We start from the raw sequence: 72089 nt of genomic DNA on the forward strand, positions 1-72089 counted from the left end.
CTGGAAGCTTGTCTATCTCTATGTCAATTGGTCACAGTGATTCATTCATTCTTGTTATTATCGGATCTAGTTTTGAATTTCCAGCAGTGGAGATTCCTGCCTTTAACAGTAGAAACACATATCATATAATAACTAATCCAAGTTAACCCATCTCTATCTACCAGTTTAGTGAATGCATACTGTAAAAAATATGCAATTCATTGTGTGGTACAGTGAATAAACCGCATTTAGCATTATATATAAAAATGGTAAACCAATCTTTTTAAAATTTTGTATTGCAGAAGTATTTTAGTTTAGCTGGTCAGAAATCTTCAACCTGTATTACTAAATGAATCCATTAGATGGAGCACCTCTGCTGTATAACACATACTCTGCTGAATTAGTCAAAGTTAAATTCTTCAGCTTATGATACTCCTGGAAACGTCTTCATTTTTTCTGATGATATTTCATTTAGACCAGTCGTGAGCTCTCTTTCTTTTCCCACGGGAGGACTAACTAATGCATCCCCTTTGACATGGGGGGTTTGCCTGTATTTAGTCGCACAAATTATATCCCTGTGATCTGAAAAGTATTCCCTTTCCCCTTCCATTTAACAGCTTGCCTCGAAGAGTAAGATACACCAGCTAACACAATCAATTATTAAACAAAACACTAGCTCACTGCAATAATTCATTAATGAAACTATCGCGCAAGACTTGTTAATTACTTTACCAAGTCACTGGCAAGACAAGAGGGCAACTGATACCAGCTCAAACGATTCATGTGTCATGCTTTTGAAGACACTGCTGTGTATAGAGTTTCTTGAAATGCATCTGAAATGCATTGCCCTTCTCGTTTCAGAGCAATATATCAACATTAGTCAGCATTAGTCTACAGTACAGTATAGCCATCCTATGACAAAAGCTTGTGTTTCACCATCTCATAATATGATAGAAGAGCAGTTGAACTGAGATGGAAGGGTATCTCATGATAGAGTAAATCATTTGAATTGCTTTGCATACGTTTCCTGGTTTTACAGTGCGTGTGCAGTCTGCCTTTACCCAGCTGTGCTCTTGCTTTCAGTTTGTTTGGTGAATCCCAAGTGCAAGGACTTAACAGCCTTCCTCATTCCATTTAAGTCATGTGACAATGTGACCTTTGAGCTCTGCCAGCCTTACCTACTGTTTCTTTGTTTGTATGATATAACTGTCAACTCTGCCAGCCTCACCTTCTCTCTTTGTATATGATATAACTGTCAACTCTGCCAGCCTCACCTTCTCTCTCTTTGTATATGATATAACTGTCAACTCTGCCAGCCTCACCTACTGTCTCTTTGTATATGATATAACTGTCAACTCTGCCAGCCTCACCTACTGTCTCTTTGTTTGTATGATATAACTGTCAACTCTGCCAACCTCACCTACTCTCTCTTTGTTTGTATTGTCAGAATTTGCAATATATAGTACAAGCTAAACTTCATTTATTTGGCTGCCTTATGTTGGAAAAAAAAACAATGTCAAATATATATGTAGCATCTCTGAGTGGTTTTGAAGTCTGTTTTGTGCTATAAATTATTATACAGTACAAGTTCTCAAAAATCCGGTTTACAGCTTTTATTTGTGTCTGTCAGTCCGACTATTTTTCAAACTCAACACAATGAATGAAACTTAGTACTCCGACTCGCTAGTAACAGAGTATAAAAAATAATAATGCAAGTCTTAAATACATATAATGTGTGTATATCTTACTGTACATCGTTGGGTTCAATAAATGCAGGGGGAAAAGTGTGGAATAGCCTCCCCAAACGAAAGACTCACAGGCTGTCTAGGTCTTTGTCCAAATAAAGATGAGAGTGAATTTATGAGTAATCTTGCTTACTTTCAAAACAGCCAGTCATTGAAATGATAATGATAAATATGCTAATGAAACTCTTCAGTGATTTGATAATCTTGACCATGTCCTGCCCATTTGCAACGTTGCAATACAGAAATGCTTGCAGCACTCTCTAAGAAATAAAACTCATTCAAAGAAAATGAAAATGTCTAAAGAAAGAAAGCAGCTTCTTGGAAAAGCTACATAGAAACATTTGAGCGAGTATGCAATCGGACTGAAATGCTGCCAAGACAATGCTCTCAAGATGTCAACGTCATGGAACAAACACAGTATTTCTTCAAAATCCTTTAACTTTGGAGAGGACTACAAATTGAAGAACTTTTAACCAATAAAAGAAAGCTATATACAGTAATTCTTCATTGCCAGGCTGTTTCAATGAACCACTTATGAATTTCCATAATGCAAAACCTGATTGTAAGATTAATTCTGTTCAAATAATTGAATATGCAGTAATGATAGAAACCCATGTTGAATTAATTCATGATGAAATATAGTGATGCATTATTAAATGTTGAATATATTTAGAATCTTAATTACAACTGAATACATGGTTAATTGTTCTTAAACATACCTAGTATAATACTTCATTATAGAATTATTGCACTCTAATACAATCAACTTTTTATTTTGTAACTTTTCAAATAAAAGATATTTATTTGTGTTGATCTTGTCTGTTGAACAGCACTGATATATGATAACATTGGATTGAATATTGTTTAGATTCAATCATGCTGAATGAATCGATCATATTCATAGCCAGAATTCAATCATTACTGTAAAAGATATATTCATATATTCAGTGTAACTTTTGATTGCACTTAGATATGAATGTAGTTTTGATGGTAAGATAGAAGGATATTATGGTAACACCTTAGATCATTTATAGTAAAATATTATTTATACATCGCTAAAGGCGTGTCTTGAGATAGCTCAAAGTTGAATGTTACAATTACTTTATCATAAAATTCATTTGTCAGCTCTCATATTTGGGGCTCATTGAATTTATACCACATTTGCTTGTCTGTAATGTCACCCACTACTGTCTGATGCTGAGAAGTTAATTCCTGCTTTTGTTTCATCTAGACTTGATGATTGCAATGCTTTATTCTCTGGGCTTTATCATGTTTATAGCTGGTTCAAAATGTAGCTGCTAGGGTTCTGACTAGAACAAAAAAACAGGCTGATGTAACTCCTTGATTTTAAAATCTTACTATTGACATATAAAGCATTGAATGGCTTGGCACCAGATTACCTGAGAGATTCTGGCTCTATATAAACCACTGCTCATTTTAAGGTCTTTTGTGTCTCCCGAAGGTAAAATGGAAAAGGAGAGGAGAAAGTGCACGTGGTTATAATGCCCCAGACTGTGGAACTTAATGCCCTTTTCTATTAGAGATGATGCTTCGGTCAAGATTAAAGACTTGCTTTTCTAGTTTATCCTTTTTAACTTAATTTAAAAATCTAATTGTTTTATCTATTTTATTTGTGTATTTCTGTAATGTTGTGTTTTACGGATCATTCGTATTCATTTCCTGTTTTCTTCATCTGTTTTTATTTTGGTATGATAGTGTTATTATTTTATGATAGTGTTATTATTTTATGATATTGTTATTATTATAATTGTCTTTTTATTTTATAGGTTTTATTGTTTCTTGATACTGCAGACTTCTTTTATATTTTAGTGCTTTGAGGTACTGTGGTATAAAAGGCGTTGTATAAATGAATACAATTGAATTGAAATTGAATACCTTGATTCCTTTCTTAACTCAAGTGTGGTTATTAAGTGCTGTGTTATTATGTGTCACTGAAGGATGTTTTCATAGAGGTGTAGAGAGGAACTTCTTACAGTTTTCAGCTTATCTGTCAAAAGCATAGAAGTCAGTGAGGCCCTGGAGGTCATTTCACAGTCAATGCGATCTGTAGATACTGAGTGACTTACTGCTTAGTACACATGCAGCTTAAGTAGTCCAAGCTCCCCATTATAATTTGTTCTAAATCTGCCTTACCTGATTTTAAGCTGCTTTGAGCTTATCTGAAGATTCTGGCTCATCATTCTTATCCATTCAAACCATGTGACATTATGATCACCTTTCCACTCCACCAGTTATATCATATACAGACAAAGGGAGAGTAGGTGAGGCTGGCAGAGTTGACAGTTATATCATACAAAGAAAGAGAGAGTAGGTGTTTATACACATATAAACTTGTATCGTATTATATTGTATTATAGCAAGGATCCTGTGAACTTTGGTTCACCTGACTTTTTAGAGACTTTTTATGGAAGTACTAATGCTGTTACACCTGTAAAAGCACTGGATCGCCCAGATTGCTTATTGCTTGGGATTTACAGTGGTCTGCGCAACCAACCAATCCAATTTTTAAAGCATTTAATAAACCGAAAGAGTACTGACACTGCTCTGATTTGTTAAACTTTGAATACTCTTTTTCTTTTGTCCCTAGCAAATTCTGCTGAAGCGTGCCTTTGAGCAGGTAAAAACAATATGTTTCTTTTACATACTGCAGGGTGTAGTGTTCTGTAGTAAAATTACTTCAGCTGGCCAAAGTGCATTATCTGGGGGCACGGTATGGTTCACAAGACCTCAGGGTTGATAGGGCTGTCCGTTGTATTCCCCTTGATTTCCTGGTAACTCTGTTGCTTTGTTTTTCCTTCCACAAGTAGATCATCTGGTGCTGTCACGGTAGGTTCACAGGGTGACTCTGTTCCTTCAGGAGTCTTGCAGAGGAAGCACTTCACAAGACTGGGTAAGTATAACAGGTTATGGTCTCAGGCGATATTTCACTTGAATCTGTTTCCTCACTATCTGTTTCTTTGTCCTCAGACAGACGTCCTCTTGTTGATTTCCCTTGTCAAGTCGTGACCACACTGGGCCTGCTACAAATGTAATTGTTGGCAGAACATGTTTCTGCTTAAATAAACAGTGGTTTCATTCTTCTGAGGTGGTGCAATTATTTCTGTCTGCACGTGTCTCTAGACAGGCTCTAGAATAGATGCTCCTGCTCCCTGGCAGATCTTAAACACCATGGCCAGTAAAGTGACCTTATAGTTATCACTGACCACACACATCAGAAAGACAATCTCATCTACTCTATATACAGTTATCACTTTCCACACACTCATCAGAAAGACAACCTCGTCTACTCTATATACAGTTATCACTGACCACACACACAACAGAAAGACAACCTCGTCTACTCTATATACAGCCATCTGTTAGGCGCAAAACAATAGTATAACTGGCCTGCCCTGCTTACAAGTGTGTGCCAGCATGTATTTGGAGCTACACTGCTGTTTCACATCTGAATTGCATCATGTAATACCAACTGAAAGCACAAATATCCCATCAGTGCTCCATACCAGTGGTGTGCAAACTTTTTACATGCCACTCCATGCTAACATTTCTAACAAATAAATCTGTGAAAAAATACATATAACTTAAATCTTTTTTTAAACTTGGCGATTTAAGATTTACCTAACTGTTCAACAATTAAAGAAATAAATAAATGTTATATATATATATATATATATATATATATATATATATATATATATATATATATATATATATATATATATATATATATATTAGAGCTGTCAATCAAAAAAAAAAAAAAAATGACTGGTTAATTTTTGGGTATTAGTTGATTAACAGTAGATTCATCTCTGCAAAATTTCACAGAACAATGTCAATCCATGAAAGAGTTTGATAGCAAAATATAATGCAGAAGAACTGAGAAAGGATTTTTTTTTTTTTGTCTTTGATGCAAACATATCATATATAACAGTTACGGCTTCTTATGAACAACCTTTATTTTATTTATTTTTTACATTATATTTAAAAATGACTTGGGTCGCATTATTGAAGAGTTTGGGTTTTGGATCGCATTATTGAAGAGTTTGGTGATAAAACGAGTGGTCAGGAGAGGATTTATCAGTATGCATATCTATAAAGATGTATGTGAAAAATACAGCGAACACGGTGAGTGTTCTTTTGCAATTCAATGCCTTTTAAACCTGTTTTACTCTGAAAAAAAAAGATTTTAAACAGCATGTGTAAAATAAACACCGCATACAAAAATAAATTGGACCTGATGCAGCTGACAAGCGCTGAATAAATGAACCGCTAAGGGTTAAATCTTTGTGAGCCGTTATAATGAAGCTAGCTGTAATTACATATATTTATATACATATATATATATATATATATATATATATATATATATATATATATATATATATATATATATATATATATTGTACCTTAACAGCTCCTGTAGCTAGAGAGAGGAGAGAGGATGCTGGAAGAAAAAGAGGAGGAGGTTGTTGTGCGGGAGACATGACCGAGTGCAGATTGCTCCCAACTGCTTCCCTTTACTCTTATTATATTCTCACTGTAATTGTACCACAGTTTATATACGATCTGTTGGCCAATTTCTTTGTTTTTTTCAATTATTGCTAAGCCTGTATAATGCAGTCACTGTGGAAAAGTGCATCTTTGAACAATATGTGGGAGACCATGAAATTCCAAAATACATTTACACTGATCAAGGACGACAGTTTGAAGCCGACCTGATTAGAGAACTGTGTTCCCTCCTTGGCATCAATAAGATGAGAACTTCATTGTATCACCCTCAAGGTGATGTATTAATTGAGCATTTTAATCTCACATTAAAAGACCAACTAGCTAAGTGTTTGTATCACAAGCAGGTGTCATGGGACAGCCACCTGAACCAAATACAATTAGCCTACAACACTAGTGTGCATACCAGCACTGGCTACACACCTTTCTTGTATAAGGACGCGAAGCTTGTTTACCTATGCATTTGTTATTCTCCTGCCCAGAAGTTCCATCTACAGCTTCGACTGGAACACCTGTAGAGTATGTGACCTCTGTTTGCTGTAAATTACAAACAGCATACTCATCTGCGACAGAAAGCACAGTACGACAAGAAAATCATATACTTACCTTGTCAAAAGGTAGACCTTGTCTGATGACCCAGCCAACTCAAGAAGTAAATTGGCACCACATTGGAAAGGTCCTTTTGTTGTTGTGCAGGCTCTACAACTGCAGGATCAAGAGGGTATCCTGTACCGCATCAGAGACAGAGGCTCAAGTTGTGCACCATAATCGTCTGAAGGTCTATGTGACTCCCACCTTTTCACGTCACGATGTAGCCAGCCCAGCAATGAATACACCCCCGTAGTATCCTGTGCCTGATCAGCCACAGGGACCTGCCTGCAGCAGCCAACCCTTGTCCCCATACCCCGATTCTCCCTATTTTTGTTTTTCAGGCAAGAGAGGCCAGAGTACCATTCCATCCAGAGCAGCCACACACCAACAAGTTGCTGTGCTACCTGTACTACCTGTCACACCACCTGTTGCCGCTGATTCTGCTCACAGCCCAGATGGTGATGTTTCACCTTCATCCACTACAGAGTCACCTCACCTAGATGTTTCACACGCTGAGATAATTCCTCGTTCTATGGACACTGACTCAGCCCGTTTGACCCAGACCATGAGTCGCAGACCTGTTTGTTTGCCATGTCGTTTCAAGGACTTTGTTTTAAGTAATGCAATGTTAAATCTCTGTTAATATATGCATATTTACTTGTTAATTCCTTTTCTAATAATAGTACTGAAACGTGGACGTTTCTTACCCACGGTGTGACTAATGTGAGCCGTTATAACGAAGCTAGTAGGAATTTCAATATTTTGCTTGATTTTGTTAGTGTACATATATTATTTTGTACTTTAACAGCTCCCATATCTAGAGAGAGGAGAGAGAATGCTGGGAGAAAAGGTAAAATTTTGTGGGGGAGACGTGGTGGAGCGCAGATCGCAGCACGACTGCTTCTCTTTGCTCTTATTCATTTCTTACTGTAATCGTTCCAGAGTTTATATACTATATGTGGCCAATTACTTTGTGTTTTTCAATTTTTGCTGAGCCCGTATACTGGAGTCTCCAGTTTGAATGATGAGTTGAAATCAAACAACTGCACGCAGTCTGATTACTTTCAGCAATTTTATTTAAGCATAACAATACAGGCATGTCACATCTCTTCTAAAGCCAGGAGAAGCTGGCTTTGACTTTATGAGCACACACTGTGAACAACTTACTGAACAAACAGCAAGATCAGGATTAGCACATACTGCAGATAACTAGGTTTAATTACTAAAATGTTTTATTTTACTTTTTTTGCTAATAAATGTTAGGACCCAGTGGCCTCTGTACTCAAAAGTGTCAGTACCAAAATGTTTTAATAAGGAACGTTTAAGGCATGTTTATAGAATATTTGCAATATTCAAAACACTCCTTTCCACATTCTGACTATTTAAGGAAAAAAATACCGCTGTTTTTCACAATTCCGACAATAGACAAAATTCTGACAGTTTGGCTTATTATTGCCTCATCAACTTGTCATGTCAGAGTTCGAAGTGATACACAAAAGTTTTAGTCATGTTTAAGGAGACTTTTTCCCATAAAAATTTACCCAGGTTTGGTCTGCCCTAAAAAGCATATTACCCTCGCGTTTTCCATAGGAACTAGTATTTTGTCCCTGTAAACAAGGATTTGTGCCGCTGTCCGCTTGTGTTGTAGCAGGTATTAAAGAGCTTGTTTTCAGCTGGTTCCTGTAAAAAAACAAGGACTATCCCAGTAATAAGCACCCTTTGGAAACAGTTGAATCGTAGTTAAGAACGTAAGAACATAAGAAAGTTTACAACTGAGAGGAGGCCATTCGGCCCATCTTGCTCGTTTGGTTGTTAGTAGCTTATTGATCCCAAAATCTCATCAAGCAGCTTCTTGAAGGATTCCAGGGCGTCAGCTTCAACAACATTACTGGGGAGTTGATTCCAGACCCTCACAATCCTCTGTGTAAAAAAGTGCCTCCTATTTTCTGTTCTGAATGCCCCTTTGTCTAATCTCCATTTGTGACCCCTCGTCCTTGTTTCTTTTTTCAGGTCGAAAAAGTCCCTTGGGTCGACATTGTCAATACCTTTTAGAATTTTGAATGCTTGAATTAGGTCGCCGCGTAGTCTTCTTTGTGCAAGACTGAACAGATTCATCCTTTTAGCCCGGAATAATTCTGGTCGCTCTTCTTTGCACTCTTTCAAGAGCAGCAGTATCTTTTTTATAGCGAGGTGACCAGAACTGCACACAATATTCAAGATGAGGTCTTACTAGTGCATTGTACAGTTTTAACATCACTTCCCTTGATTTAAATTCAACACTTTTCACAATGTATCCAAGCATCTTGTTAGCCTTTTTTTATAGCTTCCCCACATTGTCTAGATGAAGACATTTCTGAGTCAACAAAAACTCCTAGGTCTTTTTCATAGATTCCCTCTTTAATTTCAGTATCTCCCATATGTTATTTATAATGTACATTTTTATTTCCTGCGTGCAGTACCTTACACTTTTCTCTATTCATCTCGTTTGCTGATTTGTTTTCGTCTTGTTTACCTGGGAAGAAAGCAATCTACCTGTTAATATACTTTTTGTTTTCACTGATTGAATCCTAAATTGACTGCTTGTACCAAAGGATATAAGGAGGGATGTGTGCTCACAGAATTCCCTTATTTTAGGGAATTTTCTTTGCATATTGCTTCGATTTTCTGACAAAATGCAAAAAAATTGGTTCAGAAAAATGTTTACCACAGCACTGAAATACCGACACTTCTGAGTATAGAGGCCAAAATAATTTCAACTTCCTCCATATAAAATGGGAAAACCTGATGGGGAGCACGACAGACGAAATTGAAATGGTGGAAATGACAAATGACTGCTTCCTAACACAATTTGTCAAGACACCAACTAGAGGGGAGACATGCCTTGATTTAGTCTTTTCAAATAATGAAGACAGAATAACTAAAACAGAGGTCAGAGAACCACTAGCAAACTCAGACCACAACATGGTCTCATTTGAAGTGCTTTTTAAAACCCCAAAAGTAATGACTAAAGCTAAGGTTTACAATTTTAGAAAAGCAAACTATGAAGGTATGAAACAGAGAATAACAGAAGCAGATTGGAGTAAAATAGAGAAAACATCCACAGAAAAAGGATGGCTGTTCTTCAAAAATGTAGTACTAGCGGTGCAAAACAATTACATCCCTAAAGTAGACAAATCTAAATGTAAAACTAAATTGCCAAAATGGTTTAATAGATCAATAAAAAAAAAAACTCAGCGAAAAAGGTACTTTACAAAGCGTTAAAAAGGGACCAAAAACAAAGTACACAGAAAGAGTACACAGAACTGCAAACACAAGTCAAAAAGGAAGTTAGAAAGGCCAAGAGAGAAATAGAAATGAACATTGCTAAGGGGGCTAAAACCAATTCCAAAATGTTATTCCAATATTACAACAGCAAGAGAACATTCAAAGAGGAGGTTAAATGTCTAAGAGATACGGCAAAATCATAGATGAAGAAAAAAAAATAGCAGATATATTAAATGATTACTTTTCACAAGTTTTTACAAAGGAGGATACGGACAACATGCCCCACATGTCAACCAGTTCCTATCAAGTTTTAAATAACTTTAGCATAACTGAGGCAGAAGTGTTAAAGGGACTAGGAGCTCTTAAAATAAACAAATTCCCTGGGCCGGATGAGATCCTCACAATAGTACTCAAAGAAATGAAAGAAGTTATTTCCAAACCGCTAACCAAGATCATGCAACAGTCTCTTGACACAGGGGTTGTACCGACAGACTGGAAAATTGCAAACGTAATACCGATCTACAAAAAGGAAACAAAACTGAACCAGGTAACTACAGACCAATAAGCCTGACTTCTATTATATGCAAACTTATGGAAACTATAATAAGATCCAAAATGGAAAATGACCTATATGGTAACAGTATCCTGGGAGACAGTCAACATGGTTTTAGGAAAGGGAGATCATGTCTAACTAACCTGCTTGATTTTTTTGAGGGTGCAACATCGATAATGGATAATTGCAAAGCATATGACATGGTTTATCTAGATTTCCAGAAAGCTTTTGACAAAGTCCTGCATAAAAGATTAATTCTCAAACTGAACGCAGTAGGGAATCAAGGAAACACATGGATTAGGGAGTGGTTAACATGTAGAAAACAGAAAGTACTGATTAGAGGAGAAACCTCAGAATGGAGTGTGGTAACCAGTGGAGTATTAGGTCCTCTGCTATTCCTAATCTACATTAATGATTTAGATTATTAAGCAAGTAAGCTTACTTATAGTAAGCAAACTTGTTAAATGTGCAGACAACACAAAAATAGGAAGAGTGGCAAACACGGTTGCAGCAGCAAAGGTCATTCAAAATGATCTAGACAAGATTCAGAACTGGGCAGACACATGACAAATGACATTTAATAGAGAAAAGTGTAAGTAACTGCACGCAGGAAATAAAAATGGGCATTATAAATATCATATGGAAGATACTGAAATTGGAGAAGGAATCTATGAAAAAGACCTAGGAGTTTTTGTTCACTCAGAAATATTTTCATCTAAACAATATGAGGATGCTATAAAAAAAGGCCAACTAGATGCTCGGATACATTATGAAAAGTGTTGAATTTAAATCAAGGGAAGTAATGTTAAAACTGTAAAATGTATTAGTAAGACCTCATCTTGAATATTGTGTTCAGTTCTGGTCACCTCACTACAAAAAGGATATTGCTGCTCTAGGAAGAGTGCAAAGAAGAGCGACCAGAATTATTCTGGGTTTAAAAGGCACGTCACATGCAGACAGGCTAAAAGAATTGAAAACTACACGGCGACCTAATTCAAGCATTCAGAATTCTAAAAGGTATTGACAATGTCGACCCAAGGGACTTTTTCGACCTGAAAAAAGAAACAAGGACGAGGGATCACAAATGGAGATTAGACAAAGGGGTATTCAGAACAGAAAATAGGAGGCACTTTTTTACACAGAGAATCGTGAGGGTCTGGAATCAACTCCCCAGTAATGTTGTTGAAGCTGACACCCTGGGATCCTTCAAGAAGCTGCTTGATGAGATTCTGGGATCAATAAGCTACTAACAACCAAACGAGCAAGATGGGCTGAATGGCCTCCTCTCGTTTGCAAACTTTCTTATGTTCTTATGTTCTTATATGTAGGGTTAGTAGCTTCTGATCCTGATGGAGAAACTATTGCAGCAGGAAAAAATGAGTTCATAACATGAAATAGACATTCAAAAAAACACATTCCGGAAGCACGCAGTCAGCAACAAAAAACAAAATCTGCCAAGGAAAATAAAAAAAAAAACGGCAATAGTTAGGAAAATGTCCCTTGCCAGTGAGACGAGAAAACTGTGCATGATCTGAAGATAAAATTTAATACTGTATATTATTTATACTGCAAAACAGGAACTTCCTTTTACAAAATTTCAAAGTCAGACATTGCTTATGAAAAAGAATAGCCTGGATGCATCCAAGACCTAGGACAATGATGCACACTGTGTTGAGTTTACTGCTGTTGTGGCAGAAGAATTGAGAGAGAGAACTCACAACAATATGGAAAATATAAATTGCATTTCAGTGATGCTTGATGATGGAACAGATGTCTCCTCCAAGGAAAATGTAATAGTCTACTGTCTTTATTTAAAACATGGGAAGGTAGAAAATCATTTGGTGATCAAGAGCTGAAACATGTTCAGTTTTAAGTGTTGCAAAATAGTTGCTTTCAAATTTAGGTACAGACTCGGAAAGTAATGACTGGTGGGCTAGCTTTCAGCATATGGTGCGGATGGAGCTAGTGTAAACATAGGTGCTCAAGGGGGGTCGGAGCACATTTGAAAAGGGCACTTGGAGAGTATATTGTTTCTGTGCACTGTATGCCACACCGACTAGAGTGAACAATGCTCACTACTCAACACTCAATACCAATGGTAGCGAAACATACCATTACAGCCCAAAATCCAAAAGAGAGCTCAAATAACTAGGTGCCGAGATGGGATTCTCAATAAGAATGCTATTAAAACTCAATAGTGCCTACCACACATTAAATCAGGTCTTTTTGCAATGAAGATCGGACAGCCTAGGCCAATTTGCTGTTGTGCATCATCATATGGAGCAACTTGCTACATCCTCAGCTAATATAGATTTTAAAGGGAGAGCAAAGCACACCAGCCAAGAAATTGAACAACTTGTATTTGTTGGCTTTAGCCACTTCTTGTGTGATCTTTTTTTTTCAGTTTTGTCCCAACTCAGCCTGACACTGCAAAAAAACAGTCTAATTGTGCCACAGGCCACTGCCTCGCTCAGGACTTGTGTCTCTATGATACAGAGCATGGAAGCCAAACACCTTAGCAATGGCAGCATAGAGAACATTTTCACCATTTTTACATACACAGATATACACAGAACAGTTATCCAGTGTAGCACAACAAAGTCAAAGTAAAAATCCACAAAGCCTCACACTCACTAGCATCCAGTTCCGGGGTATAACATTGAAAGGTGCAGCAGACACATTTAAAAATGATCTACATACCCTAATACACCAAACTATAGCTATAACGAGGCAGGAAATGGACATCACATCTGGAGATCTTACACATGACTCGGAACAGCATGCAGAGGGTCCCTCAAAAGCAATGCACTGCTTATCTGTCTTCTGTCACGATGCTTAGCCTGAATCTTTTGACAAACTGTCTGATTCTGGAAAGGAGAAAATAAGCTTTCTGCTAAATAGGTATAAATATCTACTAGTAAGAAATGGATGCAATTTGAATGTAGTTCCTGCTGAGTGGAAAATGCTCAAATCTTTTGTAAAAGGTCAATTTATGGGAAAGTCATACTTCTGACTCTGGGAAGTCATTCTAACGAAGGAGCCCTCCTGTTCCGACTATAAAAATGTCCTGCACTTCGTCGAGTTAATGCTGTTTCTTCCTATCTCTTCTGCCAAATGTGAACGAGGCTTTAGTGCACAAAACCAAATAAAAAACAGAGTGGGGAATTGTTTAAATGTTTCCACCCTGGAGGATCTGATCAGAATTAGCTCAGAGGGACTGGAGCGTGAACATTTTGATCCAGAGCCAAGTATAAAACGTTGGCTACATTCAGAACAAAGAAGGTGACTGCCCAAGTACAGTGGCTGGCCCGTGACATGGACATCCTTTCAGTGGATTACTGTGACTCAGAGGGTGAGGATTTCTAAGAAGGGTGCTTCCTTTTCTATGTGTAAATAGTTTTGGTGAGTACCCTGCAAATGTAATGTTACTTGAAAATATGGCAACCAGATTTTAGGTTCTGGCTTCTAAAATTTTTTGGTTGGTAGCCAAAGGCTCCCCAGAGAAAAAGTTAGTATAGAGCACTGCACATTATTTTGTTTCTGAGAATTTCATGATGTAGTTGGAAACTGGACCTTAAATAATTGTATTGTAGCAAAAAAAAAAAAAAAAAGATTCAATAAATTGTATGTGTCTAGTTCTTCCTTCAGCTGGGTTTAAGAAAGGTCTCAGTTTCCATGATTCTGTTACACCTGCACTTCACTGATCACAGTATGTTACTGCATCACCAGATGTCATGTTCTTCCAGATAACACTGGGGTTCTTGAGACCTATTAACAACTGGAAATGCCCATGATGTATGGGATTATTTTGTGAGCTACAATTAGATTAATATTTGTCGGAGCCACACCTTGTAGAAGAAACTCCTTTTTTGTTGCTGAGCTAACGTTTATACCCAGGTCTTTTAAAACAGAAAACCATTCTCCCATGGAAATTCAGCTAAAAGATTCCCTCATTTTCCCAAGCTTCTGAGTCACCCAGAACACATGGCAACCAACCTGTGGGCGTGAGAGAAAGCAACTGCAGATGACAGCTCCTCTAACAGCTCTACTGGGTGTTCAGCATCACGACTGGAAAACTTTCCTCAATTACTCAATAGCCTATTGGGAACCTTATCTTTCCCAAATATAGTTATCAGAAGGCGACTGTTTTGTGTCACTAGTTTAGTTGACAGTGTGCACTATTTTATTCAGAAAGGATTTATTCATTATCAGTGTTGCCTCCAGTCTTCCCGCTGCACACTTACTGCCTTTTGGTTGTGTCTGCTTTCCAGATGGCAGATTGATAACCCTAATCCAAACCCTAACACATTCTATACTCTATAGTTGCATTTCATTATTTTTGGACAGTTGTATTTCTTCTTGTTCTTTTTTTTTCTATAGTAGACTGACTGGCCCACATAGAAAAAAATAACACAAAACCGATGGGGAGGAGAGAGAAAGTGAAACTTGAGAGAGTAACAGTAAACTGTAGTTACTTTGACGCCTGTTTATCACGAACAGGACACTTCTCACCTCTAAAAACCTGCATTTACAGGAAACACCTGTAGAATGTGGCACTGATACACTCCTTGTGCTGGTAGTACTATTATTGTATTAATTAGGAAGGTGTTTTGAAGTTATGAATATTCTGAAGTTGTAACTGCATGTAATGTTTGTACAGCAATATTTAACAGTGCTATAGGATGATGAGTGCTTGTGTATTATATTCCCTTATACAAGTTTACTGTAGCAAAGGCATAGCAAAGTGTAATAAAGCATACTGAAAGTACAGTAAAGCACAGGCAAGCATTGTATAGAATATCAAGTCAGGTAAGGCATATTAATAAACAAGTAAACTATGGTAAATGTATAGTATAGTACAGTTTAGATGTGGGGAAAGCATGGTAAAACTGCAAAAATATAGAGTTTAAATGCTATGGTAAACTTTTCTAAGGGTTGACTCCCATAGCATATAAACAGAGCTCTTTTTGCCTTGGTCAGTTTACTTAGTCGTAAGGGATTTCTATTATACACAGTATTTGCCATCCTATAAACCTAACTGTCATAATACTTGATAAACATCTGTAATAATAATAATAATAATAATGACATATATTTGGTTCATAAGTAAAAGAATAAACAGTGTTGTGTGATACATTGCCTTTACGGATTCTGTCCCGTTGGTGAGATGAGGTTAAAAGCTCTAAAGCAGGGGTGGCCAAACTGGGCTCATCCACTCTTGGTCTTTATTCCAACTTTGAACCAATTAAAGCCCTATCCAGACTCTGAAGTAGTTAATGATCTCATTTCAGCTGTTAACCCTTTAGTGGAATGCCTTCCAGGACTGATTGGCTACCCCTGCTCTAAAGCCACAAATGCAGATAAGCCCGGAGTATTTGCAGTGCTTTAGACACTTGCCTGCAGTTCACTCCAAGTCTCTGCCCAGTGACACATACAATAATACAAATAACAGTAAACCAGCAGTAAATGTGTTAATCCTAACTCCTGAAAATAAGTTATCTCTTGCTTGTTTGTTAATGTGTTCTATTCCTCTCAGCAAACTGGACATTCCCTTTGTGCTAACCATACTTGAGGGGGGCCACATATATATAAAAAGTTTAAAATTATCTCTTTAAAAACAAGACAGATGATTAAAGTAACGCATATTCTTAATAGTGGCTAATTCTGTTTATTTTAGTGTGTCTTGGTGTTATTACAATCCATTTAAAGCTGCCAGCAGGAGAGACGTCCTTGAGAATGAAGTGTTGAGCGGGTTTGTTTGTTGGTTCGTTGAAATATAGGTCAGTGGCTCCAGGAACACTGTAGTGCTGATAAGCTCTGGGAAGTAAAGGAAGCTTTCAGTGTTTAGTGCTGAGATTTTCCCTGTAGGCATGTACTGTAGTAAGTATTTCTTCTTATCAACAGTACAGGAGGCAGTTTCAGGTACAAAGATTGCTATGAGGTGTCTGTAATAAGGGCTGCCAAGGTACAGTGACACAATCACATTGAGGGCCATGTTTTCAATCATGTCAGTCCTTTTATGTTCATGTTCCACAAATGGAAGATAACCCATTGGAGAGACCTTAGCTGTTTAGTTTTCGATTTGTAAAAATACATTTGTTCTATTCACAAGATGTGCGTGAATTACAGACTGGAGTAAACTCTTATCCGTGTCTACGTGTTCAATTAGCGGACCACTTGCACCTAACAATATTCAGTAATAAAATTAGACCAAACTTTTGACTAAAAGTCATCAAGATAATATTAAACAACCTGCAGTGCAGTGTATTGTACGGTTCCTATGCACTGTACAGTCTCTATGCATAGTGAAGCTGTTGAGGTGTAGAGGAACTGCCAGTTGTTTGTATTGTACTCATTTTTCTATGTGGGAAGACAGGACGTGGAACTTCACTAACATGCAGAGCATGAGAAGCAGCGTGAACTCAAACTAAAAGTAAAATTCAGAACCATTAAAACGTTTCTTTTCATAAAAGCATAACTGGGCTTTTTCCATCTCAAGTAGGTCAAGCATTAAAGAGCAAGCAAAGCTTATAAGAAACCATGGCTAGTGCCTTCTTCAGTGCATATTGTATTTGAAAAAAATAAATCAAGAAGTATGGTATAGAATTCATTCAAGCTATAAAGCTTTGTTTTTCAAAGGTAATACCGAATGGAAATCACCGATGGCGAATCACCCACTGTACTCTTCAAGATCGGAGTGGATGACATTATTGAATTTGCTATTTCAACCAAATTTGGGCGAAATGAAATTTTTCACCTACGGATCTTGGAAAATGAAAAGCTATAGGGCCGGACCAAATCTAAAAGTTAGCACTTAGCGAACGAGGACGCGAAAGCATTCGCGGTAATAAAACACATGAAAAATTTCAAGCGAAATCTCGCAGAACCAAAACAAGCCCTTTTCGTCATTCAAAAAATCATTTGTTGACTACAAATTGGTTGAAAAGGGGGAGTGGTTTGCTATCACCCAACTAAATATATGCAATTCCAGCTATAAATCACATCACAAGACTTTTGCAGGACCAGATTTTATAGTCAACTTCGAACTTGTTGAAAGCTATCGTGTATTCAGCAAATTTTTTTATTTATGTATTTATTTTTTAAATCTTCGTTTTTGTGAAGCTACTGTACTGTACTGTGTTAGGGTGACCACCTTTTCAAAAGCCAAAATATTTGGGTATATATTACATATTTTTTAAATATGGGGGGGGGGGGGGAGCAATGATTAGTTGCAGTGATTGTGAGACCTTTTCATATACATGCACAGGAGGGGGTTCACACCTTTACATATACATGCACAGTAGCACTTTTTCTACTTTGTCTTACTATCACATGTCACAGGCTCTATGCATGCATATGGGTTCTGTTGGCATTCTGGCCTATAGTATATCCAGACTAGTGGTCCTTTCTGATCAGCCTCTAGATACAGATGCTGAGTGGTCTGTGAAACATTGGCACAGAGGCTAAATACATTTCCTTGCTGACAAGATAGATAGATATGTGACCATTTTGACCAAAATTTCAGTGCCAAAAAATGCTAATTCAATGTGCTTTCCACCTCTTACTTGAAGAGTACCTTAGTGCAGTTGTTCTCAAACTGGGGGGAGTGCGGACTGTATCCTGGGGGGGGGGGGGGGGGATGGGGGGGGGGGGGGGGGGGGGGGGGTTAAAAATGTATTTATTTATTTATTTTATTACAGTGCACATCTTAACCTGGGCTACACTGTATAATGAGTGGATACTTATTTGGGGTTCAGTGGCTGTTTTCATTGGATTGCCAATAATACTTCCACCAAGAGGCCATGTAAACTGCCTGCTACTATAGTAGGACTGTTCTTTTTTTATGTTAATTGTTGTGTTCTTTTTTTAGAAGGGTCTAATTAAGTAACACCCAAAATTGTTTGTGTCAGACTTGTTGAAAGTCTGTAACAAAATGGTTGATTGTTATTGCCGATAGGTTGTAGATACGACTATTAATAAAGTCCAGAAACAAAATAAAATATTAAAACGTTTTGCACCTTATAAAACTGAGCTGATTTTGCCAGTGCTTGCTAGTCTATTAACCCGTTTGAAATTATTTCAAAGCAAATGAAAGCATTTTCATTTCACACAATGGTAGTACTGTGGTCATTCCAGTGTGTTATGTTGTGAAGCATAGTTTTAGAACTGAGAGACAGGAAATGCTTATCGTAAAAGTTTACTGGTTCTTAAAAATAAGGGCCATATAAGAATTATAAATACTGTAACTGATTTGAAGGCCTTATTTGTTGTTCTCCAGGTTGCTGCAGTTAAAGTGTAGATGCTATAACGAGTTACTGTAATTGAGACATATTTAATGAAGTAAACATTTATTTAAATGTTTTTGGAATTAAAAGTATAAATGCAAAACTGTGACTTTTTTGTCACAAGTGCTGTGGAAAAATTCTCCAATGTAGCAAATCCACCGAATTTAATACCAGCCAAAATTTCCCATTATACAGTATAACTTACAACAAATCTGTATGCTGACACCTACAACAAGTACCACAGACAAGAGGCCACAGAGCGTGGCCCAAAAACTTTGAGAATCACTGCCTTAGTGTGGAATGACTCAGCATGAGTGATTCATGCCATCAAAAATATGTTTTAAGGTTTAGGGAGGAAAGGGGTTTATCCCCAAAACAGGTGGCGGTGTCCTGCACGCTGTTGGGCAGAGAGAGCTGTATGATGTTTTCAATGAAAGTTGATGAGCTGTGTGGACTCCCTGATTTGAGATTTTTACCAGCACTGTTGACATACCCAGCCAGGAAGGGGCCTGCTCTCAAAGGGTCAACTGCGGATTTAAAGCACAACACATGCTTGCATTATAAACATGGAACTTACTTGTTTGTTCTTAATTTTCTAACATTAATATATTACCCTTTGACCCTATAAAGAAACGTAAATGTATTTTTTTTTCTACCCCTGCTCAAAAAACAAATAATGAAACGAACAACTCTGGCTATGTACACGTGACGCCCCCGAAGAGACTGCAGCTTCAATCCACCATGTAACTAATGTACACACACCTTAGTAAGCACATTTTATTTTAGTACAGTCCCGACTGACAACTGAAGATGAACTACTTACAGCACAACAGTTCTTCATTGCATTACACTCAATTACCATTCTGTCTCCTCTTTTTGCCCCGCCCCATAGCAACCAATACACACTTCTGATTCGCTAGTACAGTACTCACTTGACCTCCCAACTCCCACCTAATAAGCTTTCATTAACTGTCAGTAAATGTACTGTATTAAAGCCCCAAAAAACACACAAGTATAGTGCTGCAGATCGTGCCTCTCACGGCGCTGCTTCTAAAATGCCTTAAATCATGTAATAAAATATTTCAGCATTTGTAAAGCATAGTATTATTAATAAAGGCCACCCTCGTATAATCGGCGCCCTTGTTTAAGGGCCGCAGTCATTTTGATCAATTTAAAATAAACGTTGGGGCACCAAATTGAAGTAATACAGTATTTGATAAATAAATACCAAAACATTGTGTAACAGGCAGTGTTGTGCGATTCCCTTGCCATTACAGATTCTGTCCCGTTGTTGAGGTTAAAGCTATGAATGCAGACGAGCCCAGCTCTCTTGCATTGAGGTTAGACGCTCTTATCTGTCACACACCTTTCATTACATACTGTCTCAAATATTCTGTTTTGAAAGATACACGTTTTTATGGGGGGGGGGGGGGGGGGGGGGGGGGGGTGACAGGGTTCAGTTATAAACATGATATTGGGTACTGCCAAGTTAAAGAAAGTTCTTTTCCTTGTTTTCTTCTCAGGACATTTTCATTTCCTGCTGTAGGTCAATATACCACTGCAGGGTCAAAAGCATGATGCTGGCTGCAAAGCATTTGGATCAATAGGGGATGCAGCTGGTTAATGACAGGAAAGAATGTTTACATAGGGTGTCCGTCTCATTCTCCAAGTGAAATGAGCAGCAAGTGCAACAAGTTTTACAATTAAAATACATGTTTCCTCTGGCATGTCTCTTCAAAACTGCAAAAATGAATATAAAAACAATATAACAGAGCATGACCTTTGACAACGCCTAAAAGCACGGCTTGCAAACAGAGATTTCCTTAACCAAGTGTAGTACCAGATATCACAGTGTCAATGAAGGAAATGCTACTCAAGTACTGAGCAGTGCTTATATCCTATTGTCTTGTCTACAGGTCTCTGTACTGTCTGTAGTGTGCACCTGATATGCCCTGTTACACAGGGAAGAGCCAGGCAATATGAGTTATTTCATTTTGGAAGTCTGCTGTTGAAGCTGCCAGGAGGTTCAGAAATGCAACATGTGGGGGTTGATTCCCCGGCAACTGTACAAACACCAAAGCATATTCCGAAAAAACAGAATTAGGCTCTGCGTCAAGAAAGTAGAGGGTTTTTTTAAGTCTGTTTAAAGAGTTTTGAATGCATGTTGCTGTTCTTGCTGCTGATAAACCAACAACAATCTGTTTTATTCATATAAAGTCTTTTTAATCAATCTTCAAATTCAAACTTTGTGCAAAAGGGTCAATGATACTGCGTATAGGCACACAGGAATAACCTTGTTTTGTAAAAAGTATTTGTGCTGACATTAAAGTACATTTTATTGCATACATTATCATCTTTGCTTGACGAATAAGTGACTTTTGCATAAAAGTGACATCAAACCTTACAATACAACTCATAGCATTAGTATAAATTGCATACTGTAGACTCAAGTAAACATTCTTGATTTTTGGTCAAATTCATTGACTCTAAACACCCCTTAATTACATTGGTAGAACCTCAGAGTTAAGAACTCCTACAAGTGGCATGCTGATTATGGAGAAGGCAAAATTACTGTACCAACAAAATGTATCTAGAAAGGGGAGGCAGATTTCAAAGCAAGTACGGACAATTTTACTAGGAGGATTTAGTTTTAAACAAAGTTTGTTTTCCACGCCAAAGGAGATCAACTGACTATAAAATAAAAGTTAACCCAAGTGTTTCTGGATTTTTAAACCTCTGCTGTTACTACAGTTCCAATTACAATCGTAACTGAAATAAAGCCTTTGTATCATTCTCCAGGGTGTAGATAGCAGGTGTACGCATTTATTAAACCATTGAAAACTCATTTTCAGAGTTACGGACATTTCAGACTTACGAATAACCTTCATTCCCAAGGTGTTTATAACTCTGAGGTTCTACTGTAAATATAAAAGATAAATAATAAATAAAAATCATTTAAAATCATAATTAATAAAATCATCATTAATTTTTTTTTTTTTTCAAAAGGCATTACAAGGTAGAAATGTAAAAAAAAGATTACATTTTTCTTCAAAAAATGGCTACATAAAGGAGATAATACATATAAAAAAACACTTTAATTGAATATAGTTGAATAACAATATATTCAAATGTTGGGTTTTTTTCGTGAGAATTCGACCAAGGTGGCATTTCATAATGTAAAATTCTTTACTGCTTATCTTATCATCAGAGCCTCCAGTGTGTCCTTCAGTAAAGGCACTCCTGTGTTAGTGCTGGGTGAGTCATGTGATCGGGTGCTACGTTGTAAGTTGTAGATCTTGGCTGGAGGCTCAGATGGAGCACTGCATTGGTCTCTGAATAACACAGCCAACAGTTTATTTATATACTACAGGGAGTTTATGTGCAAAACAGCATTTTGAAGGAAAACAGGAGATTTCCAACTAATATTACTGCAATTCGGCAGTTTTAAAATAACGTTACAACAATTAGGAAGTGACTCAGGACAAGCGATTATAAACTGTTTGCCTCTATTCACCCTCAGTAAGAACTCTTTCCACTTGTAATAATCAGCCAGGAGAATGTGGTTGGGTGTTTTTTTTTAATATATGAGAGTTCCATGTTATGGTAGTTCTGTTGGCAGCCACTGACTGACTTGGAGACAATAGTCTGCTGTTATTAAAGTTTGTATATCCTTCATTTTCCCCTCCTTTCCCCTCCCCAAACTGTGCGCTCTGATACTGCAGTCTAAAGTCATACAGATTATTTCCAGATCTCTCCACACTACCTTCGCAAAAAACACTATCTGCTCCTCTCTGGCTCACATAACCATTGATCTGCTGATAAGTGCTTCGTGATCCTCACAGAACACACAGATCTGCTCTGCTTCGTTTATTGTACTCACACACTAGTGTATATGGGTTCATTATTCAATCATTATGTGCTCCAAGATGTCTTTCCTCGTTCATTATTGAAGTGCAATACAGTGTTTTTTTTGTTTTTTTTTTAGGTTACTTGAATTCTGCTTTCTTTGTATTCATTCACAAGAAACCTTTCTCCCTGCGTAAATTCCTTCAGGACTGTAAGTGCTTCATTATAGAGAGCACTGAAGATTCTTCAATGGAAACCTGATTAACTGATATTTGCTATACATCACACTATGTATTGTCAGACCTTCAATGCAGCTTTGGCACATAAGGAATCTGATATGAAGTAGTACAGCTGTAATGTCTTCACATTACACTGAAAATACATACTACTAATAAAAAATACATATTTTTACATTCATTTCAAAAGATCAGTTGTTTGTAACTGCAACTCTGCTCTTAAAGGTATATAAATAAAATCACTGAGAAGTTCATTTCTTCTATTTGCATTGTCAGTGGAAATACATGCATCATTTTCAAAGTGCAGTGATTGTCATAAATATTGTTTTGATTTACTGTCTGCTAATCCAGCAGATCTGGGAGCCTGAGAAAACCTGCCTGACCTTTACAGGGAATCATTAGCTCCTAAAACTGCCTAGCTACGGTATACACTGTTCCCCTGGGCACTGAATAAGAGCATTTGTTATTGCCAGCAAATCACAGCAGAGAAGACCTGCTTTTCATTACTGCAAAGCCCAGTTATAATATGCAAAATAATGCAAAGAAAGACATACTTACAACAAAAGGTTATAAAAACTTTATTCCAATCTTCCCAGAATGTACTTTTTATTTTTTTAATCATAATTGATTTCTTTCTCCCCAGTTTGTGGCTTTTCCATATTTTAGTGCGATTACTGCAGGCTCTATGAATTATAAATGACAGGCAGAGTTTCACTGGCTCACATATACATCAGCGATAGAAACTCAAACATGTCCAGCTCCCAGGCCTGGCTTTCACAGCTCATATTGTTTAGGTATGCTATAGTAAAGACTGCTCTTATCCCAGTTACAGGAGCTTCGGGAGTTGTTCGTGCACCTATAGGGGAGACACATTTTTAACAGGGTTTTAACTTCTCAAACTCCTGACTCCTAATCATTTTAAATAATAGATTTAAATGGTGGGGATTTTTGAAACTCTGAACTGAGCACAGGACTGGGTTTATAACCCTGAGCATTCACTTCAATGAGCTACCATTAGATTCCTTACTAATCAAATCTAGTAGTAAAAAGAGGCTTTCTTCCATGATAAAGAGAGGGAGCTGATTAGCAATAGGCCAGAAAGTATTAGACTTGTTTTGAAATCTAACAATGATGAAACCGGTACAGTAAAAAATAAAAATGAACACAGCTACAGAGTCATTTACTGACCTGAGATGGCCAGAACAATGTCATCTGTTGTATGCAAGATGCAGAAGTTAAATTGTTCCAGAGAAATTTCAAAGACTTTTGCATTGTTTCTAAAACTCTCATCTAAATAGTGATACTTCAGAGGTTACTCTAGCTTTTACCAGTTCTGTAAAAGTACAATTAAAGGCATAAAGGTAACACGATCACGCATATAAAATAATTTCTTTAAAAAAATAACTCTGTGTCACAAATTCCCTTCTTGAAGAGGTCACAAAAAAAGCAAGGCTCATAAAAATATACAATTGCTCTTTGGGAATCTGAATGACATGTTTGCATTGCTGTGAAAATGCACATCACTTGGTCAAGTTTACCCAATGCACTTGTTTTTCTTCAATTTTCTCTTCCAAACATTTGAGCAGAACGGGGTCTACTTGAGGATCAAACTTGTTCGCAAACCAATGGCCAAAATTAATGAGCCAGTGCAGTTCTGCTGCACCATAGATACAGACGCTGCGAATGTGGCTTCCAGTGCAGGGAGGGTAATGGGTGCCCTCAAGGTAGCTCCACTTCACAAGTCGTGTCTTACTCTTCAAGTCTGTGAAATCAGGATCGGACCTGAGAATCTCCCCTGGTACCCCAGGCACTCGCACAAGGGTAGCCCAGAAATGCTCATCAGGAGAATACGTATCAGCAGACCAAGCCAAAAAGTCTTTCACTAACTGGCTCCCATTAATGTGTAGAATAAACTCGCGGCTCAAGACAAAGTAGGCACTTCCACAAAACATTTCGATGCTGTGGGGCGGAGGGTCCTTGATCTCCTTGGTTTTAAAAGGCAGCTTCTGGTACTCGTAAGGTGCATCGCGAAGCTCGTAGCGGTAAGTGAAGCGCTGCTTTTTCGAGCTGCTAGGCCTGCTTGACTCCAGCATGTTGGCCCCATTCAGTTTCTTTAGCTCCGACATGAGCTCGAAGTTGGGCTTCAGTGGAAAGTCCTGGCCGCACAGATTGATGACATACTTCCATTGGACTGGGGAGCTGAGGAGGTCTGACAGACAGTTGAGATCGGCCTGAAGCCTTGAAATATGAGCGTACTGCACCGATTCCAGTCTGGATGCAATAAAGACATTTGGGAAACATTTGACTACATTCTGGACAGCTGCTTTAAAGCTTTGTGAGGATTTCTGATCGTAGTGGATGCAGTAGACATTCTGAGGCATGTAGATTGTATGCAGGAGTCTTTCAAGCATTCCTGCATGTTTGTGCACAACCAAAGAGTAGGCCAACGGAAACTGGTGCTCTTCATCTGAAACCGATTTCTCAGAATATTGTCGCAACTTAATATATCTTTGGCAGTCAGCCGCCATGTCCCTGACATCGTCATCCTCCAAATCAATAATGACTTTCCTTCTAATCTCCAGAGTCTTGCCGATCTCCACTGGATCTGCATCATAGATGGCAGTGCAGTTGACGGTCTCTTTTAATTGATTGAGTTTGAAAGAATCGGAGCTCCCCCAATAAGGTTCCACAAAAAAGCGTTTTGGGGTCACAGTTTTAGAAAGAATTTTTAAAACTCCCAGAGTTAAAAGCACAATAAAAAAACATTTATATTTAAAGGCATATTGCTTTATCTTCATTCTGTGAGGAAAAAAGAACACCTGTGAGTTTGCTTGTTTGTTTTTTTAAATAAACTGTGTTTTTTTCTTGTTAATAATGGTCCAGCCTTTATTTCAATAAAATAACAGAATTAAATAAACAATAAACATCACACATAAATACCCAAGTGGAATAACTGCACAGCTGAATATGCAACATGAAATCTAAAATCTAAATATGGATCTTATCTTTACAGTCTGTGCTGAATCGATTCTGAGGAGTGCCCAAGTTCGCTGGAGCCAGCCTGACAAGCCTGTTGCATAGATGTGTGACTCTGCTGGCTGGAAACAGTGTGCCCCACCTTTTCACAGTACTGGCCAGGTGGAGCTGATAGTTTGCATGAGCTGCTGTCAAGCTTCTTATTGTAAAGAGGTGATAGGCTTGGAGGTGGGTGTGGAGGACACCCACTGACTTTCAGTTTTCCTGAGCTGTTGTGGGAAGTTACTGCGGTGAGGAAACAAAGGTAAAATAACTGGATCTAAATTAAAGAAGAAAAGTGGCATTTTATGTTAAGGTCTATGCTAATAATTTAGATAACACGCATAATGAGAACAGCAATATGAGCTATTTTATAACAGCTTTGTAAGATTTTAGAATGGGATTACAGAAACCTTCACATTTTACTTGCCTAATTGTGGCATTCAGGGTTTACAACAGATGGATTTGATGCATTCTACTTGTCATACTGCCCTATTCTTAAATGCTTCCCTTAAGATTGCCACGCAGTCCAACAAGTGGTATGTGCCAACACCATTAATAAAACAATGCTTTAACTGTACAGAACAGTTAGTTCCAATTGCAATATAAGACTTCCTTAAAGGGATTAATTCATGATAAATTACACACTTCTTCAAATGCAAAAGCAATGTATTTGTTTGCTTTTCAAACAAGAATTATGTTATGTGACAGAATGAAGGAAAACATGAGGTGTGTAATTAAAAATGCAGTTCTTACCAAAGGTGAAAGGCACATAACAGTACCCAACTGCACCATACAAACCACTAAAGCTTTATTTTGCAAGTACACTTTCATTTTTTTTATAAACCTGGTCAAATACATTGCAAAGTAATGAATGCAAAAATGCATTTTACAAAATGACCAATTAAAAGAGTTTGTTGTTTTTTTCTGACACTTGAGTTTACAGCGTTTCTTTGGCTGCTGCTTTGGTGCTGCTATCCTGTAGATCATAGATGTACTAAGGGAAATAAACATTTCAATGATACATTTTAATTATGGTCCTGCTATGTTTATAGTGGCTTTGGAAAAGTGCGAGTAAAAACATTCCTTTGTTTTTCCATTTCAATGCTATAGCTTTGCGCTCGCCCTTAGCACGGGAAAGCACCGTGTCGTGCTCATACAGCACGGCAGCACGTTATGCAGCACAGCATAACCTTTCCTACACTCCGACAACAAGGGTACCGTTCGTTACAGTATAGTCGCCTTGGTTCCTGTGGCTCCTAACAAAAATACACATAAACATACTTTTGTTTAGTATAACGCCTTTATTATTATTATTATTATTATTATTATTATTATTATTATTATTATTATTATTATTATTATTATTATTATTATTATTATTATTATTATTATTATTGGAGACGTTTACGCCCTTTGTGTTATTACAATAACAAAAGTTAATACCGTATGCATAAAAACTTTATATCAGCGCAATATTTTGCATACTTGTATTATTTGTTTAGCTATATTGTAAACATGTAGCATGCAGAAGTGTAAAATCTATTTGGAGAATATGTTAAAACATTTCAAGATGGTTAATGTTAAAATACAATCAGATTTTATTTGTGGTTTTTCAACTTTTTTTTCCAAAGTTTTTTCTAATTTTTAATATATATATAATAATAATAATAATAATAATAATAATAATAATAATAATAATAATAATAATAATAATAATCGTTTCGTGATACATGTAACTACCAGTAAATTGCCTAAAACTGCATCAGTACTGATCCACATGAAAAGGAAAATAAAGTTAATATACTTACAGTTATATTATAACTGGCACAGTATGAACACGAAAGTGAAGAACGCTCCGGTATTTCAAGTAACTCGTGCGGTTCATTAAGATCCAAATGACTACAAACTTTCTCCGAGGGTGATTACGACTGCCGAATCAAGACTGGCGAAGAAGAAATATTACAGTATGTTCATTTTATACATAGAAGGAGGTGACGCGCACGGCATGGGTGGGGCAAGAGAGTATGTCAAATTAACACAGCTGCTGATTTTAGTCCTGCTCCTGTAGAAATAACGATAAATACATGTAGGCTAGACACCTGTTTATACTTTGTTTAGCTTGTGCGACGCTAAACAATTGTATAATGTACAGCTACAATAGAATGTGTGATAATGGGGATCACTATATTTGTAATGTATACAATTAAATTAAATGAAATAAAACCTTTTTTGTTTCAGGGACCCTTTGTGAAAAAAACAACAACAACAAAAAACAACAACACAACAACATAAGACAAATGGCAAAGAAAAGCTGTACTGGAAGCAGTTGTGTAAAACTGAGCCTGTGTCACACAGCCTGTCTCTCGCCACTCCAGTGAATGCACATATAGTTGAACATTAAATATGTATATTGTTTCTACAAAAGACAAGCTTCTAGAATTTCCTTGGACCCCACTGCGTTATACTACAAACATTTAGCACAGTAACTGCTAGGTAAAAGAGTGTCTGTAGGTTATGAATTGCTCCATACTCCTTATGCAATGTCCAGTTAATATGCCAGAACATTGGTGCAATATATTATTTGGACACTATATTATTAAAACCCGTGGTTAACACAAAAGTATTTAGGCGTGTTTTTTTTTGTTGGTTTGTTTTGTTTTTTTAACACATACTGTATGTTTGTTCTAGATCAGGGGTGTCAAACTTAATTTAACCATGGGCCAAATCTTAATTTAACGTTTGATTCGTGGGCCCCAAAATGCACACCTTTTACATATACACATGCATTTTAATAGGTGACATAGAAAACGCATGTTTATTTCACAGTATTTAATACATACACATGTATGTTATATATGACTTACTAATTTACACATGTTCTCTATCTTACCTAGTTGCTGCCTTGTGCGTTCTCATTTACTGAAGAAATCTGGAACATTTTTCGTGAGACAAGCTTGACAATATCGGGAGTCATTTTTGCGCTGAAACGATCTTTAGCATGCAGTGTGGATGCTTGTCATTCAGGCGGATTTATTAATCTTCATCAGTAAAATAGCAGTTCACAGAAGTACGTACTGCCAAACATTGACAAGACGCCTGCAGCCTGAATGCGGAGCTGTGGGAATGTGGCTGGAAGGAACGGGTAAAACTGCTCAGCCGAGACAGAATCAAACTTAGCCTTCAGTGCGATATTGCACCGCAATTCATTAAATTGAATCTGAATGTCTTCTGGTCCAGTTTCCACATCTACGCCAACCGGGTTTGAAAAAAGCTGGAACTGGAACTGCTACTTCCAAAAATCTGAAAAAACGGTGCTCAAATTCCACACGCAACACGTTTAGTTTTGCAGCAAACGCACTACCAGGAAAAGTAAAATCCACCATAGTATCACATACAGCTTTGAACGTCAGGAAATGGGAAAGGTTTCCTTGCTGCTTGTGTTTCTCCCACACATGTAACTTCAGCTGAAGCGCCTTAACACCGTCATACATTTCAGTTATGACTTGTTTACAGCCTTGCAGTTTCACATTTAAATTGTTGAGCTGTTCAGTTATATCGCAGAGAAATCCCAAATCACACAACCACTTTGCATCTGAAAGCTATCTCATTTCTTTCCCTTTATTGTGCATTAACATTTCTGTTTATTGAGCAATTCAAAGAACGTTGTAAGTACTGCACCGCGGCTAAACCAGCGAACTTCGGTGTGTTGCGGCAGTTTACCATATTGAGCACTAAGCTTGTCAAGCAACTTTTGGAATAGCCGGTAATTCAAACCTTTGGCCCTGATGAAATTTACCGTTTTCATAGCCGTGATCTTATGTGATCCATTTTCAGCACCTTCCCACACAGCGCTTGCTGGTGTAGAATACAGTGGTACGTTATAAGTGTCGTTGGACAATTCACCTCCTGTAGTTTTTTGCACACCAAAACAACAACCCAATTTTTTCACCACACATGGGGGGCGCTCGGTCTGTTGTCAATCCAACTAATTTCTTCCACTGTTGCGCGCACACCTCTCAAGCTGATGAAATATATAATTTGCTGTTGTAGTGAGGTGCATAGCTGCAACATCCAACAGCTCTTGTGTAATAGTGAAGTCTGCATCAACACCCTGGATAAAAACAGATAACGCAGCGGTACTAGAAACATCTGTGCTCTTGTCAACAGCAAGAGAAAAGGTAACGAAATCGCTTCCTTTTTCAGTGAGCTCTCTTAAAGAGTAGCAGGTTATCCACTCTTTCAGCCACGGTATTTCTTGAAAGACTGACATTGGAAAACACATCCTTTTTCTCAGGACAGACTATTTCTGTGATTTTAAACATGCAGTCTTTTACAAAAGCACCCTCAGAAAAGTGATTGACAACTTTGCTATTAGCTCTGACACAAGGTAACTTGCCTTTACTGCAGCATCACTTTCACTTTTTGCCCTTTTAAACATGTTCTGCTGTAATTCAAGTTTTTTTTTTTTTTTTTTTTTAATTCGGCCAGCTTTTCTTGCCTTTGCTTTCCTTCAAACTCGCCATATTTTTCTGTTTCGTTTCATAGTGGCGCCTTGAATTATTTAATCACCGCAATACTTCCCCTACATACCAAGCATATGGGGTTTTCCTGCTGCTCTACAAATATCCAGACTCCCATCTTTCCTGAAACAATCTGCCTTCCTTACCGATCTTTCTTTTCTTGGACATTTTGAGTTATATTATCGTTTTTGAAGGCCAATAGGCTAGTGTCTAACGAAAACACGCCTTAAGCACCAAGCACGGGACATGATTGGCTGTCTCGCTGTCTTGTTTCTTTAGGTCTGGGCTTCCCGCTACTTTTCTGATGGCTGATGGGATTTGGAGCAGGTCCAAATTACACTGTAATGAATGAACTTTACGAGGGGCCAGATAAAGTACCTGCAACGGCAGTGTTCTGCCCGCGGGCCTTGAGTTTGACACCCCTGTTCTAGATTAAGTCTACAATAGGCATGTTAATGAACTCAGAAAGAAAATATATCGATAATAAAACCAAACTTGATATAAGAACACTGTATTGCAAACCTGTTATTCTGTTTCCTACCATGTCCCTGGGATGCTTCTCATCAACAGGGACTGGGCATCTTGTTACAAATGAAGGAAGAATGGATGGAGCAACTTACAGGAAAATACTGCAAGAGAATCTGCTTCAGTCCGCTAAAAAACTGAAGCTTGGGAGGAAATTCACCTTTGAGCAGGACAATGATCCCAAGCACAAGGCCAAAGCAACATTGGAGTGGCTCAAGAACAAAATGGTGAATGTCCTACAGTGGCCCAGTCAAAGTCCTGATCTCAATCCCACTGAGAATCTGTGGCACTATTTGAAAATTGCGGTCCACAAGCGTCGTCCAACCAACCTGAACAACCTGGAGCAAATCTGCCAAGAAGAATGGGCCAAAATCACTCCGACACTGTGCAAAGCTGGTACATACTTACCCCAAAAGAATTAAAGCTGTTATTGCAGCGAAACGTGGCTCTACCAAATATTAATGTGTGGGGGTTGAGTACTTATGCAAGCAAGATATTTTAGTTTTTTATTTTTCTTAAAAATATTTCCCAACATAAAACCAATGTCACCTTACAGTAATTGATTTTGAGTTTAAGTGTTTTAAAATAAAATATCAAACAGAATGAAATTTCAATGTACCATTTGTAAGTCAGTAATATGAGAGAATTGGCCAGGGGTCTGAATACTTTTGCAAGGCACTGTATATAGGACAGGTAAAATAGTAACATGTACTGTAAGCATACCACAACCCTTTTTTGTCTTTGTTTGAGGTGTTCCATCACCATTAACCCACATGTAGTCTAGGAGCACAAACGATTTGCAACGTATAAGAACAATTACCCACAATGTGCTGCGAGGAACTGGAAGTAATTTAATACATTAAGTTTAAAACCGAGGGCTTTGACATTACATTGCAGCCCAAACCAGTTTATCCCCTCTGCAGCATTAACTATAATGCAATACTGAATTATTTAATATATGACCAGGTTTGGTCATTTCTCACATGCTTTAGTAGTTGCTTTTTTTCTTCAGTAGTTTCCTTTTTACCATTTGACCTCTCTGTCCATCAAGTAAGTAAACTAGTATTGTGTAAGACGCTATCGCCTGTATCTATAGATACGTATGTTCCGCTGGAAGCTACTACTGCACCCTATGGCGTTATTTCATGCCCTTGTGAAATTCCCCAATTGACAAGTTAACCACTGCATGTCTATGTACTGTATCCATTAGAATCATTTTAAAAACACACACACGCTAAATGTTTAAATACATTTTAATTGCAATAGCTATGTTTTTTACACAGATAAAAACTGAAATTCTTGCAAACAAGCTTGACTACCCGAAAACCTACATGGCCCTTTGATAATTATACAAAATAGAGTTCAATGTACGGTCTTCAGGCAATGGAAAATGTAACTAAGCAAAAACAGCCCCCTCCATTGTAATCTTACAATTAAGCACTGATAACATTAAGCAGAAATGAAATTAACTCTGTTAGAAAGCAAAATCCTCACATTCCATAAAGAGAATCCAATGTCGATCCATGATGTGGCATGGCAGGAACTCATCATTACTTATTAACAGAATCTCATTAAGTTCCAGGAAATTGCTTGTGTTCGTATGAAAAACTCTTTCTGTTGAAAAAAAGGCTGTTACTTTACCAGTGTTTATATATATGGTTCAAGATGGTGCACTTATTCAATCAACTCCAATGGTAAAGTAAATAATTAAGTTAGATACACATGACCATAAATTGAGTGCCCTTGCTTCAGTGTGAATGAGCCTGAAACCCTCTGTGTCACAAAAAGAAACAGGAGTTGGGGGGCATTCCTTGTGTTTGTTTTGTTACAAAATAGCAAATAATGATGTTCACTATAATGGTTATAGCAATACCAAACACAACACAACCCTGGCCATATGTATTTATCAACCATCATTAACATTGTACTGTACTTATGTTTTATTACTTTTTTCTAAGAAGCTTAAACTAGAAGCGAGTTTGTGTAATGAAATTACTGCACTGTTCAAGATTTCTTTCAGATGGTTTTAAACGAATTGTGGGCTACCTTGAGAAAAACCAGGGTGTCAAAGAAAGGTAGGCTACTTTCTAAAGAATGATGTTTAGGGCTACTTTAGGTAGAGATGCAAGGGAAAGGGTAAAATATAAAGTTTGCATTTCAAATAGTTTTATGAGAGATTAACAGTTAAAATAGTAGATTTATAATGGATAAACACTTATCATGTTGCACTTTGGCAAGCTGTATCTGTACCGACCTGCAAAGACAGCTGGTTTAGGCCATGGTGCCGACATTGTTTTTGGCTGTAAGGATGGAAGAGCCTTTTCTGTTGTAATCACTGAATCTACAATACTAAAATACTTTGATAGTTCCTTTCCTTTGTAAGTAACCTGAAAAAAGACACACAGAAACCAGGTCATTACTGAAAACACAAGCCACCAGCAAAGTCAAAATATTAGTTTACAAATAATTAAAAAAAAAAAAAAAACACACACTGGCTAAGGTTACAACTTTTTGCAAGTTTTTTCATCAAACTATGATGTCACTGCATACTCTGGACTATATTTTTATCACTTCTTTAAAAGCATAGACATAACCTTTTGCTAATGCCCCGTCAATAAGCACATATTTAATCTCTTCTCTTGATTAATTTTAATAGTTATGGAACCACTGCTTATCGACTACACTGTGTACAGCAAACAGTTTGTAAAACTGAAAAAATGCTGGCATTCAGTTTCATGTGGAAAGCAGAAGTAGGTAAGCAGAGTTCAATGGTAACACTGTCGTATGATTATTGGTAATTGTACCTTGCTCCATGCAAATGTTGAGCTGTAAGGGATGTCATTGCCAAGAAGTGTTTTAATCCATTGCACAGGACTGTGAAAGACACATCCATTGCCAACCTTAATACTTCCATCATGCAGAAGTGCAGCTTTATAACAAGACCCCTAAAAACAAAGATGTACATACGCATGAAACAAATCATGCAAGCGCCATTGTCATTAGATAAAAACTTAAGATAAAAATAAAACACTGAAATCTACATGAAAAAAACATTTTATTTCCGACTACAGTAAGGTACTGTATAATCAAATTTGCAATTTTATAGTAGATATTCCTCCTAAATTGATCATTAAAATCTTGGTTTTCACCAGAGTAACATATTTAAGCCAATTAGTTTTTTCATTGAATGTAGCCTTATGGTGTAGTTCGGGGGACGCCGTAAAAGCCACTCACCTGCTTTCGTCTCTCTCTTTCTCAGCCAGTTAACCCGAAACCACGCCGTCCTGTCCTTACTGATGATATTTGGCTGGCGGAAGGGAAACGGATGCATTTTTGGTTTATCCGCTTTCGGGCAGGGGATGACTCGGCAGCTGTCCCCCCAGCTGCTCCCAATAACTGGCATTGTGCTCTAGCTTGTTTCTGGGCGGGGTTTGTACAGCGCCGGGGATCCCCTCTGGCTGTACCATCTGTCAATCTCTCTTTCTTCCCTATTTAAGTTGTGCACTATTTCCTGCTCTTGCCTTTCGTTTTGTGTTGGTTTTCATACGCTGCAGGAACCTCCGCGTCGGATCCTCCTCAAAATATCTTCATATCTCTGATGCACCAACTACTTAATACAGACCTCTACCCAGCACCCAGACTCGCTCCCCGGCACCACGGCTATCAAAACAACCCTGTCAGCAAGTGCAGCCTCCGAAGCAGCTATTTTATAAGTATCAACCACTCGTCAAACTTAAAAAAAAAAAATTGACTTCCCAGCTGGAAGCGAGCGTATGGCGTTGCTATAACAAACGTACCTTTATATCAGCTTCCAAAGTGCCTCTTCTCCCAAGCGCAATTCAGCAAATTCGCTTGCACAATCACAAGACAAGCGACAGTTCTCTCCACAGCAGCAGCGCAACAACCAGGAGACGTACCCGAACTCATCCCTATGCTTCATAACAATATTTCTACGACATGACATGAACTCCTTCATTCACCCCATCGCGTTTCAATTGCTTAATTAATACACAGTTCTACGATATGGTCAAACTGGTTGCTTTTGCATTACTTCGTTGGCATTCGCCACTCCAAGCATGGCCGCCATCTCCGGCTCAGCACTTCCGGTCTCCACAGCTAACAGTCCGACCTGCAACTGGGCAGCAGCCTTCTCAATTGGCACAGCTAACGTCTGTAGTCAGAAATCAAGTCCAGCCACCATATGGTTTCTACTTTTCATGTTTATGCAACATTGATGGCTAGATTCTCAAAGCTAGATTCACAAAGCTATTTTCCAAGCTCATTTTATTTTCTGAAAAGGAAAATTTTCAAGTACAGTTCTAATTTAGACTGCTTTTAACAAACGGCTGAGTTATTGTTTGTCAAGTAAAATTTTTTGGAACAGGCTTCACAATGGTATTTTGGTGAACTTTCCCATTCTGTACACTGCCAGTTTTCCTGAGCTAAACATATTTTCATATTTTGATTTTACCCCAGCAAAACCAAATTTCACTTGCTCCCCTGCTCGCTTAGCAGCTCCAGCAACGCCTTGTCAGCAATAATCTTTGCTTAAACGGCATAGTCAATGATCCAGCACCTTTTGCAATTCCTCCTTCAGCCTGGTGCCAATCTTCACCGCTCCTTCATTACATTTTCTTTCAGTGGCTCATTGCTTGAACCAGCCAAGGCAGTCCGGGTCCCACCCTCATCTACCCATTCCACAGCACAACAGTTACTGCATCTGGTTCAGGCTCCAATCAGCAGTGGCCATCCGACGTGACGCACTCTCTCCGTTGATTCGAGGGCAATAGAAGATTGCACACACACTGCGGTCAGACACAGATTCACTCCATCCCGCAGTCACAAATGCTCATTCATTCTGCACCATCCCGCGGCAACAAATGCTCATACGCTCTGCACTGCCCTGCAGCAATAAATGCTCATACGCTCTGCACTGCCCCACAGCAACAAATGCTCATACGCTCTGCACTGCCCTGCAGTCACAAATGCTCATATGCTCAGTCTGCCCTGCGGCAACAAATGCTCATACGCTCTGCACTGCCCCGCAGCAACAAATGCTCATATGCTCTACACTGCCCCCAGTCACAAATGCTCATACACTCTGCACTGCCCAGCAGTCACAAATGCTCATACACTCTGCACCGTTACGCAGCAACAAATGCTCATATGCTCTGCACTGCCCTGCAGTCACAAATGCTCATACACTCTGCAGTCCCGCAGCAACAAATGCTCAAACGCTCTACACTGCCCCGCAGTCACAGACTCGCCATCTCTCTCTCCATCCGATTCATATGCAAAACCTTCCACCTGCTTCCTCTAAACCCAGAATCTCCGAGTCTCTAATTAAAAAATAACCCACAAAATATCGGGAAGCGCCTAATCATTGATCTTTTCACCCTGGTGGGCAGTTTCTCCGGTCTCAACGCCCTAATTCCCCTCGATTAACTCTCGCTTTGTTACACTACAGCTTCCGACACTATTAATCTGTCAAAACAGCAGGCCACGGCGCTTAGCTCTCAAAAGCGGATATTTTAGATGCTCTTAATCGTGGCTTCCTCGGAATCACCCGGGTCACCGTCAGTCCGAAACCAGCCTCCCACTCGACAAATCCTGGAGTATATTTGTCAGCTCATTATCAACTTCCAGGTATTTTCAATCTCTAAACGCAACTGGTTATCTCCCTTCGGACACTTAAATTTCGCAATTTGCATTATTCCAAGGCAGAACATTCATATCACACATTCTCTCTCTCGCCTCAACTGTAAAGATATATATATATATATATATATATATATATCTTTCAGAAGCAAGAAAGCCTCCGTCACAGCTATCAACGCTCCAGCTTTCCTCCATACTCGGATCATGGCAGCCATTTCTAGTCAAGGCTAACGCTAACTCCCATCTAGTATGTCCGCTCATGCTCTCAAATACTACAACATTAATACATGGTGAGAGACGTGGTACCACTATTAGGAGAATGACTGGAGTTGTGAAACCCAAATCTCTGAGTTCACCTTTTCCATTCCAAGCAGACATGACAGTAGCAAACCACTGATCGATCCTGTATTAACTAACACATAGGATGTTTGGCATTTCATCTCTAGACATCAGGATGTGGTACTCCTTGCTGCAACACAGGAACACTCAATGAATGTAGTTCCGGCTGCTCATCTTCAATACAGATCACAAAGTCGCTTTAGCAGGAACATCAACTGCCGCTGCAATCTTCCGCATTGACCCCTCCATCCTCAAAAAAAAAAAAAAAAAGTCATGTTCCTAGGTCTCCAACAGCCATGCCGAACAGATCGCTAGGCTCCAGATCCGCACTTATCTGTAACGGTGCTGATAGATCGCTGCTGTTTTGGAAAAGGCTACACGCTGCTCTCGCTGGATTGCAAGAGCTACATATGCTGAACGTGAAACAGTCATACTTGACACAAGAAGCTTTGGCAGCGGACTAAGACACGTCTTCACTGTCGTCCCAGTGAGGGATGAATGCTGGATAGCTACTCTAAAAAGCAGTACTTGGAAGTGACATTAGCTGCATTAAAGGAGCAATTGGTCCTCAAGTTCCAGAGCCTGGTTCCCAACGCAGTCTCTCGTCCCCCCTTCAAGGACCTGACGTTCATCTGAACTCTCTCCAGTCTCCTCTGCTCTGCATGACAGTTCATGTCTGAGGCTTTAGTTCCTTCCACCCTGTCTGCCTACTCCACCACCTGGTCAACAATCCTCCTATTCTGCACCCACAACCGGATCTCTTATACAGTCAGCAACCTAGACCACTTCCTCGCATTCATTACCTACCTACGGGTCTCCTTGAACCTCCTCCCTTTATCTATCAGATCCTACATCTCCGGCATTCAACATCAGTTCCGTCTTTTGTCCATCCCTGCTCCACAGCTCATGTCCGTCCTGGCTACCCGCCTCACATTCCGTGGCATGGAAAGAGCTCTCCCAGCAACCGTGCCTTCCAGGCTACCAATATCCTCGGATGTCCTTCGACTTCTAATCTTCTTGCTCAGGAACAGCTACTTTAATCCATCGGATGACCCCTACACTCAGGTTCTATTATTTCTAGACACTGGTTCTCTTCCCACCCAGGTTCCTCGTAGGTCAGAGGGGACCCCCTGCCACACCTATTATTTTGCAGCTCATGCGCTTTAGCCTCAGCTAGGCTCTAATCTATACGCTTTTCTCTTAACGCTTTTTTCCTCCAGGTCCCGCAGGCATCCACCGGGTGCCCGGCCCTCGCTTCGGGGCTCACGTCTGATGGAGGTCGGTTCTACGGATGGGACCTGCCTAGATATTTTTCCTTTCCAGGTCCGGTTACCTTTCTGTCCCCCAGGGTAGCCGGGTCTCCCTACCACCAGGCAAGCTGCCGGGACGGGTCCTCCACCGAGGGGGGATTTCCTCTATCCATGTCGTCCCCTACTTGCCACAACTATTCATGCAGCTAGCCGATCTTCAAGCAGTACGGGACCTGTCCTGTCTGTTCGACTTTGTCACTAAAACTCTGTCGCCCAAGTCCCACAAGCACTCCATTCCCCTTCCACCTTTGCAGGCGTTCCGTGAAATGTAGCCTTATTGCGTAGCTCGGGGGAAGCCGTAAATGGCACTCACCTGCTTTCCTCTCTCTTTCTAAGCCAGTTAACCCGAAACCACGCCGTCCTGTCCTTACTGATGATATTCGGCTGGGGGAAGGGAAGCGGACGCATTTTCGGTTTATCCACTTTCGGACAGGGGATGACTCGGCAGATGTCCCCCCAGCTGCTCCCAATAACTGGCATTGTGCTCTCGTCAGTTTCTGGGTGGGACTTTTTTCCTCTATTCATGTAGTCCCCTACTGGCCACAACTGCTCAAGCAGCTAGCGGATCTTCAAGCAGTAGGGGACCAGTATAGGACATGTTCGACTGTCACTAACACTCTGTTGCCCAAGTCCCACAAGCACTCCATTCCACTTCCGCTTTTGCAGGCGTTCTATGAAATCATCATTAAAACTAGGTAACTGTGCAACAGGTTGTGTATTGTTTGTTACTCAGAATGCATCTGCTTTATTATATGTGGATGCCGGCTTGAACTGCAACTTTGACAGTTGTTTTTTCCTGCTCAGTCCGGTGACAGACTCATAGTAATCTTACCCTGTTCCAGTCTTTACATGTACAGCACGAATACAATGAAAGCATTGTATTTGTAAGCTAGAAATTTTTTTTTTTTTTTTTTTTTTTTATTATTCTATATTAATGGTTTAATCTATGTATTACATAGTTTATATGAGAGGCTTGAATCCAAAAATATTTGTTTCCCTATTGTACATGGCTATGACATTAAGTGGAGAATTGCATAATCACCAGATTGTATGTTTTGATGATCCCCAAGTCTACTCATGTACTACAGCACACTGAAAACGGTAACTGCAAATTACAACAAATTCTAATAATAAGAGTCCCTGTATCTCTGGAAATGCAGCACAACTTTTTTCATGACCTGACAATTGTCACAAATAGCCAAAGTGGATAAAAATCTTTACGCACCCAAAACAATGTGTTTTGCCCAGTTCACTAAATATTCACAGTTCACATTCTTCACTAAATATGTTGGTATGGACATGTAGGTCGTATTGCCTTATTTTAACAATACAGACAGATAAGTAATCTAAGAAATTACTTTAAGACTACAAATTCAGAGACACTCTGACTAGTTTTCCGACAAAAGTTCCTTAATCAAGGTAATTTATTAATGAATGAATTAGGAATGGAGTGATATGGTAAGTTATAATTTACTTAAAAACTATGAGCACTGATTTTTAAGATATTTCTTAAATTCAAACACAAAGAAGGCAGTGCTTAAAACCTCCTAGGATATAAGGCTCTCAATTATAACACGCCTTGGATATAACTCTCCAACAGGAATTCCCCCAATTCCCTATACTAGTGATTCATGCAATATTTCTACAGTAAATACAGTGCTGGTGTTGTTCAAACTGTACACAACTTCTCAGTCTAACTTCCGTTTCTGCCTCTACCTTTTGAGTATCAGTATCTGAACTAAAGAAAAGCATTCAATTTATAACTAAATAAATGTTAGGCCTATTACATGGTTATCTTTCCTAACGTATTTACTTTTTTGCTGCGAAAGGAGCTGCAGCTTTCTCCGGGAGACAAGGCACTTCAGCTTTGCTTCAGCCACGCTCCGGCAGCCGAACCTGGGACGAGCCCATTCTCTCCTTCTCGTCCTTGGTTTGCTTGTCTATAGAGCTGAACTGAATTCCCAACCACCGCTTAGCCAGGCTATTTATAGTTTAAAAACTGCTAATTAAAATAATGTGCGAGTGGGAACATTACTTTTTTTTTTTTTTTTTGTAAAAGAAACAGCGTTGATTAGAAGGTGCTTTATGCATGGTTAATTCATGGAAAGTAACATTTTTGCTTCACTATATGTGCACTATAGAGGGAGTATTTTTATTTTGTATTTTAGTCAGATGTGTGTTATATATTCCACAGCGCCCCCCACACCCTCCCGTTTATAATCGGTTCGATTCGGTTCGAACACTCATATTGTGTGTCCCCCAAGACCCACATTACAGCGAGGGAGACTGTATTTGTTATAGCATATAAATCTGATGTTATTTTCAAATGATGACATCATGAAGGATTTGTATACTGTAATGGATACTAATTGTTAAATTCCTTAATGATTAGAATATTAAATCTAACCATACACTTCTAGCTACCTTTCTCCCTTACAAATGGTGTTCCATAGCATTCCTTGTTCAGTTTTATGAAAATGAAAAAGACCCCTACCACCTCTTAACAAACATAACAAGTGCATTTTTGCCTACAGAATTACCTGTAGGTTAACTTGTAAAACATCTTCTCCAGGCTTGATGACTCCAAGTCTAATAAGATGAATTAACTGTTGTTTTTTCCTTTTTTCTTCCTCAGTGTCTCCTTGCTGCAGCGGGGTATCTGGTTGACTGGTATTACTCTTGCTAGCACCCTGATCCAGGACTACAGACTGAATAACATGTATATGTGCAGTGCTTTTCTGACTAACATTATTCTCAGTAGCAGTTTGTAGTACAACTGGAACTGCTGTGCTTGACTGTGGTCTTCTTTGTTGACTACCTCCTTGACAAGTTAAGCCTGCTTGAGCTTTCTGCTGAGAATAACTGGACAGTGGCATATCATGAATGTTGCTGCTGTCTCCTTTTGTATTTTGTAGGGTTGTTTGTATATTTGGTCTGTATTGGTTATTATTGGTACTTTTCTTTTTCTGATATGAGCCTGTGATATGTTCAGACAAAGCTGTCTGAGAACTGAGTGTGGAATATGAGTGCTCAGTTTCTACGTGCGTACTGATAAAATCAGCAGAAAACGGTGGTCTTGATATGCAGCTGGGGTCAGACCTAGTAATGTCACAATCAGTTGCATGGTATGATTTTATTCCAGGAGTAGCTGTTTCACTGCTTGCTGAAGATAAGTTTTCTGCTGCCTGACTTGAGGCCTGCGATCCAGAGTCTGGGCTAGACGGCATTGTAAAGCAATGGCCCCCCAGGGTGTGCGTCCTTTCCTGATGAGGACTAGAGGCAGTGCTTGTAGAAGCAGTCTCCTCAGAGGCAACATCTACAGGACTGCTTGATCCCTCCACTCTTCCTTTCAATATAACAGGATCTTGGTGACAGCCAGCAATAACATCTGCTACAGTTGCATTTTCACTGGCTTGAGTTAAGCGTATTGTTTGGGGTATGTTGGCCTGCATATTAAAAAGGGTGTTTCTTTGGGTCTGTATGTTCTGCTTTAGTTCATCCTGTTTCTGCAGCACCTTTAAAAGTCTTTTTTGTCGGCTGGCCAGTGATGTCAGACGCTGTCTTAAAATTCCTTGGTTGAATGAATCTGATGATATCCTACAAAAATAAATAATAACAATGATAAAAGAGCAACTTGTCATTTCACACCCATGTGGCCTCTACACAGTTCTCAAAATGTCATCTATCTAAATACAGGTGGTACACTATGAAAACACACATCACTAACGTGTATAGTAAAAAAAAAAAAAAAAGGTATAATTTATTGTAATAATAAAACACAAACAGAGCAGCTAGCTCTTGTCTCAGTAGGGTGTACGCCTGAGCCCCAGATGCTGAGTTGCGTCATCATTTATACATGAGAGAGCTTTATCTCAAAGCTCTCAAAGACATGCGCAGCATTTCAAATACAAACAATTTCCATATATGGTTATTAATAAGTAGTTTAATTAATGTCTACATATGTGGCTCTCAGAAATATGTTATTATTAAGCAGATAATAAATATTATTTACCGTGTTACATATTATGTCAGTGTAACCATTAACCTGTCCCCCTGCAATCCCTGCAGGTGGATCTGATCTATTTGTTTTTTCTTACTGATGTATTACTTAGATCCACTTGGGGCAGAGTGTGTACCAGCTGTATCTAGATAGATGACATAGAGCTCTCAGTTAAAAAAAAAAAAAAAAAAAAAAAGTCAGGTGGTTATGACGGATATGATCTAAACAAAAAGAAGAATATTTTAAGATAACTGTGATATTTCTGACCCTTTCTCTTTAAGGTGTGTGTTTTCCTAATCAGATGTACTGTTTTACACATGTCAAAGTTCTTTTGTCTTTTGCTAAGAAAACGTTAGCATTGCTAAAATCAGTATAAAAGTGCTTTTGTTTGCATAGGATATCACTAAAGATACTTCTGAACTCCACTCCCCCCAAAATCATCTGCATTTCTAAATTAGCAAACTATTTAGTTAGCATTATGTTGACTGTGAACAAAATATGTATGACCCATATACAATATAACACTGAAACTTGAGTGATACCACAGTAATGCAATTGATTACACTATGTAACACAATTTTTGTTCCTGGGTAGTAAGTGTTATTTCCTAATTGCTTATGCCTCAAAAGTATAGAAAATGGCTATTATTCCCCACACACTTTGCTTTTGCAACCTATTATATGACAAGTGCTTTGAACTTTACTTGTTTTAAGTGCATGGATTTTTATTTTAAAAAAAAAATCATTAGGTGATGTTTCCTCTTAGTTTGATTTAAAAAAGAATCAGTCATTCAAGCTGGCAAAAGGCCAAGGCCAAATTGTATGGTTCACAACATAACAGGACACATAGTGGAACACTTAATATAGGCCAACTTTTATATTAAGGACACCTGTCTATTGTGACAACCCTTAGGATTTTAAAGTACACAAATATTTGCAATTGGGTTTTGGAGTCTGTACATAAATGGCAGTTCTTTTTGCATATTGTACATCTGCATGTCTCATATTTAGCTATTCAAATCTTTGGGTGGACTGTACTATAAAATACCATATAACTGTGCTTCCTGTTACAAGGGTAACAGGAAGCACAGTTATATGGTATTTTATAGTACAGTCCACATTTAGAAACAGTAGGTTGCTTGGACTGATCCTTTACCTGTATTTTTTTGCAAGATCATCCTTTTCTGCTTTTTGCTTGACAAGCACTTCATTTAGAACAACTTGCATCTGCAAAAACTGTTCTCGGTACTTGCCTACACAAACAAAATAATTTAAGAACACATTAAAGAATATTGTTATATAAAATACACGCATAAAACCACTACCTAAAATTAGCTTATGTTATAGTGAAAACAAACTCGAAATGTGTGCTTTTGTGAACTACAAAGACACAAAGGGTGGGGTCTGTATCATCAATATGGACAAAGACCCATTATATTTTACTGGTCAACAGTGACTACACATATATACAAAGGACAATTACTCGAAGTGCACTGTCTCTATACAGCAGAAACTTTACAGAGAAAAAGTCATTACCTCAATTTGGCAACCCATTAGGTTAGAACTCAATGCCACTGTCACCAACAGTTAACAAATATGAAGATATGAGGCTTTGACAGTGTGGTGATGGCAACTGTGTAAAACAACTGCCACAGAAAAGTTAGTTCTTCTTGCATGATACCCACAATCAAACACAGAGAATCACAGAATTCAGCTGTGTGCTGAGTATGATGCTAGTATCTTGAATAATTACTAAAGGTCTTTATCATCTGGAAACTAAAAAGTCACATCACCCCAGTATGGCAGCCATTTGAAGTAATTGTTGGATTATTCCAGAGTACTACTAGAAGTCCCAGTAGCTACTGTAGATAAAAGAGCCAGGCTAATAAATGCCAAAGTGAGAACCTTTCCTAATGTATAAAATATTTATATATATATATATATATATATATATATATATATATATATATATATATATATATATATATAGTGTGGACATAAAAGGTCAAGGATTTTAAGGGTTCCTGTAAAAGAAGACAAATAGACAGATGTAGTAGATTTTCACGACATTACCAAGTGCTAGGAATGTTTTGTCGTTTTTAAAAATTACATTATAAAATATTAACACAATATATATATATATATATATATATATATATATATATATATATATATATATATATATATATATATATATTGAATTAAGTTTTGTTGAAAGCCCTTATTTTAGGTTTATACGAAATAATGTTTGGAAGTTGGTATAGCTTAGGATCAGAATTCAGTTTCAGTCAGTCACTTTTTAATTTTACTATTTACAGCAATTAATGGCCCAAGGGTTAACAAAGTGTTGGATGACTAATTAACATGCAGGTGACTGATTAACAGGAAGAAAAGAAAAAAACAGTAACAGTAAAATACACACACTAAGAAAGCATCCACTAAACACTGACAGTGAGATATTAGCAGTTGAAGTTGTGTCAGTTCCCCCTGCAGGGTGATAAAGAATATCTGTGGGTAAAAGCACTTACAGTACAGTGGCTATCTTCATCCTTCAGAAATTGAGTTCTATAGGGCTTCTTATCGCTTTTACAACAGACACATTTCACAGGTGCCTTTCTCACCCTTGTTTCAGTTTCTAAAATATAAATGAAACAAAAAAGTTACTAATTCAGCTGTACTGGCTGGATACCAAATTGTTGCGTTTGTCCATGTCTGCTGTTACTCATAGGTAGTACTGCAGTTGCTATTTTTTTAATTAAAAGTATTTTACCAGCAATGTTTAAGGTAAAAATAAACTGCATCTGTTTTTTTATATTTGACATTTTTAAGTTAATATATACTATATTCCTTTAAATTTAAGACTCCCTCGATTTTAAGATGCAGCACAAATTCCCCACTCTCAATTTGAGGAAAAAGTAAAACATCAAATAAATATGCATTTACAAAGATACAACCTCAACCTCATATGGATGCAGTTTGCGGCTGTCTCCTATCAGACAGAGCTGTACAGTTATGTGCTGTTTCTCAATACTCACTATCTGTTTTTCTCCCAATCTGTGAACTATGGTATTGCTTGGTATGTCGAAAAATACATTCAACTGTATTTCCTAACTGTCTAAGCATGGTACTGTTTATTAGAAACTCAAAAATTGTAAAAGCTTCTCTTTGAATTCCTCATGAAGCTAACAACACTTCTCTAAAAATGGCTGCTTGTAGGTCATTCAGGCAGTAACCCTTTGGTTCGTCTTTTCTCATCAGTAAGTCACGTTGCTGCTTGTGTATTCAGGCAGTGACATCTTTGTTCACTTAAAATTCAATGGAATACGGTGACTCAGATATCGCCTACAATTTCCTGTGTCGACCTGAATAACACAATTTGTCAAGGCACCGACTAGAGGGGAGGCATGTCTTGATTTAGTCTTTTCAAATAACAAAGATAGAATAACTAAAACAGAGGTCAGAGAACCACTGGCAAACTCAGACCACAACATGGTCTCATTTGAAGTGCTTTTTAAAACCCCAAAAGTAATGACTAAAGCTAAGGTTTACAATTTTACAAACTACGAAGGTATGAAACAGAGACTAACAGAAGTAGATTGGAGTAAAATAGAGAAAATACCCACAGAAGAAGGATGGTTGTTCTTCAAAAATGTAGAACTAGAGGCGCAAAACAATTACATCCCTAAAGTAGACAAATCTAAATGTAAAACTAAATTGCCAAAATGGTTTAATAGAGCAATTAAAAAAAATATTCAGCGAAAAAAGGCACTTTACAGAGCATTAAAAAAGGACCAAAAAGAAAGTATGCAGAAAGAGTACACAGAACTGCAAACACAAGTCAAAAAGGAAGTTAGAAAGGCCAAGAGAGAAATAGAAATGAACATTGCTAAGGGGGCTAAAACCAATTCCAAAATGTTTTTCCAATATTACAACAGCAAGCGAACATTCAAAGAGGAGATTAAATGTTTAAGAGATACAAATGGCAAAATCGTAGATGAAGAAAAAAAATAGCAAATATATTAAATGATTACTTTTCACAAGTTTTTACAAAGGAAGATACTGACAACATGCCCCACATGTCATCCAGTTCCTGTCCAGTTTTAAATAACTTTAGCATAACTGAGGCAGAAGTGTTAAAGGGACTAGGAGCTCTTAAAATAAACAAATCCCCTGGGCCGGATGAGATCCTCCCAGTAGTACTCAAAGAAATGAAAGAAGTAATTTACAAACCGCTAACCAAGATCATGCAGCAGTCTCTTGACACAGGGGTGGTACCGACAGACTGGAAAATTGCAAACGTAATACCGATCCACAAAAAGGGAAACAAAACTGAACCAGGTAACTACAGACCAGTAAGCCTGACTTCTATTATATGCAAACTTATGGAAACTATAATAAGATCCAAAATGGAAAATTACCTATATGGTAACAGGGTCCTGGGAGACAGTCAACATGGTTTTAGGAAAGGGAGATCGTGTCTAACTAACTTGCTTGATTTTTTTGAGGATGCAACATCGATAATGGATAATTGCAAAGCATATGACATGGTTTATTTAGATTTCCAGAAAGCTTTTGACAAAGTCCCGCACAAAAGATTAATTCTCAAACTGAACGCAGTTGGGATTCAAGGAAACGCATGTACATGGATTAGGGAGTGGTTAACATGTAGAAAACAGAAAGTACTGATTAGAGGAAAAACCTCAGAATGGAGTGTGGTAACCAGCGGTGTACCACAGGGATCAGTATTAGGTCCTCTGCTATTCCTAATCTACATTAATGATTTAGATTCTGGTATAGTAAGCAAACTTGTTAAATTTGCAGATGACACAAAAGTAGGAGTGGCAAACACTGTTGCAGCAGCAAAGGTCATTCAAAATGATCTAGACAAGATTCAGAACTGGGCAGACACATGGCAAATGACATTTAATAGAGAAAAGTGTAAGGTACTGCACGCAGGAAATAAAAATGTACATTATAAATATCATATGGGAGATACTGAAATTGGAGAAGGAATCTATGAAAAAGACCTAGGAGTTTTTGTTGACTCAGAAATGTCTTCATCTAGACAATGTGGGGAAGCTATAAAAAAGGCTAACAAGATGCTCGGATACATTGTGAAAAGTGTTGAATTTAAATCAAGGGAAGTAATGTTAAAACTGTACAATGCACTAGTAAGACCTCATCTTGAATATTGTGTGCAGTTCTGGTAACCTCGCTATAAAAAAGATATTGCTGCTCTAGAAAGAGTGCAAAGAAGAGCGACCAGAATTATTCCGGGCTTAAAAGGCATGTCATATGCAGACAGGCTAAAAGAATTGAATCTGTGCAGTCTTGAACAAAGAAGACTACGTGGTGACCTAATTCAAGCATTCAAAATTCTAAAAGGTATTGACAGTGTCGACCCAAGGGACTTTTTCAGCCTGAAAAAAGAAACAAGGACCAGGGGTCACAAATGGAGATTAGACAAAGGGGCATTCAGAACAGAAAATAGGAGGCACTTTTTTACACAGAGAATTGTGAGGGTCTGGAATCAACTCCCCAGTAATGTTGTTGAAGCTGACACCCTGGGATCCTTCAAGAAGCTGCTTGATGAGATTTTGGGATCAATAAGCTACTAACAACCAAACGAGCAAGATGGGCCGAATGGCCTCCTCTCGTTTGTAAACTTTCTTATGTTCTTATGTTCTTAATAAACTTCAACTTTTGTTGCCTTATAGCCTGGAATTAAAATGCATTAAAATAGTTTTTTTTTTTTTTTTTTTTTTTTTATCTATCTACACATCCTACCCCACAACAAAAAATAAATAATCTAGAAAATTGATAGAAAATTAATTTAAAAACAAAAAACTGAAATAGCTTGGTTGGATAAGTGTCCACCCCCCTTGTAATAGCAATCCTAAATTAGCTCAGGTATAATCAATCGCATTCAAAATCACACACCAAGTTAAGTGGCCTCCACCTGTGTTAAACTGTAGTGATTAACATGATTTCAGGATAAATTTAGCAGTTCCTGTAGGTTCCCTCTGCTGGGTAGTGCATTTCAAAGCAAAGGCTCAACCATGAGCACCAAGGCGCTTGCAGAACAACCCTGGGACAAAGTTGTTGAAAGGCACAGATCAGGGGATGGGTATAAAAAAATATCAAAGGCCTTGAATATCCCTTGGAGCACGGTCAAGACAATTATTAAGAAGCGGAAGGTGTATTGCACCACCAAGACCCTGTCTAGATCAGGCCATCCCTCCAAACTGGATGACCGAGCAAGAAGGAGATAGATCAGAGAGGCTACCAAGAGGCCAATGGCAACTTTGCAAGAGCTACAGGCTTTTATGGCCAAGACTGGTCAAAGCATGCATGTGACAACAATATCCCAAGCACTCCACAAATCTGGCCTGTATGGTAGGGTGGCAAAAAGGAAGCCATTACTCAAACAGTGTGGAGTATGGTGTGTACATAAGTGGGGCAAAATCCAGATTTAAATGCATGAAATTCTGAGGCACTGACACAAAAAAAAGTGGAAAAAGTTCAAGGGGGTGCAGACTTTCCACACACACACACACACACACACACACACACACACACACACACACACACACACACACACCCCTTGAACTTTGCCATATTTTATTGTGTTACAACACAGAATCAAAATGGAAATGGATTTATTTAGGAGTTTTTGCCACTGATCAATACAAAAAAAGTCCAAATGTCAAAGTGAAAAATAAAATCTACAAATTGTTACAAAATTAATTACAAATAAAAAACAGAAAATAATTGATTGCATAAGTATTCATCCCCTTGAGTCAATACTTGTTAGAGGCATCTTTGGCAGCAATTCCAGCCATGAGTCTATTTGGATAAGTCCCTACTAGCTTTGCACATCTGGAAACTGCAATTTTTGCCCATTCTTCTTTGCAAAATTGCTCAAGCTCCGTCAAGTTGGATGAGGACCTTTGGTGAACAGCAATTTTCAACTCTTTCCACATATTCTCAATTGGATTGAGGTCCGGGCTTTGACTGGGCCACTCCAGAACATTGACCTTGTTGTTTTTAAGCCACTCCAGTGTGGCTTTGGCTGTACGTTTGGGGTCATTGTCCTGCTGAAAGATGAATTTTCTCCCAAGTCCCAGGTCTCTTGTAGACTTCAGCAGGTTTTCCTCCTGGATTTCTCTGTACTTTGTTGCATCCATTTTGCCCTCTATCTTCACAATCTTTCCAGGCCCTGACATAGAGATGCATCCCCATAGCATGATGCTGCCACCACCATACTTCACTGTAGGGATGCTGTTCTCAGGATCATGTGCGGTGTTAGGCTTGCGCCAAACATCGCGCTTAGCGCTGAGGCCAAAAAGCCCTATTTTGGTCTCATCAGACCATAGAATCTTCTTCCATTTGGTCTCAGAGTCTCCCACATGCCTTCTGGCAAACTCTAGTCGAGATTTGATGTGAGTTTGTTTCAACAATGGCTTTCTTTTCCCACTCTCCCACAAAGGCCAGTTTTGTGAAGCACCCGGGCTACTGTTGCCGTATGCACAGTGTCTCCCAGCTCAGAAGTGGAAGACTGTGACTCCTTTAGAGTTGCCATAGGCCTCTTGGTGGCCTCCCTGACTAGTGCCCTTCTCGCCCGGATACTCAGTTTTTGAGGACAGCCTGTTCTAGACAGATTCAGTTGTGCCATATTCTCTCCATTTCTTAATAATGGACTTTACTGTGCTCCGGGGGATAGTCAATGCCTTGGACATGTTCTTATATCCTACCCCTGATTGGTGCTTTAGAAGAACCTTATTCCGGATTTGCTTTGAATGTTCCTTCATCTTCATGATGTAGTTTTTGTTAGGAAATGTACTAATCAACTATGGGAGCTCCCAGAGACGGGTGTATTTAACCTGAAATCATGTGAAACACCTTAATTGCTCCATTTAGACTCCACTCAACTAATTATGTGACTTCTAAAGACAATTGGTAGTACCAGAGCTTATTTAGGTGTGTCAAAGCAAAGGAGGTGAATACTTATGCAATCAATTATTTTCTGTTTTATATTTGTAATTAAATTAAAACAATTTGTAGATTTTATTTTTCACTTTGACATTATGGACTTTTTTTGTGTTGATCAGTGGCAAAAATTCCTAATTAAATTCATTTTGATTCCATGTTGTAACACAATAAAATGTGGGAAAGTCCACGGGGGGTGAATACTTTTGAGCGCCACTGTGTGTGTGTGTGTGTGTGTGTGTGTGTGTGTCTATATATATATATATATATATATATATATATATATATATATATATATATATATATATATATATATATATATATAATTCAAAGCCACCAGAAAAATGCAGTACAAACTATATTTATCCTTGTATTGCAACTTTTTACTTAAAACTTGGTGTCCAGATAAAACAATCTCACCATTTGTATTTTATTTTACTCGCATGCCAAATAAATCAGAAAAAAAGCATACCAGTTACTATTGGAGACTTCTCAACATATATTGCCGAAGAAGCAGAGAAGGGCACAAGCAGTTCTTTGATCTTATTATCTTTGGCCTGGTCCAGGGCACATTTTCCAAATACATCCTTATCATGCGGATTAGCACCATACTGGAGAAGAAGCTTCACAGCCTAAAAAAGCAGAATCCAAGATGTTTAATAAAAACAAACGAGAAAAATAGAAAAGCAGGAACCAGATGTTGGGATTTGATGGCAGTAGCCAGTCTTGAGTCCCTTACCTTACAAACACACAGCCTTCAAGGGTGGGGCTTTCCTGTTACAATTTGGGATTTGTGACTATTGGAATGTGTCTCTGAGAGTGGTTGTATTAAGATAAGCACTGAACTTAGCTCAAATGTCTTTGAATGTAATTTCTAACAATTCTTGAAAAGAAAATCTCAACCTCATATTTCCTATCCTGCAAGGTTTTCACCATTTTAATCTGAATGGGAACATCGTACTGCATGTTTAAAAAACAAGGTGTTTGCGTATGTTTTAATCAACCTGTGTTACAAGCAACCACTGGCTTTGCAATAAACTGGCAATTACTTTAAGGGGATACTGTAAAGAAAAACAGCAGGCATGTCAGCACTACAGGGCAGTGGTGTAGTTTAGAAAGTGAACATCATCTACCATCTCTTCTTCAAGTTATGCAACACTTTATACTATACAATGCTTTTCGCACCTCATAGTGACAAGCAGAAACTGCATCATGTATTGGTAAGACACCCTCCAGCCCTCTTATGTTAACATCAGCTCCAGCTTTCAGTAGTTCCTTCATCACAGCAGTAAATCCCCTGAAACTTGCTTCATGCAGAGCTGTCCACCCTATTAATAAATACAAATATATACAAAGATTAAAATGCACATTTCTACCACATTTTATAAAAGACATTTGACAATATAATTATTGTATGTAAAAAAAACATTTTCTGAAGCCTTAGTGCAATTTTAGAGAGGTTCTTCTCCCCCTTAATTCCTGTCTCTATATTATTATATCTCCAGGTCAAGTATTACCTTTAGTCTGATGCCTTCATCATTGTATTATTATTATTATTATTATTATTATTATTACACTGACAAACGCACTAGTCAAAACATTTGTATACTTGGCTTTTTATTAAAACTAAGATATGTCATCTCAAGATCTGCTCACTCACAATACCACTGTTTACTGCAGTAAAAATATAAAACAATAAACATACCAACCTGCATAATCTGCTTGGTTAACCTTCACTCCAGCCTCTATTAGGGATCTAGTCAAAGACACGTCCCCCTTCTTGGCAGCCAGGTGCAGTCGAGTTTCTCCCGTAGAATTTCTCTTGTGAACACTGCTGATGGGCACAGGAGCACTCTGCGCAGGTAAAGAAGCTGGGAACTGTTTGCTGGCTCCTAAGAAAGATGAAGGGAAAAAAAAGGAAAACACCTCTGTGAACCCTTATATGTGAAAATATCAAACTTATAAAAGCATACAAAACTCATTAAAGAATGGTTTTCTTAATGTGAATAATGAAACATACTCAGCAAAATATAACAAAACAGGTAAATACAGGCATGGGCTATTATTGAGTCACAATATTTTATGGATTCTGATATCATTCCTCTAGCAGTACAGGAACTGATTTTGTTATACTTTTGAAACCAAGAATAACATATCAACTGCCTTTTTCAAACATTTAACATATTTTATTTAATTCATAAGTCTAAACAAAAAACATTATTCCACATTAAATTACTTCTAAGGCTTTAAAAGTAATCATGCGGACAACATAATGACCAAAACGCTTTTACTATTTTTTTTCTTACAAAGATTTAACAAACTGTAGGAACATCTTGACATATTATACAGAACTATATAAATGGCCATACGAGTAAGCCTTTTCAATAAAGACAAGGTAAATGAATTACATAAATACGCCCTGTCAAGTACATAAATAATAAATTACAGATGTCAGTATTTGAAGTAGTAGGTCAGATCACCATGACCTACATTCACTGCATATGAAATAAGTTCTTGTAACACATTTCGGTGTGCTGTTCTGAAGATGGAGCCTTCATTAGCGTACCCAGACATATTTCCAAGACTGGGTGAGGAATTCTCTATATACCTATATACAATAACATACATCCGTGTCACCAGGGATTTTTATAAGGGGTTTGGGGGGCTGTCCATTTGAATGTGACTTTAGGCACTAGAGTTTATTACACAACTATCCACTCATATTAACATTGTACATCCACAACCCTGAATATCAAATAAAAATATGGTTAATGGTTCCCAGAACTGTGTGTTGTCTAAAATACCTTTTTTCTTTTAATTCAACAATAAAGAACTATTAAAAAACACGGAAAAACATGTACACAGAGAGGACACTAACCAGTAACATTATAAACTGAAATTAAGCACTCTGTTCTCAGATGGAAAATGTTGTATTCTGTAGCCAGTATTGGTTTGTGGATGGCTTACACAACCTGTAGTAGCTTATGGGGCTAATGAAGGAGTTTGAACAAATAAAGCTCTGCTCATTATGTATGTTTTGCAATCCTTGGTGACTTAAGTTGTTGGAATTCGCATTACAAAATAAATGCCCACACACTTGTTTATCTAGTGTTGAGTAATCTGTGTGTTGAAACCAGCCTTTCATTATGTCAAGCAGGTGAGTAACTGGGCTGTGTAATAAACTTGAACAGGAAATCCTAATACGGAATATGGTGACCAATAGTGGCAATGCTCAACAGCTGGACAAAGTGTCAAAGGTCAAAGTAAATGGTGTTGTTAGTTATCAAGATGTATCCTTAACACAGAAAATATTAAGTTGCTAGCTGAAATGGTTTGAGATATTCGGCTTTGAGAATTCTTACAAGCTCCGTCACAGGATTCTTAAATATCAAGACAAAATTAAGTGGTATGGTGTCACCATTGTGATAACTTATATCACCATAACCAGTACTCACTGTACATAACACATGAATGAAAATACAGCATTGCTTCGAATTTAAGATGCCACTGAATTTAAGACACAGCCCCACTTTCCCACCCTCAATTTTAGTAAAAAATAAAACATCAAATAAATATGCTTACAAAGATACCTCAATTACGCATATGGAGGCAGGTTGCGGCCGTCTGCAATCACACAGGTATTGCTTGGCATGTAGAAAAATACGGGTTACTGTTTCTTAGAACTGAGCCTAATAAAACACTGAAATTGTAAAAACTTCTCTTCGAATTCCTCAGGAAGCTAATGATGCTTCTTTGAAAATGGCTGCTTGTATGTCATGGATGATTTGAGATCAGACAGTAATGTTTTTGTTCATCTTTTCTCTGCAGCAAGTCACATTGCTGCTTGTGTATTCGGGCAGTGATGTCTTTGTTCGTCTTTTCTCAGCAGTCAGTCACGTTGCTGTTTGTGTACTCAGGTAGTCACATCTTTTGTTGGCGATTTTAATACAAGCAACAGTATATTGCAATCAAATTTAAGACACAGGTTATTTTCTGAGTAGAAAAAAAGGTTTAAAATGTGCGTCTTCAATTTGAAGGAATACATTACTTTACAAATTTAAACAGACACCTGACTTTATCTCCAGAACCGCATTAATAACAACCGTTTATTTTATTTAGTTTTCTGGCTTCTTTTTGCGCAGATGACTTCTCCAAGTTATGTTATTATTGGGGCACCTGATTTTTGGATTTTACCCAATTTCTCCCCCAGATGCTTTTTTGTTAAACACGAAAACTCCCCGAATAAGCACATACTGTATATGAAATTCAAATGCAACAGAGCAGAACTGCCGCTGATGACGATAAGCTGATTTACCTATTGATTTTTCAAAATTACAGGAACATAGCTTTAAGGGTTTTGCTTTTTTGCACACTTCTTCCCAGTTATTTGTTTATGTGTGTGTTTAAGCCAAAAGCATGTAACAGTCGATTGTTTCTCTTTGTAAAACAGCATGGAATAAAGGTGTTTAGTTTTCCTGTATGTTCTGTGTGCAATTATACTTGCAACTCCACTACAAAAAAATAAAACTTGATTGGAACGGAGAAATGCCTCCATATACAGTGTGTGTGTGAGAGAGAAAGATAGAGAGGGGAACGAGACAGATGTCATCAAAAGTTTGCCTACAAACAGAGGGGGAATATCTAGTTTAAATACCTGAAGTACATGGAACCCTTGTATCTTCTGGTTTGTCATACAATATTTCAGCTACTGAAACAGATTCCTTGTCACCTGCTTTGGGTGGTTCTTTTGGCTTTGAGTGATTTTCCCTTTGGTCTTGAACTGTTTCCTTATTTTTATTTTTTCTTTCACCATTTTCTTCATTGACAGCTGAACTGCCTGTGTTTTTTGCAGCATTTACAGAAGCAGGATTTACTTGCTGTTGAAGGTGGCTTGTTTTCTTTGCCGCAGCTTCCATGATATCAGGATTCTCAACATCACCAGGGTCAAGCTCTGAAATCAGTGTGCAATCTGAATCAGTTGTGCTGTTTCTTTCTTCTTTACCCTCTTCTGGCCCTGATGTGGTGGCCTCAACAGCTACAGGTGTGGCTTGCAGTTTATTATTACTTACACAATAACTGTTTGATGTTAATGTGTTTCCATCACTTTTAAGACCCAGTACAACATTGTCTTGCCTTTTACCAGCATCACTTACACACACTTCCCCAATGATATTAGTGTTGGTCTCAACCCTTGATACCTCTTCAGTGTACATTTTGTTAAAATTTGTGACCCCCCACTTTTCTGACTGAGAGCTACTGCATAATTGTTGATTGACCAAATCTACTCTAATGTTGCTTTCACAACCACTTGTATTGCCAGTTTTCACACATAGCTGATCTATGTTGGCAGTTTGCATTTTACTTTGCAAGATGATTTTAGTTTTTAATTCTGATTCTTGCTCTTTCGTGGCCATGATTGTACACGTTGGTAACATTTTTAACATTGCTAGCTCCTGTTTGCTAGTGCCACTGGCTTCCATGCTTAGTTCCTTATCATTAATTCTGCAAATGTTGCTTATCTCTGGAGAGCACTGCTGAATAGACTCAGCCTTCTCCAAATTAAGAGTTGGCTGAGGATTAACATTTAACTTCAATAAATTTGACTCCTCCCCTACTGAACCCAATACATCTGTTTTACTGCTCTCTTTAATTATAGTGGTTTGGAAAATATTATCTGGGTGATGACTTTCCATGCTCTGTCCTTGAATGGACATTGATTTGGTTGTGGGTCTTTCACTTTCTTCAATCACTGGGGACCGTCTGTTGTTTCCATGTTGAATATATTCATTACTGCTTATTTGTGTACAAGAGGATGAAGTGCTGTAGTCACTTACATTAAGTTGAGCTTCCTCCTCCTGTATCTCTTTTCTGTTTCTGTTGGTCCCATTGTTTTGCTTTGCAGAACACTGTTGGATGGATCCCACCTTCTCCGAATTAAATGTAGGCTGAGGATCGCAATTTAGCTCCTTTAAGTCTGATACCCTCTCTAGAACACTGAAGCTATCTCTTTCACTGCAGTCTGAGGCATTAAAAGCCTGGGGAATACCCAGTAAAGCATTGCTATTAATTTTGGTAGCAGGCAACGGAATGCTGCACTCACTTTGATTAATTTCAGCTTCCATTAACAAAGACGGTGTGCTACTATCACTGGACTTTTCAGATTCAGCCACAGTTGATCTATCATCGATTGACACATATGCTTGAATTGTGCTAAATCCAGTCCTAGTTTGGCGAGACACATTCAATGAAATGTTGCTCTCATCAATGTTTTCAAGCCCTGTTTCTGCTCCCCATTTAGTCATATCTTTGTCTTTTGAACATAATCCTGAACTTGGGTTTCTACATTCTGTCAGTGCTTCGAGGACATTAGACCCACTACTTACTGCAGAAGTACAGGAAATGCTGAACTCCTTTTTATCAACTTGCATTGGAACTTCGTTATGAGTACCCGCTACCTCTCTGCCCTTCAAAGCAGAGTCAAGACCTGTATTTTTGTGTTGGATTGGTGTTGATCTTCCAAACTCAATTACTTTATTACCATCTCCTGCAGGTTGCAGTAAGTCTGCAGAGGAATTACTAGTCTGTACTGTTTTTCTAACTTCCTCCCACAAAGTATATTTAGCTTTGATTATCTCACATTCCCCAAAGAAAGCACAGGGATTATCATTTCTTCTTAATTTGTTATTTTGCCTTTTGGACTCAATGGATACATTACCATCAGCTGGATTTAATACGATACTACAGTCATTTCTGATATCATCCATTTGCAGGTCTTGAGCCTCCTCTGCTTCAATCTTCTCCTTGTCCTTCACTCCATTGCTCCCTGTTGGAAGTTGTAGAAAATCGTGGCTGTCATTGTTCTGTACAGATTGCACAGCCTCTGATTTTCTTTCTTCACACTGGTTTCTTGCTTCACATAGACTATCTGCAGGTTCAGTTATCTTGCATACCATGTAGAAATCGCAGGGAGTTTCATTTGCCTTTCCTCTTGAACTTTTCTTTCTCCTTTTGGGCTGAATGGGTCCCAAATCAGTTGCACCATTTTTCCGCCTTGAGCTTTTCACTCTTTCAGCCAATGATTCTTCTTCACAATCCCAGTATAAGAGAAGCATTTCTTTGATCCTATCATCAGTGGCCAGGTCTAAGGCACTTTTCCCAAATCCATCCTTGACACACGGGTTAGAACCATACTCGAGAAGAAGCTTGACTGCCTAAAAAAAAAAGATGAGTTTACATTTAATAACAGTGTTTTTGTGAACAACAGCAAAGTGGAATAGCGTATTGGGTTACAACATTGACAAAATGTGCAGAGAGCAGAATACTTTCATCTTGATTTTAGCACGTTATCTTAATTGGGCATGCTAAAAAATATCTGGCTGAAGAGATAAAGCATGGATGGGTATTTCTAGGAAACAGAGGATATAGCAGTTAACAATTCTGCTAAAACTATTATTTTAGCATCAAACCTCCCCACCATGTGAAAACATATAGTTATTAGTATAATATAAATCACCAGATTCTTTAATCTGTGCTAAAAAAAAGACTTTACTAAGTTTCACTACAGTTGGCTAAGTGTTTCTCTAGTTCAGTGTGAGCAACCTAAGCTATCCGAAGTGCAACATTATGTAGCCTTCAAAACCCTTGAGGGCAGCATGACCCCCCCCCCCCTTATAACACAGCTTGGTAATAAAAAGTGAAATTCTTAGATTTTGATCAAAAAAAAAAAAAAAAATTAAATAATACTATTTTAGGTAATTAGTCTGCCTTTGTGACAGAGATCGAATGATTTTTGGTGTTAGATCTCCCCCCCAACCAGCGAGGGTGCTATGTAGTTAGGCACTAACTAGTTGGCCCCAACAATTTATATCTAGGGTTCGGTGGAAGTCGGCCATCTAGAAAGGGGGCAAAGCTACGGTATACTAAACCATTGACCCGTAAGATTAATAGCGTGGTATCCACGGAGTGGAGGAGCGGATGTGCTAGTGAATCAAGGGGTCAAAGGCGACAGTATAAAGAGGGGACGTAGCTACGCAATCTGTTCCTTATTTTCGTTTAGACTGAAACCTAGAAAACTGTATTGTATAAAGAGAACCGTGAGTGTTTTGTTTGTCTGACTAATCGCTGTTCATTGATATTTGTTCACTTAGACTAGACAGCTAATACGATCCGGGAGCTGTCGCCCACAGCCAGCACTAAAACCTGGACAACATATCACTTGTTGCCCAGTAAATAGCACGTATTGTCTTGTACTTCACCACATGCACTAAGAGCACTCACTTTGGCCTTGTGAATGTGTGTGTGTGTGTCTATTTGTGTTTAGTACTGTGCTGCTTATTTTTTTTTCTTCTTCATAAAATTGAATTAAATACAAAACTAGACCTCATAATTAGAACCAGAAACAGCAAAATGAAGGGGCAGTTCTCTGTCTCGACCTCTGATGTTAACATCAGCTCCAGCTTCTAGCAATTCCAATATCACCTTTGTAAATCCATGGTAACATGCATGATGTAGAGCTGTCCATCCTAATAAACCAAAACAAAAAATGTATCAATATTATATTTTTTAATAATATTTTGGTAGTTTCCAAAGCTATGTTGTAAGTTACAGCATAAACACATAAACCCCACCTGGGTTGTAAATACAAAGCTATCAGCATGATGACAAAGTAGATACATAGATAAACTATAGTTACACCCATAATATGTTAGTATAAAGGTGCCTCCATAATATTCATGTGCATCCCCTAACAAGGGGTAAAAAAAAATGTTTTGATTAAACAACACTAAGGAAAAAAAAAGATTGAAAACTATCCTCAGAAAACATTACTACAACTTAATGTTCCTAATAAATGTTGTAATGTATAACAACAAACACTCAACCTGCATAATCTGAAAGGTTAACTCTTCTTTTACTAAAAGATTTCCCGACTCGCAGGAGTTCTTTAACTAGAGAGAGGTCCCCTTTCATGGCTGCCACTTGCAGCTGAGTTTGTCTACTGCAATTCCTCTTGCCTGTCATACTGGGAACTTTACCATTCAACACAGGCAATGAAGCTGTAGGGTTGTCAGTGTCTACAGCTGGAGAAATAAGAAAAACAAATCACATAACATATTTGCACTTTTTTTTTTTTTTAAACTGGTTAAAGTGATATGGCACATTGTACAAAACTATAGTTGATGAAGTGTGAAAAGAATACAAAAAGAACACATGTAATGCACTTCAAATTGTGAAAAAGATGCATGCATTGATTACAATTTTAATGTATTGTTCTCATTTTTTTGTCTTTGTCAATGGTTCATTTACAGTGGTATACTATCACCTACTGTAACTATATACAATGCTGTTACTTCTACTAATAGTACTACTACTAGTAATATGTAGCTTTAAGTTACATTCACGAACATGCAAATCCATTTATTCTTAGAGCATTTTTTTTTTGTTGCATATTGACTTTGATGAATATGGCTTAGAAACCACAAAATAACATGTCTGCAATCAGATACTATAGGCATATTAATTATTATTGGTCAAGGTCACTAGCATATTTCAGCCTAGTTGTTTACAATTATAACCCTGCAATTATGACGTTTGTTTTTTGTGGTATTGAAGTGTGGCAAGGGATGCAAAATTGTTATTCAGGTGTTATAATAGTCTAGCATGTAGTAGTTGTAATTATTGTTAGTGGTAGACCTGCTTGGGCACTTGATGTACTTGGAGCTTCATTATCTGCTGTTTTTTTTCCTGCTGTGTCTGTGGTATCCAGCACTTTATCCATAGCTGTAGCCCTGAACAGACTGCTCTTCATTGACTGTGTTTCCAAAGGTACAGAGCTATTTAAACTAAGGGGATTCTCACTCGTGAACGACCCTCCACAAAAAGCATCAACACACTCATCATCTTCATCCTCACTGCTGGTGTTCTGCGTCACAAAGTCTTGAGTAGCCCTTAATTCCCATTCGTCTGACTCGAAATCTGCAAGTCTCCCTTTGGTAAAATCCATAGTGATGTCACTTTTGCAGTCACTGGTGCTATCACTGGAGCTACAATAAGGATCCTCTTTATTATTTTCATCTGGCATTGTTTGAGCTGGATGTTGCAAATGTCTTGTGGTCCTATCTTCTTTTCCTCCCATTTTTTCAGTCTCCATTCTTGGTACTGTGACTGGTGAATCTGACCTGTTTTTCCAGGTTGAAATTGGTGGAGGGCTGGTGTTCCAGCAGTTTTTAGGTTTAATGAATGCTAATCCAAACTGCTTATCATCATCCCTAACTCTGTTGCATTGCTCTTTAGACCACGGATCAATCAATCCAACCTGCTCATTATTAGCAGGCTGAGGATCATTCAATGAAACGCTGCACTGATCACTATTTTCATGCTCTCCTATTTTTGCTTTATGTTCAATATCCTCTTCTCCAATCCTCTCCTTGGCCATGGAAGTAGAACTAGAAACTGAATTTCTTTTTGTGACCTCTGTCGATCTACCAGCAGTAGAAGAAAGACTGAAATCAATTGGATAAGGAGAATTAATTATGAATGTTGATCTCTGCTGCAATGTTGATGAAGATGAAATGCCACAAGGCTCAAAACTACTGGATGTTCCCCCTGAATGTGCTGTATCTTTTTTGTACTTTTGTATAACTTGGTTACTCGTTCCCATTTTTCTTCCTGCCCTTCGAACATTCTTGTTTTGACTTTCTTCCTTCAGAACACCACATATCTAAGAAAAAAACAATAAAAATAAATAATATGTATGTCACTGGGCAAGTTGTACTACATTTTCTGAGTTGCTCAGTGAGTAAACACTTACCTTATGCTGTTTCCAGGACTTGTCTGAAAGCCTAATTAACAAGAAGCCTGTTCCACGGGGCCCTGCTTGTAACCAATGTCATGGTTGGCTAGGACAAGACAGTTGATTTGTGTCTGCATTTAATTAGCTTGTTCAGTTACTGTATGTAAAGTATCATTTATCTAAGGCATGCCACACCGCTGTCTGAGTGCTATTTAAAAAGCATATTTCAATATAAATCACCACATAACAGTGAGGTACATGAGGGACAGTTGCAAGCAACCTGACTGACCCCAGTGTTTAAACTGATTTGGACTTTTACTTGCATGTAAAAAATACATTTCTTTTTATTTAGTGCTTCTTTTTTACATTGAAGTTTTACTGATTTTATATTATCAGGATTTTTCAGACTTTGATAAAGGACTTAGAAGGTGCCCTACATATTAAGATTGTTACGACAAGGGTTTCTCATTTTTTGACTAATCCTGCTCAGTATCTTGCTTTCTACTAGTTTGCAAGATATATCTGTATATGTATTTGCCTTTTCCTGTCTCTACCCACCTTTTGCTTTCTCTTTAATACACGTTTCTCATCATCATGTCCTTGCATACCATAGACTTGTAAAGGCTTCTGTGCTAAAGTAAGATTATACAAGTTATTTTTCAGTATTATACATACAACAAGGGATACAAGTTACTAACATTTAAGAACATGATAAGCATCAATATTTTTTAAGGTCTTAATTAAACCAACAGAATCGCCACAATCTCATTTGAACTTACCTCATGGTGAATATAAAAGGAAATTAAACAATGTCAAAAAGGATGATACCTGATTGGGAATTACGTCTGCCTCTGAGTCTGGGTAAATAACTCTCCATTAATTTCCTCAGCTCACTGTCTGTAGCTTCTTCCAAAGCAGGCTTCCCTTCATCATTCTGTTGTGTGGGATCAGCTCCGTGCTGCAGAAGAAGCTGCGCCATCTACAAGGAAAGTATGGGATTGCAGGTAAATACAACTGAGCTTACTGTAGCCGATTGCATCCATAAGTTTAAATACTCAGCGCAAAATACATACAATTACAACTAATACAATTAAGAGACTGCTGAATTCCTTTTCTCACAGATTTAAAACTTTTTTGCCATTTGTATATTTAGTTTACACACTAATAATTACACTAGTGAATGCATAATCTAAAACACAGCATATACCGGTGAACTCCACTTAACGGACTCCAAGGGCCATTGGTAATCAGTACTTCATAAGCAAAGTATGTAGTAAACACAATTTGAAATGCTGTATGTAACTGCGAACATATACATACCTTACATATTAACAACAGAAGAAAGCTTAATTGCCAAAGAACAGGAGTTCATTATTTGTACAAAACACGGCCCCTGTGGACCATACAATGTAGTAAGTAGTACCATTTTACTAATTTATATTTTCGCTAAATGTAATTAAAATTGTATGTTATACGTTTAAACTAATTAGTTAGTGGATGTATGTTCTACAGGATTAATTGTACAGCAAATGTATTTTTTATGTCATTGAATACATTTTATAAAATTACAATAAAACAAATATTTGTTATTCCAACTGACAGAAAAAAAAAAAAAGATTATTTAAGAAAAGGACTGTACCTGATGATATCCATATTTAACTGCATCATGTAGAGGTGTTACTCCACCTCCCCCCTTACAGTTTACATTAGCACCGGCTTGGAGAAGCTCCAAGGCGATCTCATAGTAATCTTGTATTACTGCTTCATGCAGTGGGATCCATCCTGATGAGAAATCAAAAACATACTACTACTAGCTTTATACATATATATATATATATATATATATATATATATATATATATATATATATATATAGATATAAATAGATAAAGCTAATTCGCTTTTAATGATTGTTAATGGTTTATTTTATTACCACGGTTTAGATCAACAACAAATGTACTTTTACATAGCGCTCTTCATGCCAAGTTATGCCAGGGCACTTCACAATTAAAATGTAAAAGATCCCGCCTTTAAAAAGAAGTCAGACAAAAATGCTTTCAGTCTACTACTCATGTATCTGAAGGCTCTGTAGCTTCTTCCCATGATGTCAATTGGTATCTGTGGAAGGATAGCATTTAGGTCAAGGCTAGCAGTGGGAAAAGCACAGGCAGTAGGCAGGAGACTGCAGTTCAAAAGCCCTTTTCAATCAGCTTGATTTAATAAGAAAACAAAGATTTAAGAACAAATCAAAGATCAAAGAATTGAAGCACTCACACTTTATTGTAAGGATGAGATTTTAACCCCATCTACATTTTAAATGCTTATTTTTGACAAGGACTGAAAGGCAGCCCCCTTTGGTAACATTTAAACACTAAACTATGAATACCCCTACCTCAAATGCAATGTATTTAAGACTTTCTGAGATGTATGAATAATTGTTGGTTCCACTAATCAACTGAGATAACATTCCTCCCATTTTTTTTTAGTTAAGTTGTACAGGGTTCATACAGTTTTTTCTGATACACATTTCAATGACTTTTCAAGGACTTTCAAGGACCATTTTGACAAATTTTATTTAACTGTATAATAAAAATCTAAATTATACTCACTTTGAGTGTAGATAAGCTCTGGAGCAGTAGGTTTTCTTATGCAATAACACTGAGTCAGTTTTGTACCTATACCTGTTTCATTCTAAAAGCAGTACAACAATTCAGTGCTTTAATCAATATCAGAAGCAATAGTCCAAGAAACGTGTCTCAATCACAGGCATCTGACTTTATTAAAAAGTGTCCGGCAAAAGGAAGGACTAACTGCAGAGCACAGAGAGGCAAATGCATTTATTTATTTTTTTTAACAATTAAGAAACTCTAAAAAACCAAGCAAACAGTTTTAGTAATTACAAACCTACAAAATTGGGCAGGTGTTTCAGCATAAAATGTTCAATATGTACTTACTGAGCACACATTAATTACAAATACATACAAGTAGCACTAAATAGCACAACCAGTACCAACGGCATCTCTGCACAGTGCTACACCTAGAACTCACACATGTAGTTTATTAAACAAAGTTAAACAAAGAAAAGCAAGTACTGTTCTTTTGAAGGTAAGTATTCCATAATTAAGGCAGTTAAAAATAATTGCCATGTCAGAAGAACTGGTTTACTATAAAACAGTTTCAACAGTATACATTTAACAGTATAAACTTAGCTACAGGAAGGACCAGTCAAGAGATGTATCTTGTTTTATACCATTATAAGAAATTCTAAAGAATTATGTCTTTGCTTTTGTGCTTGCTTATAAATATGGTCCATTGATTTACAGGGCAATAATAAAATAACTTAAAACAATAATGTAACTGCTGCTAGTCACCTCTTGCTAGTTTAGATACATTTTTACATATAATTTTGGTGCAAGTTTTGCACTTCCTTCAGATCAGGTATATTATTTTATATCTGACAGTGCACAGAACGACAGGGAAAGTAATCTAAGCAAAAATATATTTAATTACTTTACAATTTCTGGTGCCTTTAAAGTGAGATAGCACAGGTTGTGAAAAAGGACTAACACTCTATTGTCGTTTAAAATAAGATGGCACGAGCTGTGAAAAAGGACTCCTACTCTATTGTCGTTTTATATACACAAATAAGCTTACTTGGCTTAAAAAACATCTAAAACAGTGCAAGCAAATTCATTGGTTTAACTGAATGAGCACAAAGAGCTTAATATGAAAGCTGAAAATTAATTTCAATAAAGAACACCAAGTTTTTAATAATAATAAAAAAAAAACATTCTAGCCTACTTCATTAAAGTAAAAACATGCTTTTGTTATTTTGAAATATCACTCCTTCAGATTATTACTATGCTTAACAACACTAACAACATTTTATTTAGAGGTGTTAAACTTAAACCTATCCATGGCCCCGCAGCAACATAAACCTACTAACTTCCTTATTATTATTATTAAAAAAAGTTTTAAAAAATAACCATCATGTTCTCTCTTGCGTTTTTTTAAATGAATATAATTGAATTAATACAGAACAAAAACAAACTAAACTCATAACTACCTAGCATATATTATTTAATAAAAAAAATGTTGTAGTCTCCGCTGCTGCAATGTCAGCTGTCATAAGGTTCAGTGCGGACTACGGGTCAAACCAATGTTAATGTAGGGTGCGTTTTATTGTGTTGTACCGGACTTCTGGCGTCTTACGAATGACTCTTTTTTTACATTCTCTTACATTTTAAACTGTTTAAAGGCAAAACCACAACAGAACATTGAATAATAGAGTGTATACACTGAGCAAAAAAAGTAGAGGGGCAAAGTATAGTTTGCCTCCCCTGTGCCCTATTATTAGTTAATTGGTCATTTAGCAGATGCTTTTATCCAAAACGACTTACAGAGACTAGGGGTTGAACTATGAATCAACAACTGCTGCAGACTCACTTATAATAGGGCCTCAGTTTTAACGTCTCATCCGAAGGACAGAGTACAAGGAGGTAAAGTGGCTTGCTCAGGGTCACATACACATTTAGTCAGTGGCTAAGCAGGTATTAGAATCGGGGGGTATCAAGCCATTTTCTTAAACCACTGGACCACTAAGCACTATGGGTTAGGTACCTACAATCTCAATCAAGTTACAAGTGCGAAGTCACAAAAATCAAGTGTGTGCAAATTATTTTTGGAATTTCTACAACATTTACACAACTATTTTGACGGAATTCTGTCTACAGACAGGAAACATTCACCCATGCGTGTTCCACATCCTAGTGTTGCCCTTTGCAAAGGTTAGGCAAAGATGTGCATGCCTTAGTTGCAAGTCCATTACTTAGCAACCGTAAATATAAATACTTTTTCCCCTGCAAAAGCAGACAGAAACAGACAGAGAAAACAAATTGATAGTCTGAAGTGCAGTTCAAACAATTTTTTCATGACTTCTCCAAGACTTTAATCATGTTTTTTTTTTCCAGGCCTAGAAATCACCATTTTCACATTCTATGACTTTTCCAGGATTTCCATGACCATATGAATCCTGGTAGTAATACTTTATTTTACCTGCATAGTCTGCTCTGTTAGTACTGGCACCAACTTTCAGCATCCCACTGACCATCTGCCTGTTACCATCCTGAACAGCTTTATGTAACAACGTCTCTCCATAGATATTTCTTCTGTGTATAGCTGTGATCGTTAAATTCTTTCCAGATTTGGATTTGAGAGACATTTCTTTGTCTAAAAAAGCCCAGATGAAATAAGTATTAGAAGTTATATTAAAAATGCAAGAAACATCCCTAAGTGAAACAGGGTCACATTAACACCGCAGGGGCACTTTCAGAAACTAAAACTGCAAGTGTGTTTTAAGATTGCAGTTTAGATCAACTCACAACTTCAAATATATTCTATACTATAAATATTTCTTCAAATTGAATACATTTTTTTATCGCAGTTAATCTACAGCTGGTTTCCCTATGAACCACAGTAAACTCTTAAGTGTGATCGTATGTACTTGTGGCACCAACTGAAAACTGTTTTTACTCCACAATGAATAATAACTCATTATTAATGATTAACTGACTATAGTTAGTGAACTTGAATGGCGGTATAATGTAAGGGGAATAGCATATCTGACAGTCTGGTCTGTAACACTGAAGTAATGCACATGTAAAAAATATTCAAATGTAAAAAATATTTCAAATGAGTAATTCATGTGCTGCACATTTCTTCTAATTCCACACTGCACTCTTCTATAACACATCCCTTTAATTTGCACTGAAGATCATCCATTTTTCTCCCCAGGTAGTAGCATGAATACACCAGCATATTTTAAAATATTTTATTTAATTTTTTTTTTTTATCTCAACTCCTTTAAAAAATAACACAGAACTCTAATACTTGAAATACTTCAGTGAACAGAGATTTCTTATGAAATATTCCAGCCTACTAGTGTTGCTAAGTCTGCCAAAATAATCAATCAACTCATGGCACATCCTCAGTCAACTGATGGCTTACTGGTCTGAAAGCAGAAGGTGTTAATACGATCATTCAAACTAAAACCTTCCCTTTGACAGTCCTGTTAGTACTTCGTGTACATGTAAAATGTAACAGGCATTTTGTGTACGAAGAACACAAATATTTACTTTGGTTAGAGAAACACATTTATAAATTATATATATATATATATATATATATATATATATATAGAGAGAGAGAGAGAGAGAGAGAGAGAGAGAGAGAGATATATATATATATATATATATATATATATATATATATATATATATATATATTTGATATGATACAATCAAAATAATAAAATCTTTACTTTCAGCGTTTTCTTGTAGTCCTTCCTTGTTAAGCTGACAGCAGCTTCTGTTGTTGTTTCTGGTAGGTTTTGAGGATTTTGACATATTCCCGGTTATGACTGTTGTGGGCTTCTCAGGATCTTGGCAGGTCTCTTCTATGTTTTTCTTTCCCCTGCAAACAAAACATTTTTGAGAACGGTATCTTCCAGCTGGCCTTTTTTTTCAAAGGTGTCTGTGGGCCACATTCGACATGTTTAGTTCTCCAGTCCAATTACAAGAGTATGTTACATGTACATTATTTTATAACTGAAATTACTGTTGTATCCTGATGGCTGTGATGGTAGATGGAGAAGCAGATCTACTAATGTAAGAAAGCAGGGAGGACAACAAGTTTAGAAAGTATAACAAGTAGGGATGTGCTTTTGGTACATTTTTGTGAACGTTTAAATGATATGCATGTGTCAAAGGTTTAATGTTTAAACCACAGCTACATACACACACTCTTTATATCACATTCTGATGTATACTGACCAGCGTTCCCTCTAAGGTTAAAATGCGCGCATTTTTCGCAGTAACTGGCAACAACCTTCACACTAAGTTTACTAACTTTCACAGGTTCTATTCATAAATAACAACCTCAATCGAGACTCCAGCCTCTCAAGGTAAACCTATTATTTTGAGACCATTCTTACAAAGCAGATTTATGTCTTGCAGCTGATTCTCTGATTTCCCTCTGTAAAAATGCACATCACATTAGTGCAGACCTCGCTCGGGCACCAGTGAATCTACAGGGTAGTCAAAGTAGGTGTCTGGCGATTCTGCCTTTAGAGAGTGCTGCTCGGTGCTGCTCATGAACTTTACATTTTGAACTCGTCATATAATTGAATCCACAATCTTCCTGCATTATTTAGAAGTATAAATACTCTGGTAAACATAAATAAAAATCACAATACTCACACTTTGCCAGCTTCTGTTTTATTTCCTTTTTAAAAAAACGACCATTTCTGAAATCATCTCAAGCGTTTTGAAACTGGTAAAAATGTAAATCAGCACATCAGTTGAAAATACACATTTAAGTGTATAATAATTGAAGAAGATATACCATGTCCATTATTTTTTTTTTTTTTAATTATATTTTCTGACGACAAAGAAATTAGCTCAAAACTACTTTTCTAGCTATACAATCCTAAAAGGAAATTGATTACTTTACTGTGTAAAGGATGTAGTCACTACACTACACACCATTGGTTTCATAAAGACCTTCTGTCTGGAGACACGCCAAAATATGCAAATAACACTGCAGAATTAGGAAAGAAACAATTTAAAGGATTAATTATGTCTTTACATTAAAAGAGGCGCCATTTAAATTACAATCGGGTAATACACAGCAGTGAACCTGTTTTAGAGCAACGAGTCAGTCAACACGCCTTTATCAGTGTTTCATATTTTATCCTGGTTATTATTTTAATGCCAGTAAAACGCTAAACTTAATGTGTGGAGTACTGTACATAGGATTACTCTCACATGACATTGCTGGACTGTTACTAAACTGTTTCATAATTGTTATTGTAAATGCCAGCAATAAGCTAAACATGTCTTTTCAAAACACATTTATTTGTAGACTGAACTACTGTCTTAGTGGAAGACTGTAAATATGATTCTCTCAGCTGTGCTGAACATTTGGTTTTCTGAACTGTTATAACATAATTCTTTGATTTTCCTGCTTATTTTAATGTCAGCAATGAGCCAAGTGATGTCTATTAACCTTATGATAGGTCTTAAGTGTCTTCAGGTGCTTTACTTACTGTTACAGCAACAAGAGTCTGATTGGAAAAAAAAAATAGTTGTGGTAATATTTATTAAGTTTACTTATTTTAACTACCAACATAATATTTATGTTCAAACACCATATTTAATTATTAATATGTTGATAAAAAGTGGGAACAAATGGAATTGGCCATTTTTAAAGAATTTGGTATTCCCAACAACGGAACAATTAGTAGCTCTAAAGATGGTTACAACTGAAGGTAGTGCAGATGCCAGTGTTTTGTGCAGTAGTATAAAACAATTTTATACAGGCCACCAGTTAAGCATGCAGTCTATCTATGACAACAACCGGCAGGCTGCACAGAATCAGAAGATGATTCAAAATCAGAGGCAGAGCCACAATAAATGTCTTGTTTAAATTTAAAGTAAATTGTAAAATTGTTGAGATACTTGTGTTGGAATATTGTTTCAAAATTGTATAATGTAACAAAAATATATTAAAAGGGTTAATGAGTGGCCGAAGGTTTCTCACTGGTAATTTACCCTTTCTCAGTCAAAATGGCAAGTTTCTCACTATCTATAAAGCTTAGAGAGAACACTGATACTGCCAGCCCTGGTTAGTATTTTCAAAGCAAAGAAACCCTAAATAAGCAAATAACATTTTAGCATTGTAAAGCCTTAACTAGAAAATAAAACAATAAAAAAAACACGTACACACCAAAGTATATATTGAAATTAGGTCTGTCACTGGATTCAAATTTTTGATTTGTTAATTTGTGGGCACTAGTTGATTAACTGGTAGATTCATCCATGCCCATTTTTAATAAAGGTAACGACTTATAACGGCTGTCCTGCATATAATACTACAAAATTAATAGAATCTAAAAAAAAAAAAGATTCCTTAAGGATAGAAAGAAGACAAGCGTTGAATTGTCAACAGAACGTTATATAACAAACTTCAGAAACAAACACCTGTCATTAACTTTATTACACCATGGAGTTGATATCATACCACGCCCACTACAGCATAAACACTGAATGCACCAATGAAGCGCCAGATCCACCGAGAATAAAGTCCACCCCAGTGTTAATCTTTCTGTTGCACTAATTAGAAAAGCTATATTATACGTCTAGCATATTATTTAATGTTTAACCACTTCTGTGGAGTTTTTACGTTTAAACGTTTAAAATTCCCATCCCTAATGACAAGAATGTTTTCACTGGAGGAAAATGCAATGTAAGGTCATCAATAGAGTAGGTATACCAGTTGTAGTGTGGGATTGTTAGGATCTGCCACAGTTTAGATTTATAAATAATCTGTGATTCCCCAGTCTCCACATTCCAATGGCTAAAGAAAATTGATGTTTTCTGTAACAGTGCATTGCCTTAATATAATACATGTGTTTATAGTGGCTCCCAGTAACAGCACCTGAAATGCTTTGATTTATATCCAAATATTAAGTTTCAGTTCACTTACCCCTCTTGAACGTATCTTTGTCCGGTGCTACTACTCATCCTTTCTGGTTTGTTGCACTCCACTGAGCCTTTCATATTAATCTGGTGTGATCCTAAAGAAAAATCGGACACATCAGTTTTTTAAAAAACAAACTGCCTACCATACCATCAATAAAATGCACTGCAATAAAGGTTTATAGTATTTTATGCACCATGCTGTGAACATGAACAGTAATTTGGAAAACTGTTCCAACTTTTAAAATATCAGGTGACTACTACATACAGCATATATATATATATATATATATATATATATATATATATATATATATATATATACATACAGCTTTGTACCTGTTTGGGAATCTGATGTTTCTGGTTTTGGTGGGTATTTTTTAATCAGTTCTGCTAGCTGGTTGTCAGAAGCTTCTTCCCATGCGGTTTTCCCTTCATCATTCTTCAGTAGAGGGTCAGCTCCATGTTGCAAGAGCAAATTCACCATCTACAGTCCAATTATGATAATACAGTTAGAGCTGTATTATCCAGCAGTAATGTACTGTTTAGTATGGCAGATAAATTAATAATATTATAATTTATAAATATACCTATATACAAAGTTATTATATCAAGAATTATATGGTTTGATGAGGTGGGGATGTACAGTATGATTTCTCGTACATAAAACTTTTCGGGGAATTGGAAGGGTAGGATAGTTATGCTGTGAATAATATCTTGCTTGACACTGAAACCTGAAAATTGTTAATTTGTATAAATCATTGTATGACAAACAGAATTTCTTTGCCACTCACATTCATTCCAATTCCAAATCATGTTAACCTGTACTAACATAACATTGTGGATAAACATTAAAGAGGACCATAGGCTGCCTCTATTAAAAAATGATCTGTCCTATCTTCTATTCTGACTGCTTGATACACCTTCGTCCCAGTATATTTTAGCACAGAAAATAGTTTGGCAAACATGAGCTGAGAACATTCATTAAGAAGAGTGATGGGCAAACAATATGCAAATGTGGTTTTAGTCACCACAGCTGTGTATTGTGTAAAGTTGCTGCAGATTAACATCAAAGTCAATGAATGATACTGCCAGTATGAAAAGTTTACCCAATACCCCCACCATGACAATGTAAAATAACCACATTAAATCCAATCTATATAAAGTAATTGAATTTCTTAAAGAAAACTACCAAATGATGTCCCTGTTTGGCTGCATGGTGCAAGGGTGTAATTCCACCTCTCCCTTTGCAGTTCACCTCAGCACCAGCTTTCAGCAGTTCCAGCGCTACGTTGTAAGAGCCAGCTAAGCTGGATTCATGCAATGCTGTCCAACCTGAAAAAAAGAGGGGGGTCATTTTTTATTTTTTAATTCAGTTTT

The 72089-nt window shown here is 37.5% G+C and overlaps 1 protein-coding gene across 1 annotated transcript; it reads right to left on the reverse strand.

Moving 5' to 3' along the window:
- Nucleotides 1-22040: 22040 nt before the first annotated feature.
- Nucleotides 22041-26253, reverse strand: LOC121313489 (beta-1,3-galactosyl-O-glycosyl-glycoprotein beta-1,6-N-acetylglucosaminyltransferase 4-like). Its single transcript, XM_041246098.1, has 2 exons — nucleotides 26145-26253; nucleotides 22041-25825 (listed from the first exon to the last, which is right to left on the reverse strand). The coding sequence occupies exon 2, from the start codon at nucleotides 25822-25824 to the stop codon at nucleotides 24547-24549; it is 1278 nt and encodes a 425-aa protein (XP_041102032.1). The 5' UTR covers nucleotide 25825; nucleotides 26145-26253; the 3' UTR covers nucleotides 22041-24546.
- Nucleotides 26254-72089: the final 45836 nt, after the last annotated feature.

Source organism: Polyodon spathula, chromosome 1, assembly GCF_017654505.1.
Source record: "Polyodon spathula isolate WHYD16114869_AA chromosome 1, ASM1765450v1, whole genome shotgun sequence".
Taxonomy (NCBI): Eukaryota; Metazoa; Chordata; class Actinopteri; order Acipenseriformes; family Polyodontidae; genus Polyodon; species Polyodon spathula.

What these genes read in the sequence shown, in the direction of transcription:
- LOC121313489 (XM_041246098.1), bottom strand. Translation starts at nt 25,824, where the DNA reads ATGAAGATAAAGCAATATGCCTTTAAATATAAATGTTTTTTTATTGTG.